Source organism: Amblyomma americanum, chromosome 6, assembly GCF_052857255.1.
Source record: "Amblyomma americanum isolate KBUSLIRL-KWMA chromosome 6, ASM5285725v1, whole genome shotgun sequence".
Taxonomy (NCBI): Eukaryota; Metazoa; Arthropoda; class Arachnida; order Ixodida; family Ixodidae; genus Amblyomma; species Amblyomma americanum.
Genome location: NC_135502.1, coordinates 61595320 through 61667408, shown reverse-complemented (window position 1 = coordinate 61667408; position 72089 = coordinate 61595320). Strand labels below are relative to the sequence as shown.

The 72089-nt window shown below is 45.6% G+C and overlaps 1 protein-coding gene and 2 long non-coding RNA genes across 3 annotated transcripts; all 3 read right to left on the bottom strand.

Moving 5' to 3' along the window:
• Positions 1 to 23078: 23078 nt before the first annotated feature.
• On the bottom strand, positions 23079 to 38592 carry LOC144094747 (uncharacterized). The gene is made up of 6 exons (XM_077628658.1): positions 38412 to 38592; positions 37258 to 37464; positions 36345 to 36463; positions 29449 to 29575; positions 24972 to 25271; positions 23079 to 23254 (listed from the first exon to the last, which is right to left on the bottom strand). The coding sequence occupies exons 1-6, from the start codon at positions 38589 to 38591 to the stop codon at positions 23117 to 23119; spliced, it is 1071 nt and encodes a 356-aa protein (XP_077484784.1). The 5' UTR covers position 38592; the 3' UTR covers positions 23079 to 23116.
• Positions 38593 to 38774: 182 nt separating this feature from the next.
• On the bottom strand, positions 38775 to 49402 carry LOC144095303 (uncharacterized). The gene is made up of 4 exons (XR_013306714.1): positions 49114 to 49402; positions 46649 to 46672; positions 42353 to 42493; positions 38775 to 38800 (listed from the first exon to the last, which is right to left on the bottom strand). It is a non-coding gene; the product is annotated as an uncharacterized LOC144095303 (long non-coding RNA).
• Positions 49403 to 52824: 3422 nt separating this feature from the next.
• LOC144094746 (uncharacterized) lies at positions 52825 to 61407 on the bottom strand. Its single transcript, XR_013306555.1, has 4 exons — positions 61270 to 61407; positions 57859 to 57882; positions 56226 to 56252; positions 52825 to 52885 (listed from the first exon to the last, which is right to left on the bottom strand). It is a non-coding gene; the product is annotated as an uncharacterized LOC144094746 (long non-coding RNA).
• Between the last annotated feature and the right edge of the window lie 10682 nt (positions 61408 to 72089).

Genomic DNA, 72089 nt, shown 5'->3' with positions numbered 1-72089 from the left:
ATAGGTAGCAAGCGGGACAACTAGGTCGCGTGACCTTTTGACGTCTTCACAACCTGCCCACCGCATTGTGAGCAAACCGGCCACCGTGGAAGGTGGTGGCTATATTGCTCGGAAATTCCTGAGAGGTGGCTAGGGCAGAGCAACCTCGGGCTCACAAGCCGTTCGCTTGTGGCAACACCTGCCATCTAGGGGCAGTGGCGCATCGCCTAAATTAACTGCTGCACTTCTACAACATGAGTGGTATGAGGACTCCCAGCGATCTATGAATGTAAATTAGAGAACACCCAACTCCGCACATAAGGGCATCAACGCTACCGCATCGTACAATTAAGTTACAGCTCTTAATAATCCAGTTAAACTAAGCAAAACAACTAGTGCTATCGCACCTATGTTGTATATGGCTCGTGCATATGCAGCACAATGTAGGGCAAACTTTTCAAACGGTATCGGAAAACATGCAAGTCAGCTGTTTATCTAAGAATGCTTTTCAGGAGATCGCTGGAAGCTGCCTTGCACAAGGTATTTAGCGATGTGAAAATTATCACTAGAACAAAAATTCACAAAAGCTAAAACTTGATCGCCGAATGTCTCCACGCCCTGGATCCAAAGACGATATACGTGCCTGTAGGCGAACTCTGCTTTTGCGGAAACTTGTCTTTCAACAAAGAAGAAAAGTCCGAAGCTGCTTCCCTTATTTTTTGAACGCTACAGGAGAAATATTCATGATCGAAATAAATGTGAGGCATTATTCGGTGCTGTGCTTACCGGTCTTCAGGTTGCCAGAGCATGAAAGGCAAGAGACTTTTATTAATGGCAGGCGTCAGGAAGATGCGGCGAGGTTGAGAGAGAAAAATCGCTTTGTTTAGTTGAGCATTTAGAATTCCTATACTGCCCACATGTGAAGCGTGTTACTCTGCCATCTTCCAGACTTCGACCTACAAGAGGCAGTATGCGGCCCAAGCTTGACTCACGAAGAGAGAATACCAAACGATGCTTGAGAGGTGACATCTTGGCGAACCCCGCGAGCATTTTGATATGTGCAGCACCACACATTCACTTGAACACCGCTTTTTTAAGAGCGAAACAGGCTGCTTAACGTGCACGTACGTAGCAGGACTGAAAATGTTTCATTTACGGTATGTTTTTAGAACTTCAAGGCTGCAACAACTTTGTGGAAGTTGGGGTAATTTATTAACAGACAGTGTTGAATATATGGAATTCTGCAGCACGGTTGCGGCTCACCAGCTGTTGACAATGTTGAGGGAAACTGGAAATTATTGTCATATCAAATGTTGCATTACTACACGAATATACACTTTTTGATTGCCTCAAAAAATGATGTTTATAAATACTCTTTATTCACTCTCTTTAAAACCGTCTGAAAAGAAAATGCTATGAGAAATGTTTTCTTTTTATAAAATCCACTCTAAATTTTGCGGACAGTGTCAGCACTAAATTCAGAACACCAGTATTGATGTGTACATTTGGCAGTCGTGAACACATTAATCAAATTTTTGCAATACGCATCGTCCACGCGCTGAAGCGCTCAAGAACGGAAATGTTTGACGAAACAAAAATATCGGTAGTATCTAACGCGATAACGAAGCATTGGATGTGTGACCGTCTGAACGAGTTAGAATGAATGGCTTACGTATCTCACAGGTATTACCTGCTCGCTTTTGAAACAAAGGCATGCGTTCACGCCATGCCCGCACTGTATTCATTCTTCTTAAGCACGCTTTTAAATCAAAAGCCAAGGAACAGTTCTTCTTGAATAGCCATGCTTGGTAAGAAACGTACCCGAATGCCTGGGCTGCTTTCGAGCAACTTTCTCTTTTGTAGCTACTTTCAGCTTCGCTGATTAACCTAGTGTCTTGCATAATAGCAAGAAGCGTAATGGTGAAGTCAGTAACAGAAATCATTAAATTTTTAGCTTGAAATTAGAGGCTTAATGCAACTAGAGCTCAGATTTACGCTCTGAGCCCTCTTCAAGTATAAGCTATGTTTTCAATTTAGCACGAAAGACAAATCGGAATCACACAGATATGCATAGCAATTCTCCATTCAGGCGACAGTGAACATGTGTCAGCAGCTAAGAGCGTTATTTTCAGCTTTAAATTGCTGTAAACATTTTCTACTGCAAAATCTTGCTGATCGTTACAAGGCGTTACAAGCCCGTCCATATCCACTATGGCTTAGCGGAGAAAACACATGCCGGGAATAATTCAGCCTAAAGCTGTATTTTTTTTGTGTGTGTCTGTCTTTATTGCGGCCATGCATTTAGTGCAAAGGTGGTTGTGGCATGGTTCAATTTATGTCACTTGCGACGTCCAACAACGGTCCTGGCCAAGTGTTCGGTCAGCAAGCGAGCTTCAGGCCTCTGCGTCGTCGTCTTCTACCACCGAAACTGAGCCGGCCGGTCGGGTCTTTGCAGGAGGACAACCAGCAGAGGGCATGGTGATCGGTAGCGACACAGAATGGATGATCATAAATACAAGTTCCGAACATCCCACTGGCCCATATGATCGCGAAGCATTCTTTTTTTTTTGTTACAGAATTATTCTTTTCGGCTTCAGTCAAACTGAAGCTGGCACACGCAACATGTTTAGTAGAGCCGGGTTTCCAATGGGCAAGATGAGCGACGATGTCCACTCCGCTGGTATCAGTGTGAATATCCGTGCGCTGACTGGAGTCAAAACGGCGGAGGACCGGGGGAGAAACCGCAGACGCCGAAGCGAGGAAAAGGCTGCATCACAGGACGAGAGGTTGAGGTCGCCGGCAAGCAGCTGAGTCAGAGGAGACAGGATGGAAGCGAAATTCCGGACGAAGCAGCGGAAATAAGGGCATAGCCCTATGAAGTTAAGCACCTCTTTAAGTGAAGCGAGTCGAGGGAACTCGCCGACAGCACGCAGTTTTGCGGCATCGGGAAGAACGCCATCTTTGAAGACGACGTGGCCCAGATGGTGTATGCAAGAACTTGATTTAGTGATTCGACATGTCCCAGACATTCACCGCGGAGAAGCGTTGAGGGGCAAGAAAAAGAGTTTGAGACGGAATTTGCGCTGTAGCCGCCGCTTATGGTCGGAAGGGCTAAACGAAGGAGCAAGCAGTGGAGGCGGGGAGCAGAATCAGTTGGAATGAGAGAGCAGCCGTATCAGTTATGCATGCGCACAAGAGGGGCACCAGGGCTGCAGAGAGAGGGATATCACCATCTTCAGCGACCAGCGTTTCACCAGCATGGAGAAAGGTATCACACGGAGTGGCGCTACAAAGCGGTGAGATTTCAATTCTGGCACGGGCACAGTCGATGATCGCATGATGAAGGGTGAGAAAGTCTAAGCCCAAAATGATTCCTGAGAACAGCGGGACAGCACGAGAAACTCGGCAACGTACAAAATATTCTGTATAATAAGGTGAGCTGTGCATGCCGCCAGAGGTTGGATGCGGAGCGAGCAGGCAGTGCGGATGCTAAAGTTTGAAACAGGCGTCGTCACTTTACGTAGTCGGCGGAAAAGAGCGGCTCTAATAAAAGACACAGCATCGCCTTGGCCCACGAGGGCGAGAACGGCGAACTTCGACATCACTTGCGTGGGAGGTCAGAGGGCTTGGACAGTTCGAGAAAAACGCAGTTCTCGCCTCTGGAACTGCGTCTATTTGTTTTCCTTCGGGCGGGAAGGAAAGCGACGGCGCATAGAGGAGAGAGATAGGCAACGTGGGGAAGGCGAACGGCGTGATGAGTAGGAAGAACGGTCAAGACGAGAGGAGTCCGTAGACGGACCGGAAGAAATAGGTGGAGACACCTCGAGGCGTATGGTCGGAGTGCAACGGTGGGGCACCGTTCCGAAAACTCGGCACGTGTTGGCGATAATGCCTTGTGACATGGCCCAAAAGGCTTCAGGTATAACAGATGGGGCGGTTATCCGAGGTGCGCCATAGGTTCACGACGGCGCGGCAAGCCGCGGGTAAAGGGGCGCTCACATTAGCGGGAAAACGCGCAACGCCGGGCGTTTCCCGCGTGCCGCTTCCCGCCCAAGCCGGTTTTTCTCCCGCGGACAGCCTGCTCTCCCGTCCCGCGGAGCGATGGGTTCGGTACCTATTTTTCCCGTGCCGGTGATTAAGGACAGCCAATGGACAGCTTGGACGGTGATTAAGGACGGTGATTAATGGACGGTGATTAAGGACAGCTCAGTGACCCTTTCGGCGGCGGCGGAGGCTGCGCGCGTCCGGCCGGCCGGCCCCGGCCGGCCGGGGCACTCGGCGGCTGCTTTGCCAGGGCGACGGGAGGGGAGCTAGCAGGGTGCGCTTTCCAGTCTTCTCTAGTGTCACGTGACTATCCCCTTCTCTTTCTGCTCGTTCGGGTCCTCCCACAGCGCCTCCTCTCTCCACATTCCAAGACAACCGCAGCGAGAAAACGCGCGTAGTGTGAGCGTCATTCCGAGGAGCTGCGAGGCAGCGTCGACGTTGACGCTGTGCCGGCGCGGGAAGCTTCCCGCCAGGTGCCGGTGGTGGTGGCGGCTGCGCGACGGTTGGATGGGACACGTAGGCGTCGGGGCGCCGCGGTCTGGCGGCAACATCGGCGTAGGTGAGTGGGGGGTGGTCACAGGCGGAAGACGAGGGCTGGAGGGGAAAACGTCGGGAACATGCTCTTGGATAGCGCGTCGAAGCGTAGGATCGAGGGATCACGCAGGGCCTCGAGACACAGGTAGTAGTCGGGCCGCCTCTTTTATAAAGGCCTTGATCTCGGGAAGCAGTGAGGTCGGGTCAGAAGAGAGACCGCGGACCGCCGGCGCAGGAAGCGACTCGGCGTGCACGCCGGAACGGCGAGTAGAAGCCCGCTGCTTGTTCAGGACATCGTACCTTTGGCAAAGTTGGACACCGTCGACAACTGTTTGCGGATTCTTGGCGAGCAACATCCGAAACGCGTCGTCGAAGATACGTTTCAGGATGCTTATTTTACCGCACTCAGGCATCGATGGGTTGATGCCCTTGCACAGCTCGACGTCATCTTCGTGAAACTCATTAAAGTTTCGTTTGTGTGCTGAGCTTGGGTGCGGAGGCGCTGTTCGGCGCGGGGTTTGCGCACAGCGGGCGGCCGATTACCTCCGGGAAACTGGCCTTGAAGAAAGACCGGGTAGGAAAACTCGACGTCGTGATTGTGGAACTACAAATCAGCCACGTCGGATAGGTATAATAGGATGTTATCGAGCTCGGTGACATCGTCCCACTTCAAGGCGTTGGCATGCTCGTACGACAATAACCAGTCGTCGACATCGTGGTCGTCGGCGCCGCTTAAGACGCTGTGGTAGCAATGCCGGAGCCCGCCGGAACGTATAAAATGGTATGCGAAGGAATGGGGGCGCTCTTGCTGGTGACTTCAGGCATACCGGACATCCGAGGTAAGGTGCGGTTATGGAGCTCCAGGATGAGAGGATTAAGGTACAGCAGCCTCAACCAAATGTAACGGAGGCTGTGGCATAGCTGAATCTGGCTGGCTTGCCATGTCCAACAACGGTCCTGGCTAAGCGTTCGGACAACAAGTGAGCTTAAGACCTATGGGTCATCGCCTTCTTTCACCTACGAAACTGAGGGTGGCAACAACGCTACAACCGGATTATTTATCTCTCAGTACTTCAGCAAATATAAGAGACTAATTTTCTCTTCGCCTTGTAACAGCAGCTCTAATAAAGTATGTCGTTTCCTCTCGACCAATTCGTTGTTCATATATAATTATTCCTTCTTAGTTCTTCAAAATGCATAGCAATGACGGTAAGAAGATCCATCTGAGAGTTACCCCTGTCTTTAAATGAGAGGCTTATGCACGTTCGTTTTTAGAAGACCGCTGTACTTACCACCGCCAGAAGAAATGGAGGACACTTGACTGTCTGTGGAGAAGAAAAAAGGTGTGTTCTAAAGTGGGAAGATGACTTAAAGCGGTGGGATTTATGCACAACTAGAAAAAAAGAACGGTCCCACGATATGTTGCTAGATTTATGGTCGTAAATACGTTATGAAAGCAAGACTTTTGTGTAGCGACTGGGAAGTAGAGAAAGTGGCATTGAGCATCCTTCAAAGAACTGCGGTTGCCTTGTTCTCGAAGAATTTACCCGAAAAAAAGTCCGCACTGTCGCATCAGTAGCTGCTTACACGAGGAAACGACGCTTGTTTTTTACAGACATGCACTAACCTCGATATCTTTAAAGGAAATTGTGCATATGTTACAGCACTTATACTCATAACCGGCCGCTGGCACTGTCTACATTAGCACTTAATTTCAGACCGCATTAGACGTTGAGAAAAAGCTATTACATGGCTCGATGATTCGACATGGAAAATTCGCGAGTGTCTGAGGTGTGTTGTGCACGACTGGTCTAAATAATACATGAAAGGCATAATTTTGTGACCTCGCTAAATGCATAAGTGTGCGAAGAGGAAGGCATCTACGGACGCTATTTTCACTGCAGTTAAGACGGCTAGCATTCACCTTCTTTTTCGTGTGGAGGAGCAACACAGAAAATTATATAACAAGCTAATTGGTCACCAATCCTAACTTTCCATATTTACACGCTTGATATTTAAAGGTTTTTTTTAAGCTGTAAGAAATATCCGTACCGATCGCCAAACCTCGCTGGCTGGCAGATCACTTTTGAGTCAGTTTTTGTGAAGACGAACTATTTGTCATTACCCACGTGATCTGCCCCAGTGCATTTTATCTCTCAAGCTACTGCCTTGGCGAAAAGGCGCCTGAATATTTATAGCAGCGTCGGCCCGATACAGCTTGCGATGCGCAAGCAACGTCCCATCAGTTGATACGGATTAGAATAAACTGTGCGTGTAAGGCTCACCCTATTAAGCGTCCGTTTGCGTTGGGAAAATGAAAGAGCATTAGCCAAGAATTTCTCCCTCCCGCATCGCAGTGATAGTTCTTGTTAGCGGTGCCTTCCGGCGGTGACCGTGCATTAGCGCCCTTTACTCATTTGGCTACAACACGAAGTAAGCGCTCTTGACGGCGACCTCTGTAATCGCTATTGATTATCCATTCACGTGTTCACTCTTGGGTGGAGTCATACAAGATACCTTGCAACAAGTCCCTTTAGTCAAGAGTTCGACGGAAATCCGTCTGGTCAGGCATGGTGATGCAATGAAGTGAAGTAGCAGTCACTGACCATAGTCGAAAAAAGAAAGACGTTTCGAAACCCGTACGGGCCCCATGCCAGGCATCTACGCCCGATCTTTACGTCACATTCTCCGGATATAAATTCGCCACCGCTCTTGTCCTGCTCACTGTGAACAAGAAACCCGTACGGGTTTCGAAACGTCTTTCTTTTTTCGACTATGGTCAGTGACTGCTACTTCACTTCATAACAAGTACCTTTCCACCCCACCTGCGGAGTCTAGTGATCGTCGGCATTGTTATTGCGCTACTCAACGTTTACACAGACAAGAACGACACATACAGACAGGGCGCTAACTATTAACTTATTTTATTGTGTGGGAAATTCGTTTTATATGAACAGTTAAGATGAAAAGACACAAAAACAAGCAGCTTCATGGAGATGAGTTGTCTAATCTTCTCCGTCCTCTACGCATGCCTGTCATCAGAAGAAGATTAGACAACTCATCTCCATGAAGCTGCTTGTTTTTGTGTCTTTTCATCTTAACAGTTCATATAAAACGAATTTCCCACGCAATAAAATCACTTGATAGTTTGCGCCCTGTCTTTATGTGTCGTTCTTGTCTGTGTAAACCTTGAGTAGTACAATAACAATGTCGAAGATTACAAACCAACTAGGCCCATTTGAAGCTCTTCTAGTGATCGACCATGCTTTCTTTTTTGCAATTAGTTCAAACTTCGCGGAAATTATTAATTAACTGCAAAAAAAACGCACTGAACGGAAGAAACCTGTTCGAGTTCGCATTTTTTCATAGCGCGCTTCAGCGAAGTTTGAACATCATAGTGCAAGGAACGAGCCGTGAACGTTTCCTTAAACACTCAGTTGCTGGCTCCGCTTGGATCACGCTTCGAGACTACTACTTCGGCAATTGTACGTGGTCGAAACGAAACTGTTAAAATTTGACAAAATAGGAAGACTACGTTTAGCCCTTATAAGAATCCTTCTCGGGTGCGTTAAGATGAGTTGAGACCGATTCTGCGAACTTCATGCCCGTGCGGGTATCAGGCAGCGTGGTCCACTGCTGAAAATACCAAGAAAGAATTTTAACTCTGGGAAAATTTTAACAGAATTAGTGATTTTCTATAATGCAAACATCAAGTAAGCATTGACGTTTCACCTCTGATTAATGTTTGTTAGCTCCGAAAGCGCAATTAGTTTTTTTTTTTTTAAACGCAGGCCCCCAAGAATGGAGAGAACGGTCAGTCTCACCTCCAAACTGCGAAATCTCGGAGACACCTGGGAAAATAAAAAGAGAAGCAATGCATACGACGACGACATTTGATGCATTAATGGCTACTACACTGCAGAAACGGTAAATTAAGGCGGCGCAACGAATTAGATCGGAGAAATTTTCGTAATTCTATTAGAGAGTAAAACGCCTTGTCCTGCCCGAAGGGGCCATTGATTTAACTCTCAAACTCGACCTCTACCATGCGTGCCCATTTCGCTTGAAAAAAATTTTTTTTTGACTTACTCTTCTGCCTTCAGTCATCGTATCCGATAGTTTCAGCAAAAATGAAGGCGACATTCCATCACACACCGTCAGCTCGGCCGAACACTTCCGTGTACGACTCTAGGTCTTTCATGCGACCTGTGCCTTTTAAATAGAAGGGCGGAAACTTGTAAGGCAAAGTATAGGCTTAAGGGAAAATAATTTATGCTATCTCACTCCTTTCGTGAAATCGAGATGAACCGGCCAGAGTTTTGCGAGTCCTTCACTTGCACGTAGTCATGCTCTCGACTCTAGTAAGAGAAAAGGCGCTTCAAGTGGGGCTCGTCGCGTCTGCAGACAGGCGTCAAGCGTGGTGAAAAAATAATTTCCGCTTCTGTACCGCAGCATTGCGAAAAAGCCCTCGCAGGAGCTGAAAGTTTCCTATATCGATAGCCTGTCTTTCGCGCCACCCTTTTCGAAAACACCACCTTCGAGTACTCCCTTTTAGTTTTCCTGCCTATCTGTTGGCTCACGTGACGCTCCGACAAATTGAGTGCAATTTAACGGCGGCGTTAGGCGTTTCCGGTACAACACTATCGCCGTAACCTGCACTGCATCGCTGAACCTTAGAGGTCGAATCTAAGCGATCGCAGAACCAGTGACGCAGTGGGCCGTGACAGCCCTAGGATTCTTGACAAGGTTCATTGAGGATGGGCTCCAGACGCCGATATGACGTCGCGCAGGTGATTCTGGTGCAGCTTAAATGCCTCATTACTCACGCATGAGAATATTCGCCAAAGCTGTCCTGGTCGACAAAGAAAAAAAACGCTTCGGCCTTCTTCGACCTCGGGCGAGAAGCGCGAGCAAGGCACAACACTAACGCTTAACCTTTAGTTCCCGAGGAATCTCTAAATTCCAGCTGTAACACAGAAGAATGTTAAGGGTTATAATTGCTCTTACATAACTGTCAGTTGACTTTTTTTTTTTCAGTGTGAATCAACTGCTGCATCCATATCCAGACCCAGTCAACGTAGTCTTACTTGTCTTAGGATAGGACAGGAATAACGTTATTAAAATGCGGGCTAGCGACAGTTTAACGCGTTGTGACGTTGGCCAAGCATCGACCTCTACCATGTGCTTGCCTTGATTTCAACTGTTTAAGAGTTCTCCAAAGAGTCGCTTCCATAACCGTTATTCGGCGAACAAATTCTGACAAATAAATGCCCCGGCCAGACAAAAAAGCCAGATAAGCAGGTCTTACCGGAATATAAAGACATCTGCGACGCTGTAAGTAGAAAAATAGAATGATATTGAGAATTTTTATAAAATTTCTAAACCCAAAACCTCTCATTATTTAAACTTAGGTTACTAAACTACAATACAAATAAAAGCACACAACTCTTCTGAAATGTATTGTTTTTTTATAGTACCGTGGAAATAAAGATTTTCAAAAGATTCAAGATTGCAAAAAAAATGTAAAAATATCGCGCGAACCTGAATTATGTTCAGAAGCTGATTTTTTCTTCTTATTCAACTTTCAATCTCCTCGGCATAAAAAAAAAACAGTTAAGCCCACTTATAACAAACTTGAGCGTCGCGCGATTGCGTTCGCTCCGTCCGAGATTCGTAGTAAGTGGACTTCTAACCTTTACAGCTTAAAATGCGAAGTTTAACAAGTCTGGCGTTTATTTCTTACAACAGTTGGTAATGCGCATCGGCTTCTTCAAAGCAGACCATATCACAGCGTTTGCCAAGCCTTTCGGGAAGTTTATACCTTGTGTTCCTCGCCGAGGCTGTAAGTCTCATCATTAATCTGCTTTAAGAACAAGGTAGAACAAATCGTGCTTAAAGCGTTCACGGCAGCTGGCGGCAAGCCGACCTCCTCCTCATTGTCGTCAGATACTCGGCAGTCGGGGCAGTCGGGCAGCCCTCGCACTTCGCGTACAATGGCTTCGTCAGTGTATAACTGGAATGTCTGCGTCATGAATCGCACTAACAAAGTCATCTCAGGCAAAAACATGTTCGGTCATCTTTGCATCAACAACCCGCTGTTACAAAACCACATGCGTCTAATCACGTGGTTGTTCGACAGTGTTCTCTGTCGTTCTTTGGCACATAAAGCATATGCTTTACGGAAGCAATTCCTGAAGCACTCCGCAGTCAGTCCCATCCACATGGCCTTAATCAATTCCACAGAAGCCAACAAAGATATCCGAACCGAAACGATCACAGACTGATGCGTGACTTGCTGATCCATGGTATGTGAGGGTAGCGTAAAACGGACAAGAGACAAAGAAAGACGCACACAACACAGCGCCTGTGTTTCTTTGTACAGCGTCTTTCTTTGTACCTTGTCCGTTTTGCGCTACGCTCACATACCATGGATCACCTTTACCGACTCGCCCAAATTTCTGCCCTCGTGAATTGCTATCAGCATGAGTTCAATGATGCGCCGATGATAGCACATATTGAGCGCGCGACTGACGCCGGTGTCCGGTGGCTGGATCGTGCACTCGGCATTTGGTGCGGTGAAGAACGTTGTCACTACCGCCACAGAAGGCAACATATAATGCGTTTCAAAATTATGAAACACCAGTTCGAGCCCATATTGTTACCCCAATGTCACGATTTAACTCAACAAGTCAGTCGGCGAGCAAATCGTGAGCAGTACGCATCGTTCAATTGGAACCTATGCTTGGCTCCACACTCGCAGCATAAAAACAAAACTCCACGCATTACCTTGACCTTTATGTACGGCCTGTAGCGTAAGAAAGCGTAGCTCCCAAATCATCGCAGTTCGCGAGACTTGATGACAAATAGCCGTCGCCGGTTGCTCCTATTCCTCCTGGTGCACAGTGGAATGTTAACACATAAGCTTGCTTCGTATATTGTCAGTGTAGGTGTCGCCTATCTGGGCATGCGTTTACGGCAGCACCATTTGGTGAAACTAAGCTATTTCGTCAGCAGTATCTCGCCTTTTTTATTTCGTTTTTGTGCCCCCACGGTTCATTCGGAGGAGGGTGCCACGGGTGACCAGAGACACTCCCCCGTCTACTCGAGACTTTTTCGACTACGGGACCGAGTTTACGGCGCTCCTCGTTCCTTCAACTGGGTTACGCCGCCACAATTGTTCGTTGTATCTCAAACCCAGTACCATTTCCCTAATGCCTATTATGAGTTGGTTTTATAAGGTTCAATATTCCAAAGTTACTCGGACTACGAGCGATGCCGTAGTGAAGGGCTCCGAAAAATTCCGACCACTTGGGGTTCTTTAACATGTTCTGACATCGCACAGTACACGGGACTCTATAATTTTGCCTCCAGCGAAATTCGACCGCCGCAGCCAGGATTCAACTCTCGTCTTAGGGTGAGCAGTGGATAACCATAACCACTGAACCACCACGACAACTTCATATTTTGACTGTAGAACCGCCGTCGTTCGTAATCAAAGCGTCACTGTCGCAGTTATAAATATACTCGACTGTAATGCATTGTTTAAAAGCTTCAGTAGAGAGCACAAAGAAATATCAAGTACATATTGCCGCTTTGACGAGAGCAGCTGATAAGTTTTGATGAGTAGATCAATGGGATAACGGCTGTGGGCGTTTCATAAAGTAGCGTTTCTTTAAAGGGGCTCTAAAAGGGGCTCTAATCAAGTTGCAGTATGGCTGAGGTGTTAAAGCACGCCTCTTCACGAACAATGTTCAGCAAGAAATTTTCTAATGCGCTTTGTAGAAGCTGAGTTATCTGCAGTCAAAATTTCAATTTCAGCGTGATCGCGCTTTTCCCTCTCCTCTCGTCACTTTTTGCACGTTGGAAGGTAGGCGCTCCTCCGCCGGCCCCACCACCGGGGGAGAGCTTCCTGACCCGCCGGAGCTTCGCGCATTATTGGCCGCGGCCTTGGTAGCTGCTTGACGTCAGATATAATCTAACCAGTAGTCACCTCTGAACATGTATACGTAGATGCGAGCGACGGAGGAGGGTGCGAGCATGAAAATGTCGCCGGGAAGGGCTCGCCAACTTTGACGCGTGATTGTGGGTCGTCTGCTGCGTGTAGAAGAGTATTATTTGGCTCTGTTTTTCATGGCAACACAGTGCAGTGGTTGAGCGAGTTGATGTGCTTTCGTCGGAAGGTGTTTCAGAGCCCCTTTAAAGGAAGTTGCCTGAAAAGGCAAATAAATGCGTTACATATCGTGATGGAAAGAAGGTAAATGCGCCAAGTATGCTGACACCCAGGCCTTAACGTATACCATCGTGAGTTATCTATGAAACCCACTTCTAAAGTACGTGAAGCCAAAAAATTGGCCGACGACTACGTTTCTCGGCAATGTGATTTTTGAGCGCAGCTGCAGCAGGATTTCAACTGCAGGCGACCGCAGACGGAGCACGCAGTGCCGAAAGTACGCGGACGTATGTTTAGGTTTCGGCACCGCGCAAAGCGTGTCTCTACCGCTGAATTTAAGCCTGAGCCTCTCCTTGAGAAACCCTCACTGGAAACATGAGCAAATCACATTACAGCTTTACTCACCCGACCACAACACAAATCATGATGCCAACGCAGGCCAATGTAGTTCGTCCGAAATGGCATATATACACCGGCCTGACAGGAGGGCACTGCAGTTGCTTGGAATTCAGTGGGTTCGGCAGCACAATGCAGTGTCTTATTTGCCATCTCCTCTCTTCTCCTCCAGATTCCTAAAATTTCTCATGATTTATAATCAATCTGATGATTGATAATCAATTGCACGCTTGGCTCCTCGCGTAGCATATCATATTACACACTATTTGCTCCTACGCTACGCCACTTGGCACAAAACGTCCCAAAAACGTCTCGCAGACGGTCGCAAACGGCAGAAGGACGATTCCGCACATGCTCAATAAAATGGCGTGGCATAATGCCGCGGGCAACGACCGGCATAGCTGCTCTTCAACACGATAATTTCGATAAGAAGTTCCCCGAGACAGATTGTGGCAAATAGGGAGAGACGATCGCCACACGCGGTACGCAATAGAACATTAATCAAGTCATCGAGGCGCGAATACGATCTGTATAATGCTGTCGAAAAAAACGAACACGAAATTTCTGGAAGCGGGCGGCGGCGCCGTGAAGGGGAGTATGCGCCGCACTTGGCGTAAAGGTGCGACTCCTTCCCACTGACTTCACCAGAAGGCTCGAACTATCTCGAACAGCAAGTCAGCGCGCACCGCATTGCCAATGACGCAGGGAAAGGACCAGTGCCGTTAGCTGAGACGCGCTAGCCACAGACCGAGCCTACTAGCAAGCCCCTAGAACAATCATTTTTCTTATTTTTTTGCCTCGAGTCACAGACGCGCGACCTGTCTTCACACTACCGCTTTCCTCCTCGCACTCTCTTTTCTATCGCCGTCTTTCGCCCTCCTCTTCTCTTTGCATTCGCTCTCTATTAACCTCCGACGCCCTCGATCGTTCGGTTACGCCGAGGCCGCCGCCGAGGCAAGCCGTTCAGCGCAGGAACTTGGCTCAAAATGAAGAATCCAAACAGAGAGTCAACATAGTGGAAACAGTTCTTCGCGTCGTTTTATTTAGGCACATTTCCTGACCAACGCCGCGTCAAACCTTTACATCGGCATAGAACCAGCAAAACTACAGTGCCAAGCCTAGGAAACGGCCTCCGGCCTGCGCAATGGCTGACTATGGCACTCGCAAGCGCAACCCATGGTCGCGAATTCGAATACTGCCTTTGGCGGCAGCACAGAAAACGCGAAAAACATCCGTGTTCTAAGCGGTGTCTGTAAATCGTTCCGAACTCTGGTGAGCGTACGGTTACAACGTCGGGTCATAAAATCTCGAAAGCTACCTCACGAAACTCCCCCCCCCCCCCCCCCCCCCCTACAGAGCACTCACCTTCAGCCATTGCGCTCGCTGGACTTCTGTGTCAACAGAAGAACCTGCGTGTTGTAGGAGAGACTAAGCTTAGCATATGCGTTCGTTGGCAGGCTGGAACGAGCCAGCGGCACAAGGTGATGATGATGACGTCCTCAGGCTGAATGACACGCACCCACGGCACAAGGGGGGCGTGATGCGTGCCGCGGTCTTTTTCTTCGGCTTGAATTAAAGACAGCGCGTGACAAAGAAGGAGCCTCAGTGACAAAGCTGCTGAGAATATCCCCAATTATCGGATGGGGATCCCTGCTAAATACTGCAGACATTTTTCACGCACGTATTTATAGTTCAGTGCAACCGCAGTGATCCAGGCAGTTTTATAATCAGACACTTTTTCACTGGGCACATTGTCAGTCGTTTTTTACCAGTTTCTTGTTGCCGGTGCTTCACATGGATTTTCATCGAAGGGGGTATTTTTTATACATCGTCGAGAACGGCGATAGAGAAAAAAACGAAAGACGGAATTAAAAAGGAAGACTATTAATAAAAGGCAACATGTGTACAGAAACAAAGAAATTTTGTAATTAAAAGATTGCCGGACGTTTAACCTTGTGACTAGGAGCTGCCGTGGTAGCTGGGATGGTGCGAAACGCTACCTGACACCAGTCGGAGTGTTTACTAACGCTGACGCAGATACAAGTATCACTGTAAAAACAAGAGGACGGGTACCTTTGCCAAAAACGCCAAGGACTCCTATCGGTGCAATAGGATCAGAAAGAAGAATGCAGAAAAATGTATAAAGAAAGAAATTCAAGACATTATTTTTTGTGCGATGTTGAACGATTCCTGGAAGCTAGGTGAGCCGCCCTCGTTTAATGAGGACACAAATATGGTAGTGTCTCGCCGTGTCAGCGGAGTTCACGTTTTCTTAGTATTCTGTCTTCTATTTCTCACAAAATGCACGCCTCAGTAGAAAATCACATTTTGAAGAGTAATTTTATAAATATTGTTTAATGAGGAAACTGATAAAATGTGTATCAGCCCGAACCTGCTTTTCTCAAATGCATTTCTGATTTTCTCAAACGAACGTATATGATATGTTCTCGACTGAAAGGTGTTGCTCAAATGTGGGTTTATTTTCACTGTTAAGTGTTCATTTCGCTATAAAAAATAAAGCAGTTCTTCATCCGATGTCGACTGGTGAAAAGCTTGCAGTGTAGGAGGAATTTGGAATACGCTTTCGCCTCTTGCTTTTGGAGGAGACCTGCTCAGCATAAATAAACAATAAGCGGCTCTATTTTCGCAGGGGTCTAATTTGAACGGTTTTCGCGAACCGCATACAAATCGAAAAAAATTGCTCCCGTGAATAATTAGGGCAAAATTTCGGCCGAGGTCTACGCACGAGAATAGTATCTACCTCCAGCTCCACTCGCCGTATAGAAATATCTGGAGTACAGTGACGGGCATAAATTCATCAAGGCTTCGTATTGCTTTTGCAAGCCGGAGCGCGTTGATGAAGAAGAAAATTTCTGTGCCCTCGCTGAGGGTGTTGAGCTTGACTCGTGGTACAGGAAGTAGTTGTTCAGATGTGTAGCCGTTAGTGTCTTTCTCTGTCCTGTGATGACATCCTTCAATGTTTGGCGCCGAGAAACAGGTTCGAAATTTTCGCAACTCCAGGCAAGAGGGAAGCAAGCCGCAAAACAACCTGACACATAATCTGACTCATCGCCTGAATTTACGAAATTTATAGCGCACTAAAAATAAATGATATACAGTTGATATATACGTCCTATGGAGTGTCCATTGAACTAGGGCTGTGGCAAGCGCTAGATTTTCCAATAACAGATACTGTTTTATTTATTTCGTTAATTTCAACTTTATTGATTCCTTGCCTTTAAGAGCTATATAAGTGATTTCTGCGTGGTCTTCGTAATTTTTCATTCTACTTTTAAACCACCTGGTTGTCACTTGCTTGTAAGTTCAGCAATGTTACTATTGCTTTCCCTATCCATAAAACGCAGCGACTGTGGAAGGCTGGCCAGGATGGCTATGTCCTCTTCCATATCTAGATGCATATACTTAGTCTACCAGAACATCTTCCTCCTGCATTCCTTCCGTACGCTAAACAAATATCGGCTCCCTGACCGGCGGACTAGATGCATTGATTTATTTCTTTATTGACTGATTGATTGGTCGATTGGTTGGTTGATTGATTGATTGATTGATTGATTGATTGATTGATTGATTGATTGATTGATTGATTGATTGATTGATTGATTGATTGATTGATTGATTGATTGATTGATTGATTGATTGATTGATTGATTGATTGATTGATTGATTGATTGATTGATTGATTGATTGATTGATTTACCCAGTAATAATTTGAGAAAAATTTCGGCCAAGGTCTGCGCAAGAGAATAGTTTCTACCTCCAGCTCCACTCGCCGTATAGAAATGTCTGGAGTATAGTGACGGGCATAAATTCACCAGAGCTTCATATTGCTTTTGCAAGCCGGAGCGCATTGATGAAGAGAATTTCTGTGCCCTCGATGATGCTGTTGAGTCCCGGTGCCTCAGTGCTTATGATGCTCGGCTGCTCAGCCCAATACAAGCAAAATGGTTGGTAGAAGCCCATGTACTGTGCGATGTCAGCGCACGTTAAAGAACCGCCGCAATGAAATTGTTCGCAGCCCTGCACTGCATCGTCCCTCATATCCCGAGTCACTTTGGAACGTTAAACCCCATAAAGCCGAAACCAAAACCAGTATCAATTACGCGACGTGACAAAATTTTGTTTTCCTTACAGTTGCGTCGCTCAGACTGACAGCAAGGAAGAGCGACGGCGTTCGCAGCGGGCAACGGTGCCGGCATTATCAGGCTCCCATGTCACCGGCCCCAGGAGAGAGGCGAGTAACGAGGACGGCACAGGGGCTGTTGATCGGGGGTTTACGCGCCAAATGGTTCGGCTCTTCGTATTCGTCTGGATAAATGCTATGAGAGATTCGAATTCCAATGATAAACGTACAGGGGTGCCATCTCTTAAAGTGAACGTTGGAGTATGCGTAGAAGATAAATGAAAGCTGCCCGTAGCCAGACGGTGCACATTATCCGCTCGTGCAAGAAGCAAGAAGCGTTGGAACCATGTCGGTTCACCGCGCAGTCTCTGAATGTTGGTTCTCCTCATTAATTCGCAGATAACGAACATAGAGCGTAAACTGTTTATGGTCTATGGTTTATGGGTTGTTTTACGTCCCAAGGCGACTCAGACTATGAGGGATGCCGTAGTCAAGGGCTCCGAAAATTTCGACTACCTGGCGCTCTTTAACGGGCACTGACATGCACAGTACACGGGCTTCTGGAATTTCGCCTCCGTCGAAATTCGACCGCTGCCTTGGGCCAGTATACACATTGGTATTCACACTGTAGGCAGTTGCATGTGGCAATCGCTAAGCAAGCATAAATTAAGCTTCATCACAAAACATGCGCTGTGACGGCGGCGCACAAGACGCAAACAGTGGTGGCGTCTCGAGGCCTTTTTATTCGCGAATTTTATGCAAAAAAATAAAGGTTCAACACACAAAGGAAAGCTCCAATCACGTGGCTATAATTTTCAACATTTGATCATATTTTAGAATCACATTAGACTTATTTTATTCAGTCAGCCTGTACCATGCATCGTGAGTGGGCAAGGGAGCAGCCATTGCGCCAGCATGGCTAACACGCATCTGTTCTTCGCACCACAGGCGTTCCTGTCCCTGGCGACGTGTTGCCTGCTTGCTTCGCAGCCAGTCACACTTCATGAAGCTGGCTGTCTACCCGATGCCGATGCGACCGATCGCATTTGCCACGCATGTGCCTACATCGCGGAACAATCTCCTGTCATCGTACTAGATATCGGGCTCTTCGCTACCACAGCGACACCGCAGCAGCCCGAGCACTTTAAGGCCCTGCAGCCCGTCACCATCTTCAGTGGGCAAGGGAGCAGCCATTGCGCCAGCATGGCTAACACGCATCTGTTCTTCGCACCACAGGCGTTCCTGTCCCTGGCGACGTGTTGCCTGCTTGCTTCGCAGCCAGTCACACTTCATGAAGCTGGCTGTCTACCCGATGCCGATGCGACCGATCGCATTTGCCACGCATGCGCCTACATCGCGGAACAATCTCCTGTCATCGTACTAGATATCGGGCTCTTCGCTACCACAGCGACACCGCAGCAGCCCGAGCACTTTAAGGCCCTGCAGCCCGTCACCATCTTCAGTGGGCAAGGGAGCAGCCATTGCGCCAGCATGGCTAACACGCATCTGTTCTTCGCACCACAGGTGTGTAACCGGCACTCTCTTTTCGTTAGGAAAAACGATAACAGATTCCTTATTTCGCTCCCTTGCCCAAGGGTGATTTGTGCTGTTGCCTGCGATTGCTTTGACTCTGCATATCTGTTGCTATGCTGCGGCGACGTCGAGTCCAACCCTGGTCCCAACACACGTACCGCCTCTGCCTCTACTGATCCGGAACGCGATTCTCAGCAAATGAATGAGATAATGAAGTTACTTAAAGGCATTGACAAAAAAACGTCTGAACTCACGACTGGCCAAACTAAACTGAGTGCAGACGTTAACACAATCAAATCAAGCCAGGCAGTCCTCGAAACTAAGTTGCCTGATGTGTTCAACCGTTTGGAACTGATCGAAAGCAGATGCAAAACTCTGGAAACCCTAGAACTCGACGTCGCCGCAACTCAAGATACTGTCGAACAGCTGACTTCGCGACAGTATGAATTACAGGCTCGTATAGATGACCTTGAAGACCGTTCACGACGGAACAATTTAATCTTACGCGGTATACCCGACGCACGTGAAACCTGGGAACAGACTGAAAAAAAAATTATCACTGCATTTTCAACTTCTTTAGGCACTGATTTTGATCAACCGGTCATTGAGCGCGCCCACAGGATAGGTACGTTCTCACATCAAAAATGTCGGCCTGTAGTTATCCGGTTCGGCTCATTTAAAGACCGTGGCAGAATACTAGCATGTCGAGCTAAACTTAAAACTGACAACATTTCTGTACCAGAGGATTTTTCGCCAGCAACCCGTAACGCGCGCCAGCAACTTACTAATTTAGCTAAAAGCCTGCCTCAGTCACCAAAGTTCCAGCTTCGTTACAACAAACTCTACGTTAACAATAAGTGCTACATGTACGACAGCGTGACAAACGACATCGAACTGATAAAGGAATTTCCCACCGAAGTACTCGAAGAGGACACACCGCGGTCGCCTTCATCAAATGCCCAAAACACCGAAAACGCCCCGTAGCATCACGAGAGGGGACGTGGGCAGTCGTCGCCTTCACCACGCACATCTGTTCTTCTCGCTAACGTAAGAAGTATCGTAAACAAACGTGATGCATTTCATTCCGTAGCTGACACGTGTAACGCAGATATTATTGCACTTACTGAAACATGGCTTCATTCTAACATTCGTAACACCGAAATTTTCCAGGACTCATCCCGATACACTTTTTATCGCTGCGACCGCACGTCACGTCAGGGTGGTGGCGTATTACTTGCCATTTGTAAAACACTCCGGTCTTACGCTATTAACATCACAACAGATCTCGAGATTGTCTGGGCATGCGTGGAACTTGGACACTCTAAAATTGTTTTCGGGGTATGCTACCGTCCTCCCAGTCACTCTGCTAACTTCCTCGATGATCTGCACGATGCCATAAATGTTGTTTGCACACGACACCCCCTGGCGCCTGTTTTCTTACTTGGCGACTTCTATCTTCCTAACATATCTTGGTATTTTGATACCCCAGTTCAGAACCCTTCTTCTAACTTAAGCACCGATTTCTTAAACCTTTGTTCCACTTTTTCCTTTTCCCAACTAGTCTCTCAACCGACAAGAATTACTAATACCACTGCAAACACGCTGGACTTAATACTGACTACCCATCCCGATATGGCCTCAGAAATCACTTACTTACCTGGTCTCAGCGACCATCTATCGCTCTCATTTGACATTTGCATCGTTACTCCCCCAGCTGAGAAGATTTCTAAACACATCCGCGACTATAAAAAAGCTGATTTTCAGGCCATTAACAGGGAACTCGCCGAATTTATCGATTATTATTGCAACGGGTTTGATGACCGCTCTGTCGATACTAACTGGAATCTATTCGTTACCAAGGTTAAAGAATTAACAGATACATACATACCATTACGGACAATCTGTTCCCACTCGAGAGCCCCGTGGTACAACTCCTATCTTAAACGACTGTCCAATCGAAAAAAACGTCTCTACCGAGTTACGAAAAGGTCTGGTAGTAACGCAAAATGGGAGGCGTACCGCGAAGCTAACGCCGTTTACGTAACTGCACTTAAAAGCACAAAAAATAATTTTCTTCACAATACACTTCCTAGCATTCTTTCCACTGATCCTAAAAAGTTCTGGCGCATTGTCAACCCCAGCCACAGCGATACCATTAACTTATTAGACGAGAATGGCCTTGCCATCCCAGATGCAGAATGCCCAGCGGTACTGAACTCCACATTCTGTAAAAACATTGTTCATTGTACGAACACCATTTTTCCACAAGCGCAGACTTACAACTACATAACTATGGATCCCATTTGCATCGAAGCTTGCGGTATTGAGAAGATTATTGAATCCCTTAAACCATGCTCCAGTCCAGGTACTGACTCAATCAACGCGAAATTTCTTAAGGGTTCTCAAACTTACTGTTCATTGCTGCTTTGCAAGATATTTCAACAGTCCCTCGACACCGGTGCTCTGCCTGCTGACTGGACGGTCGGGAAGGTGGTCCCAATCCATAAATCAGGTAACAAGAATTCACCCCTTAACTACCGTCCCATATCTTTGACAAGTATTCCATGTAAAGTATTGGAGCACATATTATACACAGGTATCGCGAACTTCTTGGAGTCAAATTCATTTTTTACAGACATGCAGCACGGTTTTCGTAAGCGACTGTCTTGCGAAACTCAGTTAGCATCATTTACGCATAAACTTAATCTCATCCTTGATCGCCGCTCAACAGCTGACTGCGTCTTCCTCGACTTCGCAAAAGCCTTCGAAAAGGTATGCCACAAATTACTACTTTTTAAGCCAAGCAAACTAAACCTTGATCCTAGGCTTTTTTTCTGGCTCGAATATTTCCTTTGCAACCGCACTCAGTTCGTAACTGCTAACAATGCCACCTCTCCATCAACCCCCGTCCATTCTGGAGTGCCACAGGGATCCGTCTTAGGCCCTCTTTTATTTCTTATTTACATTAATGACCTACCTTCTTGCGTAACCTCTAACATACACTTATTCGCTGATGACTGCGTAATTTTTCGCGAAATTAACGACACTAACGACGTATGCGCTCTACAGAATGATCTATCTGCTATATCTGCATGGTGCAACTTATGGTTAATGCAACTTAATTCTTCTAAATGCAAAGTTTTACGTGTCTCCCGCACATCATCTACTACAGGTGCATATTGTCTAAATAATACCATACTGGAGGCCGTCACGTCATATCGCTACCTCGGAGTTCATATATCTTCCACTCTAAATTGGTCGCTCCATATTAACGCCATAATTAACAACGCTAACAGCATGCTAGGCTACCTACGCCGGAATTTCTCCAATTCCCCTACCTCCCTAAAACTCATGTTATACAAAACCCTTGTCCGTAGTAAACTAGAATACGCATCTGCAATTTGGGACCCCAGCTACGCAAACTCAATTAATGCACTCGAGCTTGTACAAAATAACGCCGCCCGTTTCATCCTACTTAACTTCAATCGTACTGCAAGTGTCACCTCCATGAAAAACACGCTCAACCTCCCACCCTTAGCCTCCCGTCGAAAATTTTCACGGTTATGTTTATTTCATAAAATTTTTTACAACTGTCCCAAACTACGCGATGAATTGATATCTCCTCCGTCTTTCATCTCTCCACGGCTAGACCACGTTCACAAGGTCGGTATAACGTCGCACGAAACAAAAGCTTGTTCTCAGTCGTTCATTCCCCGTACATCAGCAGATTGGAACCACCTTCCCGGATCGACAGCCTGCATTCAAGACATCCTGCGCTTCCGTAGCAATTTAGCTAACATTGTATACTAAGGTTCACAACAAATGTACTTATCATTCTCCATTTCCTTTGTTTACTTTAGTTTCCCTTGTTTTGTTCTCTTACCTTGCACTTACATATTATGCTTACTTCTGAATTGTATAACCAGGAACATGACGCTTGTATGTTGAATTTTTGTTTTTGTTCATTTTCTGTGATTTGTAACCACTCCCCTCTGAAATGCCTTTGGCCCTGAGGGTATCAATAATAAATAAATAAATAAATAAATTTACTATCGTTTTAGCAGGCTTAAGCGCTGCAAATCAGAACACAAGAGTCATGGATGAAGAGTGCTGCCGGCAGTATTGGTTTAGATTTGAGAAGGTCTCCACTTCTGAGCACGTTAACTTGTGCGAGCTAGCACTTAGTCTTTGTGAAAAAGCGAGAAAGGAAAAGCAAACGCTTGCAGCTTTTTGCAGAAAACAAGCAAAAAAAAAGAAGCAAGCAAAAAAAAGAAGCCGGCATGTCGTTTCCGTCGAAAGGCGATCAGACAGGGGGAATATTATGGAACTCGGGTGCGCGCTTTTGTCTGGACCGCAAACACGCGACTGTTGTCGTTCAAGCCGCACGCCTTTCCTACGTCATGCTGGACCTCGAAGAGCGCCCAGCCGTCAGAGACGTTCGTGATGTACCTTTGCAGCTGCAGGAGAGAGTGCAAGAAAGTTAAGAAAGTTAAGGTGCCACGGATCATTTTCTACTTTGCGGAAAACGAGGACCGCAAAAGAACACCAAAATCATTCGTCCAGATATTGTCACTAGTTATGAATCATTTCACGCATGATGGCAAGGCTGGAATCCGTAACACTTCAAAAAAGCATCAACCTACGCGCGATGCGCTGGCAGAGATACTATTGAGAACATGTTCCTTGCTATTACGTCTTCCCGGCGAATGGCAGCTGTCAGATATCTCCTTTCAGCCCAAAGGGTGTAGCTGGAAACGGTTGACGGTGAAAGTATGATTGCAGAAAAGAAGTAATACAATGTACGTTCGATGAACTGGCAAACTGCGAGTGCATCATGTATATTCTAGCTATCAATTCTTTTGTCAGACTGTTCTCAACGACATGAACCCGCGCTAATTAAGAGAGCGTGGACGCGTGTAAATAAAAAATACCGCGATCAATTTAATGGCAAGATGCTGTGGCTATAGTGAAAACAGATCTCTTTAAGGATGACACACTGGAGCGTTCATTATTTGCAATTGATCAAATTATTTCTCACGTTTACTGAGTAAAACTTCACAATCATCTCGTATGATAGATACATGTTATTGACCAGCCTCGTAAAATAAAAAAAACATGACATCCCGCTTACTTTTTTCATCAGAACCAATATCATCAGAGTTACCGGGGCCGGCAGCAATACTCTACTGACAAGATTCACACAAAGGAACCTACTGTAGCGGGAATGCTAATTGCCTTGCTTCTAAAGGCATAATTCACACACTACCCATGCTCGCACTTCGATTAGTACTGTCGCAACTTCGCGAGGAATGCTTTCTTGTGGTTCTGGGCACATATATGCACTAATTAGTGGATTCTGCCGTCGCTATTCAGTTGTGTTCTTTATAAGTCGACACCATAAAGCCTCTACTACCTATCAGCACACGTCAAGCAAGACATTAACATTTATTTTGCATTGTGCGATTTCTTTTTCTACTACGAAAAGAAAGTGCCAAAATTTGTATTCTCTAGAGCGCCGCCCAAAATAAATTCGCCGTCCGCATACCGTTTTTTTTTCTGTCAAGACCTGCGGCTCGTAAGGACGCTGCTTATGGGTTTGAACACCTAATTATAGAGTTTATTTTTAAAATGACGCTTTATAGGTTCCAATACATGAATAAAGGCGTTATGTTTGCTGACAATTTCCAAATAATTTATAACTGAGTTTCTTCTCTGATGCTGTCGCGATTTCATCAATCGAACAATGGCTGAGTTGTTTAGACTCACGTAAGGCACGAAAGAACCTGAATAAAAACACCGATATGTAGTTTTAATTCCCTCAAAACATTGAACCTGCCTCCTTCAGGAGCCAGAACGACAACAAACGACGTATCAGTAGTTGCAGTTGCAGTTACAGCAGTTCAAGAGAAAGATTAAATTAAAAATTTTGCTACACCTCCGAAGGTTAGAGCGTTCCCTTCAATACAGCCATAGCTGTATCCTACAATAAACCACAGTTGCCTCAAAAATAAAAATTATGTATAAGAAAGGTACAAGAAAGGTAGCGCGAATTTGTTCTACATAGCTGTGGTAGAGCTATTTTAAACATTCCTTTTGAGTAGCCCAGCTGCGGTATGCCATTATGTCAGCAACTCCTACTTAATCAACTGGCAAGGAAGTAATCTGAAAGCTCACCTTTACAGTCAAGGACTGCTCAGTCTCGAAACTGGCCCAGTAGCTGCGGTTACCGTGCACCCATGTCTTGTACGCGTACCCATCAAGGCGGTGGTAGTTTGGGTCTCCGCTGCTGACCGTTGTATTGCAGAGGACGTCGTAGTCGACCAGGAGAGTCCGTTCGCAGCTCTGATACGGCTGCGTTGGCTCGCTGCCTCCCTCCTCGCCGACGAACATCGCGACGCCCAATGTTGAGGAGAACATAATGCGGAAATTGTCACCTTGAGACCGCAAATGATGCTGTGCAATCCGCGCTAATTCCTGCATTTGGCCAACGAAAAGAACATGTCATATCATTTGTCAAGCAGGTTGTCAAGAAATTTTCCTTTTTATGCCACATGAGAAATTGCTGCCAGGGGAAGATATCACGGGCTCGAAGTGAACACATTAACTTCAAAAAGATGATCGCCGGCCTAGAATCCCCGGACCGGTCCCATAAATGTCTTTGAGGTAATACGTCATGCACTGAAGAGTGTATTCCGCGTGTTACAAAAAGGTTGCTAATAGCTGTATTTGGCGCAGTCAAGGTGCCGCTATGATTTCTAAGAGAGAAAACGAACTTGCGACGTTGACAGACGTAGCGCTCCCCGACTGAGCACAAATTCAATGCGAGAGCACAAAACTGTACACCCCCCGCCCCGCCCCCTCTCCCCGAAAGGTACTGTGAGGGTGGCTACCTCCAAATTGTAGTTGATTGTAACATCTATGAAGGTACAGACCGGATTAAAATCAGATTCCTGATCGGGTGGGGAGGAGAAAACAGCCCGGTGAGAGAGCGCGCGGGCGGCTGCGTCTGCTGCCTCGTTTCCTGCCAACCCGTGGTGAGCAAGGACCCATATAAGGTAACGGTGTGCGAGGTTCGTATCCCGTATGCAATTTTGGTAGATTCAATGGGCTAGGAAGGGAGTGCAGCCTTGTTTGACGTTCCAACAGGACCCTCGCGAGCCGGAGATAGTCATCGCCTTCACACTCGCCCATGTAAAGGCCTCAAGAAAGCGGATGAGCGGTTCCTCCTTCACCTTCTCACAAATACATTGCTTTGCCCTGCAGCACTAAAACATTTTGACCCCTCCTTTAGCGGCAGCTGCTGCCCGCAATGTAGAGTGGTGTCTATCACATGGTGTGGGCCTGCCCCTCCAACCCGGCTATTACCCCCATCCCCAACCCAACCCGGGAGGACTGGGAGGTGACCTTGCTCGGCTTCCACGACTTACAGGCCCAACAAGCCTTAGTCGGGCGCGCCCTGGCGGTGGCCACCGCCACGGGGGTCCCAAACTAGGGACCTCCGCCTAGTGCTTGTAAGGATCGGTCTCTTACGGGCTGATCCAAACATACCTCTGGTCCCTTCCTAATGAATGTTTTCACCCCCACCACCACCAAACTTTACACAAAAAGTCACTTAATATGACTTGCCTTTTCTCTTGCGGTTGCACTGGAATTACGCTCTCATATTTCTGATTCTTTCCTAAGGCCCATAAAAGCTTTTCCACCTTTCGTCACGATGCCAATATCTCCCTCAAATAAAGCAGTGATATTTGCACACTCGAATGCAAAGGGAAGAACTTGTGCTCGGATATTCGTGAGCTTTAGAATGAGAAAAATATCCTGATGTCGTTTGAATGATTCTTGCCCATTACAGAGTTCTTTCAGGTGATCATCACAGCGCATTTCTCCTTTCGCATTTGTTCTTGTGTCATGCTACGTATATTTTCACCCAGTAGTGGCAGGTGAAGAGAACGCGAGCATAGAAGAATACGAAGGGATGATGGTTTATGGTTTATAGAGATATAACGCCCCAAAGCGACTGAGGCTATGCGGGACGCCGTAGTGAAGGTCTCTGGATATTTCGACCACCTGGGGTTCAATCTCACAAAACGGGGCCTCTGAACAACAAGCATTCACAGGAGCATTGGGGGTGTATGAGTAAAGTGTGGTGAAGGGTATTACGCTGTCGAGATCCCCCGTTTGAATTTTTACTTCTGAGACAAACACCACTTGTTAGATAACCAGCTGTGAGGACTAAAAGTGAAGGTGAAGCTGATACCTAAATTATCAAGAGTTCACAAAAAGAAACAAAAACGCGGACGAACAGCAAGCCACTGCAGCTGCGCTGCTCTGGTGCGTTGCTGTGCGGCCGTGCTCCTTCTAGGCGTGCTGTGGTGAACTGAAGTTGGTGGAAATCACTAGCTTAGGAAGTCGTCGACAGCTAACGGTCCTAATCTCGATTTCGGCAGCAGAAAGCATAATAGAAAAAAGCCATGGGTATCACCTGCGGCTTATACGGGTAACTTATGCGCTATTCGTAACCCGTAACTAAGGCAACAGTTAAAAATAACACAGAACAATTACCCCTGTGTACCAGGAGATGCAGCTACAGCTGTTGAGGTATTACATTCCCTTCTCCTTCCGCGGTAAGCACTCTGTGTTGTTCTCGTGGCCACCCCTCTCTGGTAGCGCATTCTTGAGCCCTCGCAGTAACGTCCTCATAAAACAGCAACCACCCGCGGGTTGCGTAATCTACACTCTCTCCTTACCATCCACGGTTACCCTCCTCCTTCCTCCACGATAACCATACCGTCTCGATGGTTACGGTTGCAACCTACCTCCGGTCACGGATTCCTCTGCTCTACTCATGCCCTCCGTTTGCGCCTTCCTCATCCTCACTCTCCCGGGGCTTCCCATGGCAACCAGCCACCAGAGGTGCCGGCTACTACAAATACTACTACACCAACGCAAAACACAGCAACGGCCGCCAAGTTTGCTGCTGTAAAATTAGCCTGTGCATAATGCAGGTTTGAAAATTTGAAAATACTTCATTCTATAAGTTTTCAGAAAAAATTCGTCTGGTCTACAGCGATTGAAAACGATATATTTCTCCTTAGAAAATCACACCAACAATGGCGATAATTATCCTCTAGTTTTGTGTACACGCCTAGCTGAATTTCCGGTGAGGCTTTTTTTTCTTATCCATTTAAAATGCCTTAATTTATACGTGTCCTGTCTCCATACAGAAAAGTCATTTGTACACTTCTACCCATTATAGTCATTGCGTGTTGCCTGTTGCCGCCAATAAACCTGGAGGCAAGAGAAATTATCCAGCCAGGTGCTGATTGCTATTTTTACACAGGTGCCGCAAGTGACGTTGCTCGTGGCTTCGCACGAATCACGGCGGTTTCCTGAGATATTGACGACGGTCAGTCCCGAAAAGTACGCATGAAGTGCTGGTACCAAAACATTTTCCGGGACAGTGTGCAGGGCACGCATGCGTAATCCACAAGGGGGCCTTTAAGGTAAATAAACTGAACTGAACTGAACTGAACTGAACCCAAGTGCGAATTAGTTGCCCGGAACTCTGCGATCTCGGCCGGGCATAACGGACAGGAGTTTCCGCTCAGCTTTGCCCGGAATAAAGCCGTGGGAGGCGTCCCTCACGATGAGTTAAGAATCTGGACTTCTTGCACTCACCAGGAAACAATTCGGTAAATTTAGTTTCTTGTTAAGCAAAATAAGCAATCATTATTTATTTTCATTGTAATCGCAGAAGGCTGCTTCCTCCTTTTCTGCATCCAACCGAAGGAATCTGACACCTCTCTTCCTCTTCAGCACAAATGCACACCGCATGCCGGCCTCGATATAAGAGTGGCTAGGCACCAGCAGGTGAGACAGCAGTGCGCATGCGTGCCCTGGGAGCTTTTGTCTCCGACGGTACATAGGCACATCATCATCATCATCATTATCATCATCAGCCTCAGTGCGCCCAATACGGGGCAAAGGCCTGTCTGATGTCTCTCCAATTAACCCGGTCCTTTCCCAGCTGTGCCCACCCTATCCCCGCGAACTCCTTCATCTGATCCGCCCATCTAACTTTCTGCCGCCCCCTGCTATTTTGCCTTCTCTTGGAATTCACTCCGTTACCCTTAAGGACCAGCGGTTACCTTGCCTTCGCATTACATGCCCTGCCCAAGCCCATTTCTTTCCTATTCATTTCGACCAGTATGTCATTAACCCGCGTTTGTTCCTTCACCCACTCAACCACTCTGCCCGCTTCCGATCTCTTAACGTTACACCTATCATTTTTATTTCCATAGCTCGCTGCGTTGTCCCTAACTTGAGCTGAACCCTTTTCGTTATTTATATAGAGCCTGCACGTTTCTGCACACCATGCATAGTCTTTTAGTCATGGAGCAGCCAATGAGGCCGTCTACTGTTCTGTGACGTTGCGAGCTTACAGCCGGTGGTGTTTCGGAATTGGTTCCAAATTGCAGAAGCTGCACGCAAAATGCGCAGCAAAAATTTAATATAAAACCGTGACCTGCCAGCTAATCAAAAATTATCCAAAAGAGCATCCGTGGGCCTTCCCTACAATACTACGCGGGATTCTATGTGCACAGAGTCGGGTACACTTACTATGTCGGAACCAGCGTAGCGAATAACTCACAAAGCCAGGCAGCATCCGCGGAGATCCGTTTAACGACACAGGGAAGGATATACACCCATTATAACCGTTCGGTGGACCTCTCGGAAGATCGTGAACGTGGGTCTGGATAATAATTGTGGTAATATACCTGAAAAAAATAATTATAAGATTAAATGTAAAACAAAATAGTCAATTTCGAGAGGAGCACGTTCTGGCAACCTTTGGAATGGTAAGCAGGCATGGAACAGAGAACGAAGATATTTCCGGTAAGAGATCGTTTACTCACGACTTCATGCTCAAAAACCTTTAATAGCGCTCGTAGAAATCAATAAGAGAAGTATTACAAGGTACTGGCATCCACTAGATATCCACATGTATTAGGAGTATGGACTAAATGTTGCTAAATTAACTGAAATAAATTAAACGAGCTGGAGTCTCAGGAGTTTGTTTTGCAGGATTTCAGTCATTTTTGGTTGATTCGCGAAACGTCGTGGTAATAACAGAACAACGTGAGCACTTCAGCATTATCTAATGGAGAAAAAACTGAAAAGAAATCTAGATAATGAACTATACCTTACCTTTTACAATGGAAGCGGTAGATCTAGAGCGGAATCGATCAGTGAAAGTTCCCTAATCTGTGAAATAATTAAAAGCGCAACCACAGCCTCCTCCGGCCCTGTTTAAAGTTTCAAACTTCCCAAACTTTGCATTCTTTTTGGCATTTGATGAAACTGAGTTCCGGAACATAAAGGTTCTTTCATTGGCCAAACCTCTCAAGCACGACAGGACAGGATAGTGTGATTTAAGAAATATTTACTAGATACCAAAAAATGTGTTTGGCACATTCTCAACGATTGCTCCTTAAGAGGAGAAATATCGGAAGTCAAACATATCTGTCATACGGTCTATCTGTAAGTAGGGCAAAAAATCTGATAAAAGGAACAACCGACCGACAGCAATATTGCCTTCCATTCCATTTTCAGAGGAGAAAATTATGGATCAGAACATGGGGTCGTTCTGTAATATTCACTATCGTCAATGCAGCACAGTTTGGTATTCGGCATGAGTGTAGCACTATATATCTTGAAAACTGCTACAATAAGACTGGCATGTAAAAAGATAAAAACAAGATAAGCCTTGGCCTTCGACTATTTCTGGACTTCACGAAGGCTTTGGATGAAGTTTACTACAGCATTTTTCTGAAGAAACAGTGTAAGATAGCATATAGTGGGCCCAACCACACTTTTTCTCTAACTACCTTTCAAATCCTGAGAGCCAAAGTTGACTTCCTCAATTTCAAACCTCTTCTCTAAGCGTGCTGCAAGATTTTGTTTTAGGATCTTTTCTTTTATGCCAACGATATCGCGCAATAATGATTGAATTGTACACTGAATTGATACGGCGTTGCTTGTCCGGCAGGAGTCCTACAAATGGTGATTAAGAAAATGAGTGATTGCTTTTCATATAATCATATTCACATTAAACAGCAGAATACGGCTTTTGTTTGTTTCAGAACTCCTCACACAAAAAATATTTTAAAAGAATCGGTTATTCTGCACGACACTTTCTGCTCCAGATGCGAATGTGCTCCTCTGCCCTTCTCTGAGACAATCAAATCACTGGGCATATATTTTAACACAAACATGTCCAGGGCACCTTCTGTTGAGCATCTCATCAAACGTGTCCGCGTAACTTCTACGTATGCGTACAGAACAAACTTTAAGGCTTAATGTAAGTTGCGTCGGATTGTATGTAAGGTTATAAGACAGCCTGTTTTAATGATATATCGCTCTTCATGGCTCGCGTGCATTGCCAAAAGTAAGAAAGATCGGGAGCTTTGTGCCAAGAATCAGCGCAAACATTTTGCATGGCATCTCTTCGGAGATCATAAATACCACCAAGTACTTTCGTTCAGATCCACTTGTACACGTAATAATTAACATAAACTACTTATCAATAAAATTTAAGCATCCTGAAAAGAAGGCTGAAGTAATATAAACAAACACGTAAAACCTTTCCGCGTTATTTACAAAAGAAAAAAAGGAGCCGAATATCCATACCCTTTGTTTCATTTTAACCAGCTTCCCACTGAAACACTATCATTACTGTCACCTAAAGAGGTCAAACCTAAAGTAAAATTCTTTCTAATTCTGTCTTGAACGTTGTGAGTGCTGTATTGAAATGACTGCTGAAAAATATTTTGAATGTTTTGTTGACATGGTTTCGGAAGCTCGATCGTCTTAAGTTGTGTGCTTAGAACTTGTGTATAAACTAACTTCCATCTTGAAGTGTGTGCAAGCATGATGCTGTTTCTAAGGAAGTTTCGTTGTGTTTATTATACTGAGCTTTGTTTTTAGTCTATATAACGGCATCTCCTGAGAGACCAAGACCGTTACCCCTACACGCTCGAAGCATTTTGGAAGCGCACGGAACTAGTGCGAATTGGTGACATAGACCGATAATCGCAGATTACCAGTTTTTGAGGCTATATGTATGGCAGCATTTAGCGTGTAGGCTAGCGACACTTGCTGGACAAACTCCCTAGCTCTCGTGTAGTCGGATATACTTTAAGCATAATTCCTGTATTATACAGGGCCGCCCTGTATAAAACAGGGCCATTCTTTGTAATGCAGGGTTATTCTGTACAATACAGGCCTATTCTGAGAAATGCAGGACACTCATCGGCATACAGGAACACCCTGTATCTGAATCCTGTACAATAAGCCTGTCTGCAGTCTACAGTTTAAACCTCATAGAGGATTTTTTCTTAGGATTTAGAGATATTCATTTACATTTGTTGATTGGAAGCTTGTAAATTTTTACTTCTATGCACTTTTAAATAAAGTTACTAGGAAAGAATTGATTTTGCCACAAATAAAATGAATTGCTAGAATATTCAAGAATTATTTATTCCCACTTAAATAAAATACAAAACCTTTCTGCACAATATAGTGTGATAGTGATAATTCGTTACACAAGAACGGTGATTTAGCAAATTCATTTCAATGATAGGGAACTCCATGTAACCGTGCTTTCTGCCGCCGATCCTGCCTTAAATTGTGCACTCAGCTGGTATTATTTATTCCCACTTCAATAAAATAAAAACTTTATTGCAAAACATCGAGAATCACTATCACTATCGAGTAATAGTGATATTTAGTTACACGAGAACATTAATCCAGCAAACTGATTTCAATGGTAGTGTATTCCATGTGAGAAAGTCTTCCGCGGATTCCGTCGCAATTTCTGCACTGAGGTGGTCATGGTAAGATGATGATGATTTATTATTTTCGAGCTAATAAGAGCGCTTTCGCAGAGACGGACAATCATTCGACCAATACGGCAACACGTTTCTGTTGCTAACGTGCAACGCTTTTAGGCCATATTTTGCCGTACAGTCGTGGTTGCCGTAGTTAGCGAATATACCGCACGACGGAGCAAATTCTCTAATGTTACGGATGTTTCCCTGTGGAGTGATTTATATCATAGGGGCTATTGTTGTAGGCCAGAACGAAAGTTTGAGATTACGGACCGCAGCGACGTATTTCTACTACACTGAATGAAAGTTTTCGCCTGTTCAACAGAGGCAGATATGTACAGCCAGCTCGAGACAAACTCCCTCCGGAACCACCACCACACCACCAAAACCACACCACCTTCCTGTCCCAACTCACAATAACCAGCGCGCACTGGCCGTCATGCAGCAGCAGGTAGCCCGCTCTATATCGCTCCACGTGAGTGTGCCCAAACCTTCTTATCCTCCTCCAACACCCCCCCCCCCCCCCCTACAACCACATAAACGAAACCCGAGTACCTTTACTACCACCTCATGATAATCTGCTCTGTCCAGCTTAGCCTGAGCGAGTAGCAGTGGTTTATCGCACAGGCCCGAAGGATAGCATAAGCTACCATACTCCTGTACAGAAGACACCGCCCGCAACGATCGCTCCCCCTATATAATCACCTTTCCTAAAATAGTTTCACCCCCGCCCAAAACGGCCGCATTGTGGGCAGGGCTTTTGTTTGTTTTAGTTCTTTTTGCTTCTGCCCAATATATACCGAATGTGCCGCCGTCAGCACGCCTAACACGAACGCTCGATTGCGCGTCCTGCATTGATATAACGGCTCCTGACCGAAAAAGTCCTCCAGCTAGGCCTACACAACACGATAGGTGAGCTTACCGAGGCCCACCGACAGACAATACATACGTCTCGCGAGAACCACCACCAGCGGACACATCCTACACACCCTCGGTATCAGGATACCAGCCACGAATCCCACATAAATCCAGGTCCCCCACCACATTCACCGCGGACTACTTATTAAACCTCTCCCCAAAAACATGCACCCCACCTACCACAAACCGCGCCGCAGAGCTCGCGCATGGGAGCTCCACAAACACTACGGCACGGAACCGTATGTCGTGTGGGTGGATGCCGCAAGCACAGGCGAGTACGCGGTTCTAGCCATCATGAACCCCTCCCTCCAACCGATTGCCACCCTTCACGTATCCCCCACTGCCACTTCGGAGGAGAGAGGGCCGCCATTGCCCTAGCCATCACGCGCACGGAGCCCCGGTATATACTGTCGGACTCTAAAACTGCCATACTAAATTTTTTTCGTGGGAGAGTTCATGTCCCTGCATTTCGCACCCGCTCCGCTACATGGAGCTCATATGAGTGCCTGCCCACTCCCGGCAGGCACCGGGCAGCCTCCACTCCGAGGTTCTCTCAACCGGGCACCAGCGGCCTCCGATCTAAGGATCTCACGAGAGCGCATGCATTCACTCAGTGAACTGACGCAGGCCTGCAAAGCCGACCGTCGGCTCTACCCCCCACCCCATCCCTCCCTGCATAATTATCACCAAACATTTTGGAGGCGGCTCCAAACACGCACCTTACCCTCTCCTTATATACGCTCGCGCTATCACCAAGTCCACACAAACCCCTCCTGTACCCTCCGCCACCACCCCAAAGCCACTCTCGATCATATCATTTTCCTCTGCCCGGCGCATCCCCCCCTGCGGGGCCTGGAGATCCTTACCACTTGGAAGGCTTGGGAGACCCTACTGTGCTGCGAGGACCCGGCCAAGCAATCCATCGCCATAGGCCGGGCTGCCAGCGTCATGAGCCTCCGGGACATGAACATTTGAGTGCAGTGGGGCCGTGCGGGGGTCCAACGACCTGCGTGTCCTAAACTCCCCTGTGTCCATTGAAGTTTTCACCACCACACGGAGCGCTGGGCGCTGAGTCCGAGACCATGCTGCACGGTGTGTCTGCGGCGGTTGGAGTCAGCTCGTGCTCTGCCCTTGCAAAAATTTCTTTAGGCAGTCTTAGACAGCCCATAGACTTCATTCTATAAAGTCTATTATAAAGTTTATAGACTGTCTATAGACTTGTCCAAGATAATAGTCTGTAGGCAATACAAATCCTATAAACAGTCTGTCGAATCTGTACATTTAGGGTCACACAATAGACTTTTGTCTATAGACACTCTATAGACTATAAATAGAGAGAAATAAACATATATAGGAAGGCAATAGAGTCTATAGGAAGTCTGTAGACTGTCTATAAACCAGCATGGTTCCACCCTAATATTGTCTCAGCCCCAGCGGCTGACACCCAGCGGCGCTAATGTCAGCTGAAGACATGCGCTTGAGCGTTCGTGTTAAGCGTGCTGACGGCTGTTCATCGGAAATGAAGCGCAAGAGTGAAGTAGGAATGGGTAAAAGGATCCATCTTAGTTGCTGCTTTGTTGCGTTATGACCTACTTCTGGGACCACTTCAGTTCATGTGGCCGCTTCTACCGAAAAGTGTAGGGAAGCTACAGAGATAACAGCGATCCGCTGGACTCAGCTTCGGGAAAAATACTTTGCCTGCAGAAGGAGCTCCGCTATCAGAGCACTTTAAGCCCCTATACTTTACCGTTCGCGCTCCAGCGACATCGTACTCAGCAACAGACAACCTTCGAGTACGAAAAAGCTGTAAGAGCTCCGGTCCCAACTACCGCTAGGAGCACCGCTAAAGCACCAGCGCAGTACCTCTTCCGGGACGCGGGAAGAAAGCATATAAAATCGTTTGTCAATTTTTCTGTGTAACAAATTTTTTTTTCTTTTAGGGTATCCTGTCAGAAATTTTGACGTGTCTTGCACGTCAAAAACACCTTTTCGTCATTGTAGCAAAAGGACGATGAGGTGCTGAGGGCTTCTGTCGCGAGGATGTGTCTGCAATAAATGTAGTAATTTGCAGTTTGCTTCTATCATTATTTCAGTATGCTACAATAATATTTACAAAATCTTTTTGAAGCGCTAAAAGAATGTTTTAAAAAATCTTCAACAGTGCCGTTAGACACTTTGCTAATGTTGCCATGTTGACGGTAGAAATTATAAACGCTTTCAATTAACATAATCCCCGTGAATATCGATGGTAAACTGTTGGACTACTGTTCATAGGTTATTGGAAGCCACTGTCTTTAAGTCGTTTGTAGGAAGTGTAAAGAAACTGTCGACAAGTTGATGACAGGACGTACAAAGACTTTTCACACTTTTGACTCTCATGAATATTGATGGTCAGTCGTCGTAAGATGGTTGATAGGATGTTCCTAAAAAGTATAAACAAAAAAGAATATCAATTGGTTTTTTAATAGCTTCTATTACCATCCGTCAGTATATTTTGTAAAGAATGCCACTACTAATTTTAGTACGGTTCGCAGCCCATTCGTAGGACACTCCTGGTCCCTTTTCGCAAGAAATCTTTGATCACCAGCGGACGATAATGGTTACAGAATTACTACTTAGGGGATATCCTATTAATATTCTACTCGCAATGAATCCGTTCATATAGCTGTCAAGTTCACATTCTGCTCACAAAGAGGCCGTATCAATGGAACATAATAGAGTCCAAGTCGAATATGCTTACCCTACAGATGGTGGCAATTCGGAAACAAATTGGTCGACTACATCACCGGTGCCCAGTTCCACTCCGAGGAAAACCATTGGTGTCTTGTGGTTCTGTTGGCGCACCACTCTATCCAGCACCTGTGTCGTGTGAACGTTACCCGCAACGCGCCTTCAAGTGCTGTCAGAAATGATACACGCTAATGCAGCTGGAGAATTCTACTCCTGAACAAGAGCTACTCCCAGTCCCCACTAACTGTGGTGCTTGCACACGGACAATATGAATGTAAAAAAATATGAACCAATACAAAATTCGGGTGACTGAAGCTACACTATTTATTGCAACTTTTTTACAGCCACGAATGCATGATCAAAAAGAATAGGAGATTACGATAAGCATCTGCACCTTACAACTAACACCGCAATACTATGATGTCGCACAAAGTGGCTGGCGTTTGAGAACTGTAAAGAGAAATAACTGACCAAGAAATCCGCTAAAAAAACTAGCTAAGAAAAACTATTTCGCTTTGGAATTAGTTACTTTCCTTTCACTGGCAATAGCTTTTCTAGCGCCAGATGGTGAAAAGAAAAGCCAAATTGTTGAAAATTGCGGAACTTCCTCTGTTGCTACACGTTTTTAAAATACATGTCGGGGCTGTTTAGGCATAGTGAAGGTGTAAGATCCCATTTTAATAATAAGGTTATTGCGCTGGTGCCGACCGATCAAGACCAATAATGTTTAGGTTGTGTTATCGTCATTTGCTGCAGAGTAACAATTCCTGGATCCAGAACCCAAAATTTACTCTAAGGAATCGAAAATCCATATATGATCATGCTTTTGCTCATGCTTCTTGCGGACTACCTTACGTTTGGGTTAAGCTTCAATATGTCACTTTCACATTTATTCTGTCTAAAAAAGCAGTACAAGGGCTCACCTCGAACATGGGCTTCAGCTGGTTCGTGTTCATGCCCTCGCGGCGAGCGAAATCCAGAACTCCCATAGCCGACACCCTCATCGTTCGCACAAAATATTCCAACTGGGGCACTGCAGTGGGAATGTAGGCCACGGTGCTGTTGCTGTGCTTGGCTTGGAGCAGAGAGAAACTCACACCGACTCCTATTTGTGAATTAGTCTCGGTAGCCTGCATACAGGAAGGCGGGCGTGTTACAGTGTTACAGTGAACTCCAATAAGGTATAAAGCAGAGCTACTTGGTGCATTTCTTCAGTACGCTGCCGCATAGCAGAACACAGCGACTGCGTAGGCACTGTACCATTGTGCTCTGCTCGTCGCTTTGTGCTGGCGTATAGACGCCCGCCTTCTCTTAGAAATCAATCGAATCGCCTCCGAAAGTTGACACCATGGTTTTCGAGAAATATTGTATACGAAGTCAGCTGTCTATCACGGCGGATACTTAGGAATAAAAATACCCAGCAAAAAAACTGCCCCACTAAAGCCCGTTTCTATGCACAGCAGTGTGCAAGTTATGCTAATGCCGAATTCATTTCTCTGATTTCGTTCTTACTGTTGTTGCAATCCATAAAACGTCTTCTATCTTGCAGTATATACGCTAGGCGCGAGTCCTGACCGCTAACATTCGGTCAAATCACGGCGGATGTTACACGTGTTGGGAGATGGCATACCGATAACGGATTCGTAGAGCTCGTGTTTTCCTGAGAAAGGTCGTCAAATGTTTCGGTCATGGGCATGACACTAAATGAAAAAGTATTATGTAAACCAGGCATGGCAGGTCAATCTATGTTGCTAGGAGAAAGCAGTATTTCAAGGAGGACTGCATCAGAGAACGTAACTACTTAAAAAAAAACCTCTCACTCGCCGATTTCTTCTGCTTCACGGGCGCACACTTCCTCTCGGGTAAAATTTCGCCCTATCACACAATGCTTTTGACAGTGTTCCCGCAGAAACAGACGGAAATAAAAACCTATGTTGTAAGCCTCTGCTCGCAACACCTTAAAACAGGGCCTTTAATTCGAATTTTACACTCCCGTTAATTCGCTACCGCTAGCGCGGATGATTGAGCACATGCGTAAGTTTTATTGAACCAACTGTAAGTAATGCCGCTTCAGTACCTTTTTGAATGCCTCCCATGAGGTCTTTCCGTACAGCGGTACGAAGTCTGTGCCGTCTTTCACGAGATCAGGGTAGATGGCATAGTCGCACATGGTCCCATCGAACACCGTCGGGTTCGACAAACTCTCTCCGACGACGCAGATCAGCATGCCGGGTCGAGTTGTGGCTGTCGATGTCATGGCTGCGTAGGAGCGCGGCGATACTGCAGTACGAGTGCTATATACAGGAAATGCAGGTCGTTGTGGGGATTCTTTTCGCCAGTGAAAGTGAAAGACGATAACACTTCGCAGCTTGCAGCCTTTGCTCTCTCTAGCCCATCACACTCTGTGCGTGGCCCTACTTGTTACGCCAATGCCGGTCAGTCAACACTCTGCATTCCTAAGGAAGACTGAGAAAAAAGCAGTGAGAGAAGACCGGTGTTGACGGCACATCCACTATGAGCAAGTGAATCGAGTGTAAGCATTATCATGTAAACATTTCTTTGCGTGGAGCAGTGCAAACAGGGCTATGAAGCTCTGGTTAACTTGCATAGTTCGAATAGTAATGAAAAATTCAGCGCACGGCGATGTACACCTGTGATAGCGTAAATTTCTATTACACAAATTATGCCACCACAGATTATGTGGTGGTTAGAGCGCTCGGCTACTGATCCGGAGTACCTGGGTTCAAACCCGACCGCGGCGGCTGCGTTTTTATGGAGGAAAAACGCTAAGGCGCCCGTGTGCTGTGCGATGTCAGTGCACGTTAAAGATCCCCAGGTGGTCGAAATTATTCCGGAGCACTCCACTACGACTCCACTTTCTTCCTTTCTTCTTTCACTCCCTCCTTTATCCCTTCCCTTACGGCGCAGTTCAGGTGTCCAACGATATACGAGACAAATACTACTACAACTAACCTTGTGACTTTTATGACGTATACATCAGCTGAAGTCCTTCAGAGGAGTCAGGTAGACGCTGTGTACTGTGATTTGAGCAAAGCTTTCGACGTTGTTACTCACTCATTACTTCTTCAAAAGCTTCTGCTGTTTGAAATCGACGTTTCAATTGTAGCCCTCCTACGCAACTATCTTCTTGATCGGTCCTGCTTTGTCAGTGTAAATGGACAGACCTCATTTGTTTACACTCCAACCAGCGGAGTTCCTCAGGGCTCGGTATTAGGCCCGCTTCTGTTCTCTGTTTTTATCAATGACGTTTCCTCCGTGGTCAAAAACTCCTCATTTCTCCTTTATGCGGACGATATAAAAATGTTCAAGGCAATACATACTCTTCACGATTGCTTGTCATTGCAATCGGACATATCCGCCTTCTCTGATTGGTGCTTGAAGAATGGGCTCACTCTCAATTCATCTAAAACCAAGGTTGTCTCATTTACGCATAAAACGCACAGTCTTCTCTACTCTTATTCTGTGAATGGTAGGCCGCTGCCCAGGGTTGATGAAATTAATGACCTCGGCGTACTTTGCGACCGTAGCCTCAGCTTCTCCTCTCATACAAAACGTATTGCTCTACGGGCTATGCGTACACTCGGCTTCATCTGCAGGCTTTCGAGAGAGTTTCGATCCCCACTTCCTTTCTTAAAGCTCTACCTCTCCATATGCTTGCCGCTTTTGGAATATGCGTCTGTTGTTTGGAACGGCACTTGCCAGTCGAACTGTGAAAAAATCGACAGAGTTCAGCTAAAGTTTTTACGCATATTTCAACATCGGTTTTCTTGCAAAACTTGCAGCTCTCGTCCCAGACGGAGTAACTCACTGCAGTCTCCTTCTCTTAGCTGCCGTCACGTGAGGGCAGATATAATTTTCTTGTATAAACTTCTTCATGGTCACATTCTATGCCCTCAGCTCCTAGCGCGTATCCTTTTGCGTGTACCGCGAAAGAGCATAAGGGAATTCAGACCATTCCAAGTTTCTGCGCTCCTGCACTCCCTCTCCCCTCTGGACAGAATGCAGAAGTTGTTTAATTCTCTTTGTCCTCACCTTGATATATTCGAAAATTCTCTCCCTTCCTTTATGTTGAATGTCCGTGACGTTCCACTTTGAGCACTCTTTTTCTCATACATAACTACATAACTTCCCCTTTCATGCATTTTGTCTTTACTACACTTGTGCGTTTGCACCGGTATTATTTTGTTTTTTCTCTCCTTAATTGTACATCACGTCTACTTGTTTTCATTAATATTATTTCTTTAATACTGTGTACTCACGCCTGATTGTCTGTAACGCGTTCACTAATTACATTTCTTATTGTGTATGATTGTATTTCTAGCTTGTATTTCAGAGATCTCTTATTCGTTCATATTAGTATTGGCTTTATTCTTGTTTGTATTTTGATATATGCTTTACTTAGCTGTTATCGGTCGTTCTTGTGTTCATTCTCTTTGTTTATTTGTTTTATTAGTTATTTATATGTCTGTTGCCTGTTCTAGCTGTTTTCATTTACCGCTGTTCTCGCTGTTTTCTTGTTTTCGCTTTTTTGCTTCATGCTTGCTGTCACGCCTAGTTTATATGTCTTTTTTTTTCTCTCGCCTTGACTGCTGCATTACCTCCCCTGAGTGTCTTCCTTTGTAGTGAAATAAATTTACATTTTGTGCGTGTGAATGGTGTACCAGCATCAAGACCTTTGGGTTGTTCCTGGGCACCGAAAAATAAAGATTGATTATTATTATTATTATTATTATTATTATTATTATTATTATTATTATTATTATTATTATTATTATTATTATTATTATTATTATTATTATTATTATTATTATTATTATTATTATTATTATTATTATTATTATTATTATTATTATTATTATTATTATTATTATTATTATTATTATTATTATTATTATTATGTGGTGGCACAAGGAGTGATTTTTAGAAAGGCAATGTTCAGTGCAGATAAAAATGACCAATGCCTAGATGATGTTCGGGCCCCAGTATCAACGTGGTCACTGTGCGCTAAGAGCACCACTCCGAGATGTAGTGGTAAGCGCCAAAGCTTTGAAAAACTGAACACTAGAGCCAAAGTGAGAATACAGCGTCTTACCACCTGGGTACGACGAGGGATCAGGGCTTGCTGGTTCCGGAAGTCATTAGCAGAACAATGACAACACGTGACTCCCGCCGTGATTAAACTCGTTTATCAGTGCCACTTAAGCGCCACTGAACTAATCTTCTCAGTAGTCTATGAATCACTGGGCGGATTCATGCCACAGATTATGGCCTCCGATTAGAACTTGCCTGGAAAAGTAGGCCTTCGCCGAAGGGAGGGGACCGCCACAGCCGGCACATTTGTGTGTTCTTGCCTATTTTTTCAGCTACGCTGGTGCGAAGGGGCGGGGGGTCACGCAGACGGGTCGACGAAGGAGACACGCAACAGTGAGAAATAGTAATACAGATAACACTGCAGAACAAAGTCCATATAAAACGTGTACCCTCGACTGAGAGCAGCGCACTTTCCTTTTGCAACTATACCGAGGTGCCCTTCTCGAATGTGGCATTTTTAAGCTCACTTTTCTGAGTATAATCGGGAAAGCTACTTCACTGTGCACATAATCTAATGCTCCGACATTGTGTGAAAACGGTCGATGTTCACACATTTCTATCCAGGCTTTAATAGTGGAAGCACACATTAAGGTTGTACAGTAGCGAAACTACGCTTCAAGAATGCGATTTCTAATTAGGTTAGAGCGTTATCGTCAACGTTTATTTGGGTCCTCTCAGCAAAGCGCGGGAAAGCCAAACCTTCCGCGATACGTCGGCCCTGCTTTGACCAGTGACAGCCAGTGGCGCCCTATACACCTAGGCGCCGTTGTGGGTGGTGAGGCAAAGATACGTCGCCTCTCTTTATACAGCTATGCTGAGGACGGCTGGACTGGGAAGCGCCTTTCTAGATAAACGTAGTACACGGGAGCTTGAGACATAAATGACATAAGTGTGCTGCCTGCTTACGTGTGACGCTCCCTGTGGTGTCGGCGGTCGAGCCTTTGGAACCTATGCGTACCACGGGCCCGGAGCTAGGAATCGCGGTAGATCCGCTGCCGCCACCACCGCCGCCGCCGCCGCCGCCGCCCGATTTGCCGAATTCATCACCTGCAAGGTAAGCGGAACCAATAAGCTGATTCGTGTCTAGCCTATCGGTGGGTAACATAGTGAAGTCTAAATTCTATTACCTGTCAACCAATAAACGAAAAGCCGCAGTCGGTACCTGACCTTGATCTGTATCGTTAGGTGTAGTTGCGCACCGCTAGGAATGAAATTTCTCTCAAAATGCTCATTTGAACGCGAGGAACGAGTACAAACTCTCTAGAACTTCTTAGACTTGTTTCCTGCCCGGTATAATTAGGAATATTGCGAGGTCAGCTCTCGCATTGCAACAGGCATGATTATTTAATATTTCCACGAACTGTTAAGAGTCCGCGCTGTTCGCTTCTAGTTTGTCGTCGCTCCGTGCTTGTATTTTCACCCAGGGTTTGAAAAAAAATTACGGTCGCCAAGAAGCCCATCAGAAAATACTGTTGTACCTCGAGGCAAAACAATGTTTAAGTTACTTTTGTACGAAGCGTATCAATTTGAAGCGAAAATAATTTCTGCTGGGGACTTGTCAAATTAAAGAGCGTAAAAACATGACGAAGAGAAAAATAATTTTTGCTTTTTCTGCTGTGGACGCGGGCGAACACGTTAAAGCTGCATAAATATGAGGATATGCAACGTCCACAATATGCTAGAAGTGCAGCTGCCCGTTGGTTAGATAAATGCCTCAGAAAAAAATATTAAAAATTATTTGGTATATTTCATTTTACGCTAAAAATCCTATTTTAAATTTCAAGCACGACTCGAGCTGATTTTCGTCTCCACAACTTTTTTTTGGTTGTGCCAGCTACGGCGCGTAAGTTTTTCCTCCACATAGTACTGATGTCTTCCCGCGAATCGCTATGCTTTTTCCATTTTTATTTCTTTATTTTTTTTGTCAGCAATTCTATCGTGACTTCAAAATCATCCGGGCTTACAACTGATGCCACAGAGAAGTCAACTGATATTTTACCATCATGTCTCGCTTTTCTATTTGTTAAAATTCAACTGGCAGAGCCTTCAGCTTGGGACTGGTCGAGGCTGTCACATTTTCTAGGTAGTGTTCTTTCTAAATTCGGGGCAGTTTCTATCAATTTATTTCGAGATTCTGCCGGGAAAAAAATTTAGATTTCGCTTCAATACTTGTCGTAGCAATGGAGTGTCAACAATCCTCGTCACGAAAGTAAAATATCCGGCGTAAAAGCAGTGAGGAAAACAACACAATAAAAAGAATCGCCGCCAGGGGTGGAGGGGCCGCCTCTACTGTGTCATTTTAATCGCGCACTTCATATGAACAAAAATCATGAACTCACGTGGCATTCTTGGATTTTTAAATATAAATGCTGCAGTAATCAGCGCAGAGGCGCACAAGCTCTGTTCTCGGTGTGAGCCAATGTATAGTGAGACACGAATACTGCCGCTCTCAAAAGAAAAATAGCCTAATGCTGTAAACCTCATAAAGTTAGAAGTAAGGGACGGGAAGTTCGTTTCTTCTTGTGGCTGCGCACGTTCGCCTCTTTTTCGATAAACTGCTTTAATACGAGACTGTTGCGCACTGTAGGGTTATAACGCACCGAAGTCACTCGGGCGATGAGGGACGGCGTGGTGGAGGGCTCCGAATAAGCTTTACGCTAGTTTGGGCTCTCAACGTGAGCTAACATTGCAGGCTACTAGGCGGTTTTGTGACTTCGGCGCCATCGAAATACGAACGCCGAGGCCGGGATCCAAGCCCGTAACCTTCGGATCAGCAGCCGAACGTCAAATCCACTCAGCCACCATGTCGGGTTTATTTCAAGGATAACTAAGTTAACACGAGTACCCTTGTCTGAACAATATAGCGGTAGATAAAAAAGAACGGGCGAAATTTGACTGCTACTTCGGCGTGATACGGCACGGGGCAATGTCACTCTCTCCTTCCACATCGCCGTCCCGCTCGTCCCACCAGCCTCGTACACAAAGAATGGCGTTTACCGCAACACATTTCTACCTAAAAATATCGACAGTTGGTCGAAAGCTCACCAGGAATGTACCGCACTTGTATCGTCTAACCTAAGCCGTGAGGCTGAGGGATGGGAATGAGGGATGAGTGAGGCCTCGATACGCATTCTTCGCACATTCAAACTGCGTGTCGCCCATGTTGGCACAAAAAAACTTGGACAGGCACTGCTGAAGGTCAAAGCGGTCCTTGCAAAACAAAAATACCTGACGTCCATTACAGCGTCCCATATGCCCCACCTTCGACTACGTCTTCATTGGCAAGAGAGCTAACTTTGAGAGGATCCTAAAACAACGTTGTAAAGATGTCAGAAAAAAAAAAACAATGGCACTAATGCTACCGCCGAACACTGCATATCGACAGGCCACAACACTGACGGACGTAATTCAAACGTACAGGCCACCGAAAAGACATTATCTCCTCGCCTACACCTGGAATCCCTAATCATACGAACGACAATTCAAATCAGAAATAGTAGCGATGGAACACCTCTCGACGCCCGGTCGCTGCTTCCTCTAGTGTAACGTTTTTTAACGCCTATCGACGCTTGTTTCATATCATAGTCAACAAAACTCTTTTGCGTGAACTGAAACGTTTTGTTTTCGCTTTTCGCAGCTGCACATTTGCAGCTATACTGCTGAGGTTTTCATGCCGCAAAGCAAATCGATACAGTCTATTTCCGATGTTAGAGTTCCAATTAATTTTCGCCGGTTCGTTTTGGCTTACTCATTAAGCAAATTCAGTGATTCATTTCTGAGGAGCGAGAACAGAAATCGCTTCCTAAATAAAATTTCGCGGACCAGTCTATACGTAGTGTAATCTATTTTTTGTCTCTCAAAATGTTGAGGCTACTCTTAAACGAATGATTTCAGGGCGAATCTCGTGCAAGACGTTGCGTTAGTGCGTCTTCACGCTTATGTCGGAAGAGCCACACACTGTACACTAGGCCAGGACAGCCGGCTGGATTGCGAGAGCCCGCGTCTTTCAGCACCGCCATGTTTACAATGCCAACAAAAAAGTGAGATGAAACTAGATGCGCTAGTCAATCTAAGAAAGCATGCACAAGATGGGAATTTACAGCACACACATATTAACTTCCAGCGAAGGAGCATGGGCACTATTGCTGAAGATTTTACAGCACTTTTCTATTGTCTATGCTCGCACTGAAAGAAAGTATGAGGATATACGTGGGAAACGCAGTGTGTATTGCTTCAGAAATGAATCGCAACATCTGTACTGCCATCAAGACAGCCGCTTCGTCCCTTTTATCTTATATATCTTATGTGTTCCTATTCTTCAAGGAAAAAAACCTAGATGAGCATGATAACGTTTCTTCCCACATGCGTGCCCATTTCTGCAGTTGCCATGAATAGTTACAGATGTGATCTTTATCTTTATTTCTGGTAGTCATTCTGTGCGGACGCAAGAGCGAGTTAAAATCTTTCTCGCGAGCTCATGACTGCATTGTTCTCTAACTAAAAACGCTGAAAAAAAAACAGGAGGTGAAACACTCAAAACAAGAGCAGTCTCGCTCGAGATCATTTGAGCCTTCACAAAACACTTCCACAAGCTCCACAGCTAGGACCTCGGATTTATTGACGCTGCACATATCATATTCCTTTCATGATTTCTTTCGACATATTCCTTTCGACTTCCATTTTGATTGCCGTTTACTAAAAATTGACAATATAATCTGTGTATTAATGCAGGAAATTTCCTTCCCCCAAATATTGCACTTTATTTCATCATGAGCGCGCACAGAGCAAAAAAAAAAATTGGCGTAGGTTAAACCCGGCTGATCCTAGTAGACGGGCGAAAGCAAAGCCGGCGGTATTTATAGCGAAGAATGTTGTGATATCGTTACCACATCAACGCATGACGTCACGTCAGGCGATTCGAATCTCAGCTATAAAGGTCAAGGTCAAAATGAAATGCCAAGGTCAAAGGTCAAGGTCAAAGGCCACATGACCGCTGGTCAGTGGTCATGCTATTTGGTCTCTAGATATGCCCCCGTAGCATGCATTCTATATCATGGCTATGGCAGAATGATTAAGTCCTAGTTTGACCTTGCTAAGCTTTGAAGGCCAAAGCGACGAACCGACGCCAAATCAGAAATTGTACCTCGCGTAAGAGCTTTCGCTCTAAAAGCCTGCCTAAAACAGTTTTCTCGTCCCACTTACTTTCATCAAGGTCGCCGGAGTCACCTGCAACAAAAGACAAAATATGGAATCTCAACCTATTCAAGAAAACGTTCGCCGGTACCGCCCACGCCCTTGCGATCGACTTTATTTTGAGCCAGACATCGAAAGGGTCGGTTTGTATATATCCAAGGCATGCGAGACAAAACGCAAAGTGACGCGCTGGATTAGCAGCGCTACGAGCCAAATGTGTCGCGTTGGGAGAGCCCCGAACGCATCGGGTGTGAACAAAAACACGTGTTCGAAACCCGTGGAGGTAGTTTCTGTGTTGCTCACATGGTCTCTCAAATTTCCCTGCTGGCCAGGATGACGTATTCAGAGGAGGCACGTATTGCCCAGCATTCCGACACGGACTTCCCGTCCATACGAGAAGAAGATGATTGAGGTTGGTGACTTAAATTATTACCGCCGGATGGTCTATATGGTTCCGCCGTCCACTACTGAACTCAGAACTTAAGCCAGAAGTTGCTGTGACACGGCCGTGGGCCATAACACACGCAAGCCTTCACAGCACATTGACTTCACAGCACAGCTACCGAAGACAGTTAATACATCAAAATGATTGACTGGTTTACCTGCAAGGCACATGAGACACCATGCCATTTTTTTCTGCCAATAATATCGAATAAAGCAGTGAGGTGTCCAATCCAAACATGTTCCATTGCGCAGCAAGCAGTGTGGCTGGCACTGATATATGCGACGTGTATACAATACGTTGGTCCGAACACGAATGTCGACCACAGAGCAACGTGTTTCACAAAAACGACGATGGGCGGAAGCATAGAGCACACTTCCTGTCTGTCTGGGAAGCTCAGCACGTAATAAGACCTTGCGGGTAATATTTCTTTTGAAAGAGCGTGTACGTAGTGCGGCAATGGACATAGGGGTGTCGCTGAAATTGATTAAGTTTCATATAGAAAATAACCATGTACATGCGCTCTTTCTAGAGTACTTGTGTCTAAACGGACCCTCAATTAAGCTTCCAGAACGCCTTTGTAGGCATAAGTGAGTAAACTTTCACTCCAGGCGTGCGACGTATACTAAGCTCTAAACTCAAATACGCCTATGTGGGAATAAAGAGGGAGCAAGCTATCATGGAGCGCACTTTGATAAAAGCGAGTGCTAACTAGAGGGCAGTCTACTCCCTTTTTTACTCCTTTCTGTTTACAGTGTACGGACATAGAAGTTGCGGACCACTTTTACATTGAGTAATGAATGAGACACTCATGTCTCAAATTTACATTCGTGTTCTAGCTCTGAAAAAAAAAACGTGCTTTCAGCATGAGGTCTTGCGAGTAAAAGCACTCCTTCGGACGCCTGTGGACCGCTTTAAATGTACCTAAAACACAACTTTTTAAGGTCGTGAAACGTTTATCTGATGATCCGAGCACGTTTTATGTGCGCAAAATAAAAAAATACGCAATGTTTTGATCACATCTCCTAAAATACAGGATGTTTCACATCGGAATGTAAGCAATTGTTAAAAACAGGCATTTATACTTGGTTAGGGTTTTTTCCGGCATCGTCTAGCTCACTAATCATTCCAGCATATTCAAGCTAAAACATTGAACTATAGCAGGTTGTTTAACCAATATCGAAAAGGTGAATTTTTTAACCGTTACTATTACGCCCCTTAGTTACTTAGAGACTTGGAGCCGAGCAATAGTAATATCCACAGCGGTTTGTAGATTTTCATCGGAGCAGCGCAAGCAATTTTTCGGCCGCACACGGCCGTAACCAAAACCACATGGTAAGAAAAAGAGACAGACACGCCCAATCATGAGTATGCGTCACACATGCACGACCTGTCACCTGCTCTTCGCCCGCTCGCTGGCCCCATATGCTGCTTGAAAAGGAGCACGTGACACCAGCACAACCAGCACACCAGCACACCAGCACACCAGCACCAGCGCTCTTTCTGACGATTTGGTTTTGGTTACGGCCGTATGCGGCCATAAATTTGCTTGCGTTCCAGCAGCAACGTGAAGGGAGTTTTCCGAAATCTAAGCCTGATATCCATATATACTTACAGTTGGCTACAACCTTCTCAGAAAATAAGGAGCCTATCAATTAAGCGAAAAATGCCGCTGTTGAGTATTACCTGAACATCCTGAAAATTAACGCAGTTGTATTCTTATTCCCTGCACCGCAGACACATTTCAATGCCGGAAAGGGCCCTCTTTAACTCAAAAAGCCATTTTTTTAATTTCTGAAAGTCTTAAGTCATTGCGGATAAACCAATGAACTGGTAGCGTTAGCATGAGAAACGTTGACACAATGCGACACAAATAATATCAGCTAATGCCAGCAATATTTAATAATTCGCACAGGCAATACGCGTAATTATATATTACTGTCAAACCCGGCGTCGCGGTGCCCACGAACTGCACAATTTGTATTCTTACAGGGAACTCTAGCTCAACGTGAAGTAGCAAATACAAACCCACCCACGACGAAGGCCAGCACGATTGAGCCGCAGACCATGAGGACGACAATGCAGCAGCATGCTACGAAGACCGCCTGCCATGATGAGCTTTCGCTGCATGAAATAAGTAGTACGTGAGAAAGAGATAGGAATAGCCCACGCGAAATTGTGCATTATACGCTCTATCCCTACTCTGCCAACACATACGAGACTTGAGTGCGACCTCCAAATGCGGCAGGATTCCTATTGCTTAACAGTTCATGAAGAGCAACTTTCTACGATATCGGCGCAGTAAAATTGCGACTAAGCCTTTAAAAAAACGCAATGATGATTTCAGATATGATGACTCATCCTGCTTGTAGTCTCTTCATGCGAATTATATGCTCCCAGAGGAAATCCTTCGGCCTGATCTAACGGCCAAGATGCCAGCCTGGGAGGCACCATGTGCGCACATGTCTTCATCTTAACGTCCATTACAGACGAGTGCTTGCTTGACTCTATCATGTGTTTTGTTTAGCAGAGGCGGTTAAAGTGCTGCTCTGTTTACGACGTTCGCTCCGCAAAATAGGAGACTCACATTTCTGTAATTGGAATGCGTAAAACAGATTTTTAAGCCATTTTTGGCTTGCGGATTAATGCCTGTAAGAACACAGTGAAACTTTCTTCTTACTACACAAAGCTGCACCTTAGGGTCTTTTACTTCAAACGTAAGTCATGCATACTGTAAAGTATGATTTTGTACTCCCTTCTTATACAGGAAGTGGTCAGGGAGTAGGGTATTGTGTTTTCAGAGCTGTTTCTTTCAAACAGCTCGAAAGGAAGTTAAGAGCAATGGAGGTGGACGCGCTGTCGGCAGGCGGGTTCTGCTTCGGAGATTAGTGTTAGTGTCTTTTAGTGCGCTACCGCTACAGCTCTCAGACAGCTGCTTACCCTTGTCTGTTAGGTCCCTCTGCCTGCTCACCGGTTTGTGGGCAACCTAACCAGGTAGCTCACCTGCCACCTGGGCCACGTGACATTTTGACGTCATCACAACCTGCCCACCTGATTAGGAGCAAACTGCACATCGCAGTAGGTGGCAGTTCGAATAAGGATCGGCCGCAAGAGGTTTTTCAAAAAAGCAACCTAGGTCTCACAAGCCCCGCTGCTGCAAGCACCTGTCATTGCAGAGCAGTGGCGCATCCTTTAACAGCTGCACTTCTACGCCAGGAGTGGTATGAGGAAGGGCTAATTACGGATATATGGGCATTAACCCATCAATGCTATAGCTTCATACCATCAAGGCGGAGCCCTTAATAATCAAGCTAATCTAAACACAACACCTTGTGCATGTGCACCTATATCGCATTTGTCCTAACCAAGCTAAACGTCCGTTATTTTTTTTCTCTTCTCATGCAAATGCAGTACAGTGTAGCGCTACTTTTCTAAACATGTAAAACAGCCGTTAATCTAAGAATGCCTTTTCGCGAGAGTACTGGTAGCTGCGTTGCACAAGCTATTTGGTGCAGCGCTGTGAAAATTGCCACTAGAACAAAGATACACTGAAGGCAAACCTTGATCGCCAAATGGTTCCACGCCTTCGGTTCAGTTATAACAGATGTGTGCGTAGGTGAACTGTACTTTTGCGAAACGTTTCTTGCCGCAAAGAAAAGTTGGAAGGTGCTTCCCTTATTTTTTTTTCAGCGCTACAGGATAAAAAGTCATGATCGAAATAAATGAGCGGCGTCATTCGGTGCTGTGCTTACCGCTCTTCACGTTCACAGAGCATGAAAGGCAAGGCACTTGTATTAATGTCCCGTGTGAGAGAGCTCAGAGAGGTTCTGAGAAAAAAATCACTTTTCTTAACAGGGCACATAGAACTCATAATCTTTCCACACCTGAAGCACGTCTCTCTGCCATCTGCCTGACTTCGACCTACAAGGGGCAGTATGCGGTCAGTGCTTGTGTCACAAAGGGAGGTGATATGGCAGTGCTTGAAAGGTGACTTCATGACGAATCTCTCGAGTATTTTGGGATGTGCAGCGCCACGCATTCATTTGATAAGTAGCCAGCGTCTTTTTTATGAGCGAAACAGGAAAGTGCACGTACATAGTGAGGCTGAAAATTGTTCATTCATTTGCTTTGCACTACAGGCTGTGACAACTTCGTGGAAGCTGCAGTAATTTATTAACACAGAGTGTTGTTCAATATATGCAATACTGCAGCACGGTTGCGGCTCGCCCGCTACGGACTGTGTTGGGGGAAAATGTGCATTATAGCAATCTTAAAGTCTGCATCCGTACACAAAGATAGGCACTTGCTGGTTGCTTCAATAAAACGCCATTTATTAATACTCTTTATTCACTGTGTGTATAAGCTTTTCGAGATAAAATGCTCTGAACAGTAATTTCTTTTGATAACGCCACTACACGAAAAATTAGTTTGTCGGCAGTGCGAGCGCTAAATACATACACCAGTACTGACGTGTTCATATGGCACTTCTCAACACATATAGCCAATTTGTGATGTGCACAGAAATGTATACTACTTGATTAGACAGCATAACAGCATCCAAACTATAATGAGGTCATGCAAAACAAAATCCATAAAATGACAAGACTAGCAACAAAAAAAATAACATGATGACTATTAAACCTCATTCATTTGGAGTTCAAGGTACCGGAAGAAATGCCCGGTTCATCAGAAGGCCTCTGTTAATAAAATTGCCCCCCCCCCCTCCCCGAAAAAAAATGCTGCCGAAAATGCTGAAGATGCCTTAAAGTGCGCATAGTGCTCACGCTCAGCAAGTCAAAGGTTTCAGTAAATAAAAATACTGGTCCGATATAAAGGCGATAATGAAGTTACGTGGTGAAAACTGAATTTTTAGTGGCAGTTTCGATAAGCATTAAACTGTGCATTTTCTGACCGACTGAAGGCATTAGAATAAATTAATTTGGTGTCGCATAGATGCCGCATGCATGCTTTTAAAACAGCCGCGTTCACACCTGGCCCGCATTCTATTCATTCTGCTAAAATGCGCTTCTCAGACGTAAGTTGAGGAACTATCCCTGTTGAATAGCCGTGCTTCATAATCAACTTACAACCGAATAGCTGGGTAGCTTTCGTGCAATTTTCTGCTTTGTACCTACCTCAAGTTTCGCTGGTAAAGCTCTTGTCTTTGTGAGTACACGTAGCGTGATGGTGAAGTCAGTAACTAAAATCATTAAATTTTTCAGCTTAAAATTACAGAATATATGCAACGTGAGCACAGATTTACGCTTGATGCGCACTTAAAATAAATATAAGCTACGTTCTTACTTACAGTGAAAGACACATGACCAGAAAGATGTGCATAACAATGCTCTATTCAGATGGCAGTGACACATATATCCGCGTCGAAGAGAGTTGTCTCCAACCTTACAACTGCTCTATACTTTTTCGATCGCAAAATGTAGCTGATCGTTACAAGGCGTTATAAGCTCGTCCCGACCCATTGTGGTCTAGCGGAGAAAGCAAATGCTAAAAATAATTCAGCCCTAAGCCCTTTATCTTTGTGTGTATGTGTTATCAGTATACATAAAGGAGTATTATTCAAATATTCCTATAAGCTAATAAATTATGTCGTTTCCCGTTCCAATTTAATGGCATCATTGGTCTTGAAAATTATTCCCATCTTGTTCAGCGAAATACATAGCAATAATGTTTTCAAGATTCATCGCACGGTTAACCCTGTACTGAAGTGAGATGCCTATGCATGTTCGTTTTTAGAAGACCACTGTACTTACCACCACCAGGCGATATTGAGGACAGTTGACTGCCTGTGGAGAAGAAAAACGTTGTGCTCTAAAGTGTAAAGATGGCTTAAAGCTCTGCAATTTATACACAACTAAAAAAACGCTCCCATGATATGGTGTAGATTTATGGTCATAAATACATCATAAAACTATACTGCAGGACTTTTGAGTAGCGACTGAGAAGTAGAGAAAGTGAGATTGAGCATCGTTCAAAGCACCACTGTTGCCTTCTTCTCAAAGAATGTGCCAGAAAAAGAGTCCACTGTATCGCATCAGTAGCTGCTTACACGAGGAAAGGACGCTTGTTTTTACAGGCGTGCAGCGTCCTCGCTATCTTTGGATCTTTGGATCTTTGTCCACAATAGCGCTGAGTTTCACACATCGTTAGATGTTGAGAAATAGGTTTTACATGGCTTGGTGATTCGACACAGAAAATTAGCGAATGCTAGAATTCTTTGCACGAATGGTTACAGTAACACGTGAAGGACGCAATATTGTGATCTCGCTTAAAGGGACACTGAGGAGAAATTGAAGTTGGCTTGTATCCATAGAATAGAAGCTCCTGATCACAAAAACGCCACTCTTCCTGAAAACAAAGCCCTTGTAATGTAGAAAATAGCAAGAACCAAAATACAGGTATCGCCGCCACAGGCCAATCTCGCAAGTACAAGCGTGATGACTTCCTTGGACAAGACGCGCCACCTTGGAGGAATTTTCCTTACTTCATGGAAGTCACGAATTTTTGAGGCTTACAAAGGAAGGTTGCGCACAGCACCGCTAGCCGTCAGAAATCACGGAGTCTGCGTTTACGTCACGATTCACGTCACTCCGTTCTGTGACGTCCTAAGAGTTGCCGTGGCGTCATAAGAGTTTCCTGAGTTTGAATCAGAGGGGCGGTAAAAACTTTTTCAACTTCGAATCCAAGTTTCTTTGAAATAAATGCATCTTTCGCGCCCGGACAAGCGGCAACAAAGCCATAAAATGGCGAACTGTCAGATTTTGCTAACAAAAAAAATTAATAGAGTTCTCCTCAGTGTCCCTTTAATGCTTAGGTGTGTCGAAAGCATGGTCTACCGTCGACACTGTTTCCACTGCAGTTAAGGCGGCTGTCATTTCTCCGTTTTTTTTTAGTGCACGAGCCCCACGCAGAGAATTATTGGACACGCATTATCGGTCACCATTTCATCCTCACCATGTTTTGATGCCTTATTTCTAAAGATTTCTCAGTTCTGAGGGATACCTGTACTGATCGCCATACTTCTCTGGCTCGCTGATTACGTGTGAATCAGTTTTTTGCGAAGACCAAACTATGTCATTAGCCACGTGGACTCCGCCGGTGCATTTTATCTCTCAAACTACTGTCTTACCGAAAAGACAACTGTAGTTTTGTTGCAGCGTCGGCTCGATACAGCCTCCGATATGCAAGTGTCATCTCAACACTTCACAAAGGATTGGAAGAAACTACGCGAGAGTCTCATCCTCTTCGGCGTCCATTTGCGATGGCTAAAATGACTGAGGATAAGCCAGGAGCCCCCCCCCCCTCCCCCCCCTCCCCCCCCCCCCCCAACTTTCCCTGCCGTCATCGTGATTGAAGTTCCTTGTCATCATCTGTTCCACAGGAGTGGTCTATGCTATCCCCTTAACGTGTGGGAAGACCTATATTGGCCAGACTGGGCGCTGCATCAACGAGCGCTTGGGGGAACGTGCCCAAAATTTATCAGATTTAAAGGATAAATATGCACATTTGGCAGCGCATATTATGGGTTGCGACGGATGCGAGGCACGATTGACTCAGACTAAGATTCTTGGCAAAAGCACAGATAAGAAGGCACGTGAATGTTTGGAGGCTTTTTACATAAGGAAACTTGGCAATAGGTGTGTCAGCACCCCATCTGTTTCACTTTTTTCGTCCGAGTTCGAATTTTTAGATGCCGCCCTTAAATAATCTTTGTTAACTTTTTTGTTTTAGTTTTGGTTACCGCTTGCTCATGTGTGTTCGCTGTGATGGTCGCTTAGGTTTCTTTACCTTTCCTGCCCTCCTCCTTCTTCTTTTTTCAGTGAAACGTCGCCATATAAAGGCGCTGCCTGGTTTCAATAAAATTAGTTGTGAGTTAGCGCTTTGTGTCTCGTCCTTGTCTTTTCGTGGTTTGCATGCTCTGGCGCTATTTTCTTCAAATCAAGTATGCACCAACTCGCCCAAAAAGAAGTGTTAATTTGTTGTCTGCTTTGCCTTGCGGTGGCCACCGTGCATTACCGCCCTCTAATCATATGGCTGCAGCACGGAAGTAAGCGCTGAAAACGGCGACCTGTATAATCGCTATAACTAATTATCCATGCAAAAAGTCACTCTAGGGTGGCCTCTTAGGAGATACACTGAACAAGTCTCTTTTCACACCTGCGCTGTCTAATGGCCGAGCGTGCCCTTTTCTGCACTTAGTTCAAATTGCGCGGAATTAAGGAAGAAAAAATTTGGAGGACGCTTAAGCTTCGTCTTTAAGAGTGAGACGCGACAGCGTGTCGCAGCGTTGCCAAAAAGTGCACGGAACGCCATCGCCCGTTCGGCGCGATGCGTGGCCCGTTGGACAATTTAAGGAATGAACGCCTGTCTCACATATATCGGTAAACACCCGAACTGGGCCGTACGAGAAGGAAAATGAAATTAACATTGGTTTTAAGGAAAGGAAATGACGCCTATCTCGCAATTCTCACTGGACAACCATTCGGCGCCGTAAGGAAAGGGAAATCCCTTCCCTTACGGCGCGGTTCAGGTCTCCACCGAGATGCGACATTTTTCGCTCACGGCCAACGACGCCGACGACACCGGCTTTTCTACGACGCGAGCTCCTTAACGCTGACGCGTTAAAACGCATTGAACGGAATGAGCCTGCCTTCGTTTGCATCTAACCTATTTTTCTTAGTGCGTTTCCGCCTAGTTTAAACTGCATGGTGGAATGAAACAACCAGCACAACAACGAGTCGCGAACGTTTCCACAAACACACTGTTGCTGGCTCCGCTTGCGTTCAATTTTGAAAGCGCTAGTTTGGCAGTTTTACGTGGTCGAAATGAAGCTGCCAGACATTGGCAAAATAACAAAAACTACGCAAGCCCATATAAGAAACCTTCTCGGGTGGGCTCAGATGAGTTTTCGTTTTTCGAACTTCATGTCCGTGCGCCTATCAGGCAGTGTTCTCGACAGCTGAAGATACCAAGAGAGCATTTCAACTGTCGGTGAAATTTTCCGGGACTATTGATACAAAATGTAAGCGCTGACATTTCACCTCTGATTAATATTTATTAGCTTTGAAAGCGCAATCAGTGTTCTATACACTGGGCACTAAGAATGGAGGAAAAAAATAATCTCACCGCCAAACTGCGAAACCTCGGAGACACCTGGGAAGAAATACAAAAACAGCAATGCATACCACGAAGACATGTTATGCATCAGTGTCTACTACAGTTCGCAAACAGCCCATACAAAAAAAGTCCTATGGGCGTCTATGGAAAAAGCTATGTCCGTCTATGGCCTTTTATGAACGTCTATAAGCACTCACAAGGTGCTTATTGACAGCTATTGAAAAATCTATGCCACTAAAGCTATAGCTTTGGAACCATACAATTGTATTAAGCTCTCTATAGAAAAATATATCAGCCTGTATAGACAGCTATAGACAGAAATAGGAAAGGTCTATAGCTATTTGGGCCAAAATTCTATAGCCGGCCATAGGACATTTTTGTATGGGAAGAGGCCGCTAGATATGTGAGTGGACAAATAAACACAATTTCATTATAGAGTAAGACGTCCCACCACGCCAGAAAGACCACTGATTTAACTCGCAAACTAAGCATCTTATATGCGTTCCCACTTCACTCTAAAAAACTTTTTGACATACTCTCAGCCCTGCCTTCAGTCATCGTTTTTTTTTTAGCAAAAAGCAAGGCGACATTCTATCATGGGTAGTTCGCTCGACCGAACACTTGCGTTTACAGCTCGCATTTTTGGTGCGACATATAACATTAAATACAATGGTGGAAATTTGTGAGGCAATGTATACGCGTAAGGGAAAACATATTCATGGTATTTCAATCCTTTCGTGAAACGGACAAACAGGTAAGAGTTTTTCCAGTCCTTCACTTGCGTGCAGTCGTGCTCCTGACTCTAGGCAGAGAAAATCCGCTTTAAGGAGTGCTCGTCACGTCTGATGACAGACTGCAGGCACGATAAACCGATTATTTTGTGTTCTGCGGCGCAGCAGTCCGAAGAAAGCTAGGCAGGAGTTCAGTGTTGCTAATTTGTACAGCCTCTTTTTTTGTTTTCCACACCTTTCGAAAACGCCACATGCGAGTACTCCCTCTCAACTTCTCCGCCATTCTGTGAGCTCACGTGACACTCCGACAAACTGAGTGGCGGCGTAAGGCGTTTCCGATACAACACTATCGCCGCAACCTGGACTTCACCGCCAGCACACGGGAAGGTCGCAACATAAAGATCGCGGATACAGTGAAGCTGTGAGCCGAGACAGTCCCATGATTCCTGACAATGTTCAATGGGGTGGAGTTCCAGATGCCGATATGACGTGGCGTAGATGATGCTGGTTCGGCTTAAATGCATGGTTGCTCGCGCATGATAATATTCACCGATGGACCTCTCGTTCGCAAAACCGCTCCAGCCTTGTTCGACCTCTGACTGAAAACGTTACGCAAAGGAGAAGCCTCACGATGGAGCTCTTGATGCCTAGGAAGCACTGAATTCAAGATGTAACTCGAAGAAATTTATCACGGTCATAACAACTCTTACTTAGGAGTACGTTGATAATTTTTTTCAGAGAGTGAAAAAGCTGCTACGTCCATATTAGGACTTGATCAATGTAAGCTCACTTGTCTTGATTTCAACTGTTTGAGTTCTCCACAAAGTAGCTTCACTAACCGCTACTCCGCGCACAGATTCTAACAAAGAAACATCCGGGCCAGACAAAAATGCCGGATAAGCAGGTCTTACCAGAATACAAAGACATCTGCGACACTGTAAGGAAAAAATAAAAGTAGACATGTGAATTGCATAACATTTATAAATAATGAAATTATCATTATTTTTAATTATGTTACTGAACTACACCGCAACTTCAAAGTAATGAAATTCTTCATAGATGTCTTTCTGCGTTTGTAGCGCTGCGGAAAAAGAGGTTTTTCAGAAAATTATTTTCAAAAATGCGATCAATGAAAAAAGCGAAACTCTGAAACACGTTTGGAAGCGGACTCTGTCTGCTTATTCAAGCTATGTTTCCTCTGTATAAAAATACGACTGAGCCCACCTATAACAAACCTGATGGTCACGCGGATTGTATTCGTTTTATCCAAGGTTCATAGTAAGTGGAGTTCTCATTTTACTTAAGAAACCGGCGTTTGTTTCTTGCAAAAGATAGTCATGCGTGTCAGCTTCTTCAAAGCAGACAATCACGCGGATTGTATTCGTTGTATCCGAGGTTCATAGTAAGTGGAGTTCTCATTTTACTTAAGAAACTGGCGTTTGTTTCTTGCAAAAGATAGTCATGCGTGTCAGCTTCTTCAAAGCAGACGATCTCACGGTGGTTTCCCAGCCTTCAAGCAGGTTCATACTTCGTGTTCCTCGCCGAGGCATTAAGCGCCAACCGTTATGCCGGAAATCGTGCTTAAAGCGTTCACGGCAAATTGAGAGCCTCAACGACATCGTCATCAGGTTCTCGCCAATCAGACAAAACTCGCACTTCGCGTACAATGACCTCTCAAGTGTATGAATGTACGCCTGCGTGATGATCAGCACTATAAGAAAGTTATCTCAGGCAAAAACATGTCCGGCTACCTGCACATCAACAGAGCTTTGTTGCAAATCCACATGCTCTAATCACGCGGCTGTTCGACAGTGTTCTCAGTCGTTCTTTGGCCCATAACGCATATGCTTTACGGAAGCAATTCCTTAAGCACTCCGCACTCAGTCCCATCCACATGAATGTAATCACTTCTACAGAAGCGGACCAAGGTATCCGAAACAGAACATCGCCACCTGATGCGTGAATTGCTATGAGCACAAGTTGAATGGTGAACCGACGATAGCAAATCTTGAGCGCGTGAGTTACGCCGATGTCCGGTGGCTGTATTGGGCACTCGGCATTTGGTGGAGAGAAGAATGTTGTCACCACACCCAGAGAAGGCAACATGTCGTCCATTTAAAAGTTAAGAAGCACGAGTATGAGCTCATATCGTTTTCGCCACGTCACTAACTATCTCAACAAGTCAGTCGGCGAGCAAATCGTGAGGTATACCAATCGCTCCATTGAGTTCTAAGCCTGTCCCCGCGCTCGCTGCATAAATACGATAAGCCCCGCGTTATCTTGGCCTTTATGTACGGCCTGTAGCGTAAGAAAGCGTAGCTCCGAAATCATCGCAGTTCGCGAGACTTGATGACAAACAGCCGTCGCCGGTTGCTCCTATTCCGCCTGGTGCACAGTGGAATGTTAACACATAAGCTTGCTGCGTATACTGTCAGTGTAGGTGTCGCCTATCTGGGCATGCGTTTACGACGGCACCATTTGGTGAAACTACGCCATTTTGTCAGCAGTATCTCGTCTTTTTTATTTTGTTTTTGTGCCCCGCGGTGTATTCGGAGGAGGGTGCCACGGGTGACCAGAGACGGTCCCCCATCTAGTCGCGAGTATACGGGGCCGAGTTAGTGGCACATCCTTGTTCGCTTAACTAACTTACGCCGGCGCTGTTGTTCATTGTACCTCAAACACAGTCCCATTGTAGTAGTAGTAAGTGGTTTTTATTAAAATAATAATAAAAAGCACGGAAAAGATTTTTGCTAGCCACGGCATCTGCCATTGATACCGAAGCACCTGAGCTGGGGCAGCGGAAATAAAGTAATCCATATTTTGGCGGCAGCACCGCCGGCGTTCGTAATAAGCAACAGCAGCCGTTATAAATGCATTCTTTGAAAAATTCACTGGCGAGCGCAAGGATAGCATGAAATGCATATTGCCGTTTTGTCGAGGGAACGCTCAGAAGTTCTGATGAGTTTTGACGGCGTTCATTCAGACAGATTTGGGGGAAGAGCAGAGAAACGATCACCGCACGTCTTTCTTTGTAGTAAGTTGCCTCAAAAAGGCATATAACGCGTTACACATCGTGATAGAAAGAAGGTAAATGCGCCAAGCGTACTAATTCACATCCATGCCTTAAACGTGTACCATCTCACGACATGTAAATCGAGCTAACTGTTTCACCCACATCTTTTCATCGCCAGTTGTCTACGAAACCCACTTCTAATGTGGGTGAAACAAAGTATGTGGCCGACGGGCACGCTTCTCGGCAATGCGAGTTTTGAGTGCAGCTGCAACGGTATTTCAAACATAGACGAACGCAGACGGAGCACGCAGTGCCGCAAGAAGGCGGATGTAGATTCAGGAATGTGCAGCACGCATAGCGATTCTCCGCCGCTGAGCCACCTGACAGAGGGCTAATTGGAGTTGCTCGGAATTCAGTGGGTTCTGCAGCGCAATTCAGTGCCTTATTCGCCGTCTCCCCTCTTCTCCAGATTATTAAATTTCAAATGATTTATCATCAATCACGCGTAGTTGCTCAAGTAACACATCATATTACACACTATTTGCTCTTACGCTACATCATTTAGCGCAAAACGTCGCACAAACGTCTCACAAACTGTCGAAAATAGGACAAAAACGATTCCGCCCATTCTAAGCAAAACGGCGTGGAAAAATGCCGTGGGCAACGGCCGGCACAGCTTCCCTTCAACGTGATAATTTCGATAAGGAGTTCGTTCAGACAGATCGACTGAAAGCGGGGAGTGACGATCGCCCCACACTGAACGCGGCAGTGAATTAATCAAGCCATCGACGCGTGAATATGATCCGTATAACGGTGTCGAAACACTCAGGACGAAATTTCTGGAAGCGGGAGGCAGCGCCGAAAAAGCGAGCAGGCGCCTCAGTTCGCGGCAAGCTGCATCTCGTTCCCTCTGACTTCTCGAGAGGGCTCAAACTGTCAAAACTACATCCAAAAGGTAGTTCAAATTATCATTCGCGCCGAGATTTAGGCGCATTTTCTGACCAACGCCGGGTAAATCTTCACACTGACACCGAATCAGCAACTACAGCACCGAGCTTCGGAAACTTCCTCCGATCTGCGCAATGGCTCACTATCGATGGCGTTCGAAAGGGCAGCCCATGTTCGCTAGTTCGAATATCACGTGTGGTGACAGCAGAGAAAACGCTAAAACATCATTGGTCAACGCGGCAAGTGTTTCAGGAACTCTACTAAGCCTACGCTGCAGAGTCGCTATAGCCCAGTTGCAGCTTCCGGTCATGAATTCTCGCACAGCCAGTGTCAAAACACGCTCCAAAAATTTTGTACTCACTTTCAGCCATTGGTCTCGCTCGATTTCTCGGTCAACAGATGAACCTGGACGTGCGAAGAGAAAGTAAGCCTAGTGACTTCGTCCGTTGGCAGGCTGGAGCGAGCGAGAGGCACGAGGGGGGCGTGACGGTGCCGTGGCCTTTTTCTTCTGCAGAGCGCGCGGAAGAGAAAGGAGCCTCGGTGATAAAGCAACCGCGACTACTGAGGGAAAAAAACAACACAGCTACCGACAGCAGACCTGTTTTCCGGATGGAAATGCCTGCTAAAAAGTGCATACGTTCTACCAGTAATAATTTGTAACTAAGTGCTGCCACAGTAATTTATGCACTTTTAACATTATGCGCTTTTACACTAGGCACATTGTCAGTTGCTTGTTCGCAGTTTCTTTTTGCCGCTGTTTCACATGGGTTTTGGTGAAAGGAATATTATCAATTATTAAAATTCGGCATGTGGGCAGAAGCAAAAAAAATAGTAAAGTAAAAACACGCTTACCCCTGTGGTAAGGCGAACTGCCCTGGCAGCTTGGATGGTCCGAAACACTGACGCAGATCGGAGTGCTTCTTAACTCTGACAGATACAACTGTCACTGTAAAAACAAGAGGACGGGTAACTATTCCAAAAACGCCAAGGTCTCCTTTCGCGCAAGAGGACCAGAGTGAAGAACACAGAAAAAAGGATGAAGAAAGAAATTCGATGCAGTAATTGGTCTGCAATGTGGATCGAACCCTGGAAGCTAGGTGAGCAGGCGTGTATTAACGAGAACATGAAAACGATAGTGTATTGCTGTGTGAGCAGAATTCATGTTTTCTTAGAATTCTGTCATTTCTCACGAAATGAATGCCTCAGTAGAAAAAAAGGATTATGAAAGTAATTTCATATATATATATATATATATATATATATATATATATATATATATATATATATATATTGCCACCTAGTGTTGCCAGGTGGCGCAAGCTGTCCGCGAAGACGATGAGGTTGCGATCGTGCTATCGCGGATCGGCCGCCATTACCGTCTCCTCTTGCCGACTCCAGCTGTTGAAGCGTCTCTCCGTGAGAACTCCGACCTTCGACACCGACAGGTCGACTACAATCCCGGTGAACAAGTTTGGGTGTGGACACCTGTCCGCCGCCAGGGCTTGTCCGAGAAACTACTCTGCCGGTACTTTGGCCCCTATAAAGTGCTACGGCGTATCAGTGATGTTACCTATGAAGTGGTTCCCGACGGTGCCGCGCAACCGAGACGTCGACAGCCCAACAGCTCTGACATTGTGCACGTTGTGCGGCTTAAGCCGTACTATGCCCGATAACGGCTTAGCGGCCCTCCGTTGTGACTCTGTGTGTGCGTATGTTTCCCTGTGTGTTTCCCTTCTGAACCTTAGCGCGCCTACGCTGCTGGCGGCACCACTGCGATGCCCTTCTTTTTCGGAGGGGGGAATAATGCCACCTAGTGTTGCCAGGTGGCGCAAGCTGTCCGCGAAGACGATGAGGTTGCGATCGTGCTATCGCGGATCGGCCGCCATTACCGTCTCCTCTTGCCGACTCCAGCTGTTGAAGCGTCTCTCCGTGAGAACTCCGTGGCAATATATATATATATATATATATATATATATATATATATATATATATATATATATATATATATATATATATATATATATATATATATATATATATATATATATATATATATATTAGCAGACAAGGTAAAGTAAATGAGGGGCCCGTTTGACAAACTTATGAAGGGAGCCAACAGTCACGGAAACCAAGGTGCATAGGGGAACGTTATTTTTTTTACTGTGTTGTGCTTATCCGTGGGATAATATTACTTAGATTAATAAATCGCTTAAAGAAAATTGCTTATAAAGCAGCAGAAAAAACAACCATGCCGCCGGTGGGATCCGAACCCACGACCTCCGAATATCGCGTCCGGTGCTCTTACCGTACAACTGAGCTACGGCGACGGCTGTCCAATCTGCTGCTCTCGTGGGTATTCATGGTTATTTGGTGTACGCGAACCTTGAGAGTGTTCACCAGCGCCACCCTCGACCATAGCGGCGGACGAAGCACGTCCTGTAATACCGCGAGCGTGACGTGGAACGTCATCTAACGGCGAGGGCGGAAACTGTGCGAGAGCCCTCTTAAGCAACCTGTGGCATCAAGACTGCCAGAACCGGGACCCTCGTTAAGCTATTAGCAGACAAGGTAAAGTAAATGAGGGGCCCGTTTGACAAACTTATGAAGGGAGCCAACAGTCACAGAAACCAAGGTGCATAGGGGAACGTTATTTTTTTTAATGTGTTGTGCTTATTAGTGGGATAATATTACTTACATTTAAAAATCGCTTAAAGAAAATTACTTATAAAGCAGCAGAAAAAACAACCATGCCGTAGGTGGGATCCGAACCCACGACCTCCGAATATCGCGTCCGGTGCTCTTACCAACTGAGCTACGGCGACGACTGTCCAGCCTGCTGCTCTCGTGGGTATTTATGTTTATTGCGTGTAAGCGAACCTTGACAGTGTTCACCAGCGCCACCCTCGTCCATAGGGGCGGACGTAGCCCGTCCTGTAATACCGCGAGTTTGACGTGGAACGTCATCTACCGGCGAGGGCGGAAACTGTGCGAGAGCCCTCTTATGCTACCTATGGCATCAAGACTGCCAGAACCGAGACCCTCGTTAAGCTATTAGCAGACAAGGTAAAGGAAATGAGGGGCTCGTTTTGACAAACTTATTAGTTGGTACAGCACCGGACGTGATATTCGGAGGTCGTGGGTTCTGATCCCACCGGCGGCATGGTTTTTTTTCTGCTGCTTTATAAGTAATTTTATTTAAGCGATAGATTAATCTAAGTTAATCCCACTGATGAGCACAACACATAAAAAAATTATAACATTCCCCTATGCACTTTGGTTTCGGTGACTGTTATCTCCCTTAATAAGTTTGTCAAAACGAGCCCCTCATTTCCTTTACCTTGTCTGCTTATATATATATATATATATATATATATATATATATATAATATATATATATATATTCTGCTTAAAGAGGAAAGTGATAAATTATGCATCAGCCCGAACCTGCTTTTATCAAACAGATTTATATCGCGAGTTCCACGCGTATACGGAGTTCACGGCTGCGACCAATTGCTCGAATATGGGTTTAATTTCAATATTCGGTATTTATTTAGCTACAAATTAATTTAAAGAGCGTTTCATTCGTAGCAGATTGGTAGAAAGCTTGCAGTGTAGGAAGCATTTAAAATGTCATTTCACTTGTCGCTTTTAAAGGAGAGCTGCTCAGCATAAATAGACAGCAAACAGCTCAATTTTCGCGGCCTAATTTTCGAAGTTTTTCTTAATCGCATGTAAAAAAAAAGGATAAAAATTGCTCCCGTGTCTTATTTGGGCAAAATCTCGGCCGAGGTCTAGGCGAGACAGAAGTCTCTACTTCCACCTCCACCCACCGTAGCAGCGTAGCACTGTAGCACATATTTGGAGCAGATAGACGGGCACAAAAACCATAAGTGGTCCTTAATGATTTTGCAAGCCAGATTGATTTGATGAAGAAGAGGGTTTTTATTCTCTTGCTGAGTCTGTTGAGCTTGACACAATGTGCAGTTACGCCAACAGGAAGTTTTTTTTAAATGGGCAGTCGTTAGTATGTTTTCTCCGTCCAGTGATGACTTCCTTCCACATTCGGATTCGAGAAACGGGGGACAACGTAGCTACACATGAACCAATTTGCATAGTCCGAAATTTTACGCAACTCCAGGGAGGAGGGAAGCGCTAACATCGAAGCAGCTCTTTGTTCGGTAAATTCAGTAGCCACGAAATAATCTTAAATTTCTATTGCTCCTGAATTTGCATAATTTTAGTTTGCGAAGAATAAATCATCTACCATAGATATGTCCTATCGCATTCTGAGTGCAGTGAGGCAGTGGCGATCCCATGGTTTTTCGAATAAATAACAGGTGTTTTAATAATTTCGTTTGGTTTAATTACGTTCTTTGAAAAGCTGAAGCTTTGCATTTCTAAGCTATATTAGTTTGATCTCTGACATATTTTGCCATTTTTCATTCTGCTTTCACACCACCCGGCTATCATTTGCTTGTAAGCACTGCGATGTGTTACTATTCCTTTCATTACCCATAAAACAGAGACAATCTGGAAGGCTGGCGTTATCCTACCTTATGTCTGGACGTCCTCCTTTATCTCTAGAGCCTGCCAGAACATATTTAATTCTTCCTGCATTTGTTCCGCGTGATACGTAAACATAGTGTCCATGATTGTAAACGCGAAGGAAGGATGAACGAATTGGCCAACCAACCGTCCGATTAACTAATAAATAAGTATAAATTAGTATTTACTAATTATTATTTATCGATTATTAATTTTTGATTGAGCGATTGATTGTTTGGTTGATTAGTTGATTGATTGATTGATTGATTGATTGATTGATTGATTGATTGATTGATTGATTGGTTGGTTGATTGATTGATTGATTGATTGATTGATTGATTGATTGATTGATTGATTGATTGATTGATTGATTGATTGATTGATATGTAGGCAGGTCTTATGCTAGATCTTTCCAATGCTACTTACCGGAAAGCCTGTCATTTTTCAACATATACGAAGGCAATTTTTATGGGCTGTAGCCAACAAGCGATGGTTTCGCGTCTATGTTCGGAAGCGGTGAGAGTTTTGCAACGAAGTGTGAAAACGAAGCACATGCATGTACTACTCCTTCACGGGAATAAAACTATTACATGTTCTAAATAACGCTGATATGGTTTAAATATAAATTTCAAAAATCTTTTGTTCTTTAACAGTTCAGTGATTTCTCTGCGATTTTATCCATGTCAAGCCAGTACCGCTACTCATCGGTTGTGTAATTCTAGTCCTCGCAGACACTTCCCGATTCTTTGGAATAATAGCAGTGCCAATCACATTTTTACCTTTGCATCGAAGTTATATTTTACCACAGCTGTATTCCTTAATGTCTACAAGTGCATATCAGATGTAGCAGATACAAAGGATGAAATTAAACAGTTCCAAGGAGCAGTGCAACATGTACGAAGACACAGATTATTCTCTCAAAGCTATGCAAAACCCACCGTAAACGACCAGCCAACGTCACATGGTTGTGTTTAACGCTGAACCAAAAGGTGACCAATATGTGGGTTACAAAGACGAATTACGAGAAATATCAATAAATTCACTTCGTTTATTTACGAAGTGTGTCACGAACCTATTCCATAGAATCTTGCTTGAACGTGAGAAACCAAAAGCTGCCTCCTCTGGAAGCATCCAGTGCGTACAGCTGGTGCTTTTGTTTTTATTTTATGTTTGTCCTCAGCGCTGAAAAAAAAAACAAGTATTTTGCCTGTGTATAGCTAGAATGATCAACGAACGCCAGCTAGAAATCATAGTACAGTGTGCAAAACAGAAGTTAGGATTGGCGGCCCTGCTGTTTTTACGGTCTGACCACTGGATATTATTTAATCGCATCTCATGGTAAATGTCTCATTGCTGCGATTAACATTCAATTCCTTTAAAGAAAACATTTCACCCTGAACATTAAAGCGATTTTCCTTCTCTTCAAAATGAACCTAAAGTTGCTTGGCTGCACGCAGCTTATTGAGAAGAAAAGTTGATGTCTTGTTAGGGTTGAAAGAGAACTTGATCAACAATTATCTTCGCAAAGTGTTGCCTCTGACTAATAACGCGTCGGCAGTAATCAAATTTCCCCAGTGCCCTGTTCTCTCCGGAGAGTTCACTGAAGCAATGACAACCTGAACCCTGTTCGCGCTTCCCGTTTTCACGTCACAAGTTCGATCGCGAAGAACGCTAAAGCGTTTAGAAACCTCGTGTTATCAAAAAGTGATTAATATATTAACACTCTTCGCATACACTTCTGTTGTGCTTTCTAACTAGTAGCTTGCTCAGATTTTTATTGTTCCGGTCACGACGAGGTGTTTAGGTAAGTTTACTATCGAGAAAGGCAACCCTTAAATATGCAAGGAGCGACTGCAATACGTCAAAATCTGTATGACCACATTATTAAGAACATTCTCTTTCTCTCCGCACATTTCGCACCTTCAGAACTTTCGAGGAAATTGCTGTCAGAATGTCTCCTCTTGTCTTGCTTTTTGTTTCTCTCTCGGCGCTGTTAATAATGCGTTCGTGTGTAACATTGAAGAAGGGCTGTTTATCGGGCTTTATTAATCATGCCTCCACACCCGAGTGCACCGAGCCGATAAAAAGGCGCATCAGTCAGCACTGCCGGAAGTCTGTAGACTGGGCAGCTCGTTTCTGCCGTCACCTCGGGATTTCCTTTCTTCTTCCAGTCTCCATCTCAGAGGAGCTCAGCGGAACGAGTGGGCCACCAACGAAAACAAAGAAAAAGAAAGTGAAGAAAAAACAACGCAAATAATAAACTTGAACTTGCTCCGCAGGGATTTGAACACGGGAATGGCGGCAAATATAAAACGAAGTATCTTACGTGCCCATGGCTGGCGGTAGAGAAACGCAACTCAAGGAGGGCAAGGGCGTCAAGGAACGCTGAAGGAAGTCTTTCTCTCTCCGTCTGTCTTTTTCCACAGCAAGATGTAACGACACAACGACCGAACCGGCGCGCAAGAACGTGATTTCGTAATCTGTTTGTTACCCGCCGCGGTGGCTCAGTGGTTAGGGCGCTCGACTACTGATCAGGAGTTCCCGGGTTCGAACCCGACCGTGGCGGCTGCGTTTTTATGGAGGAATAACACTAAGGCGCCCGTGTGCTGTGCGATGTCAGTGTACGTTAAAGATCCCCAGGTGGTCGAAATTATTCCGGAGCCCTCCACTACGGCACCTCTCTCTTCCTTTCTTCTTTCACTCCCTCCTTTATCCCTTCCCTTACGGCGCGGTTCAGGTGTCCAAAGATATATGAGACAGATACTGCGCCATTTCATTTCCCCCCCAAAAAAACCAATTATATATAATCCATTTGCGTGCCGCTCTCTCGATGTACAGTTACCCGTAGAAAGAAAGCATTATATCCTTGTCCGTGAGTGGGAGGATCATTGCGTGTTTCACGCCTTTTTTTCGGGCTTCTTTTTCGCGACTGAAAATGCAGTGACACAAAAACTGACTGCTGGAGATTTTAGCGAACTAAACAAATACGCCAGCTACCCAAGCCTGTCGTCGCTGCATCGCATGCAACGCGTCAATGTGCACTTCGTGCTGAACGCAAAAGCGCGAAAAACTAGGACGTAAAATAAGACACACAACACGAGCGCTTGTTTTTTGCGCTTTTACGTTCAGCATGGAAAACCAACTCGCCCAAACTCGGCCTTTATTTAGCGTACTTCGTCCAGCTACGTTGATGCAACTGGTGTCGCGTTACCGACCATGGTAGAGTAAAGCGACGCCAGTTACGTCAGCGTGGTAGACCGTAGTAGAGGGAAGTTTACGAAAATATTCTGGTGGCCTTTCTCTAGATGCAGACGACTAATTGCTTCCCTTGCTCCGTACTTTGATCTGCACATAGCAGTACAGAATTGCTCTCATATCTCATTTCTCGCTATCCCTTCTATTTCTGTCTGAACGCCCTATCTTTTCCCCTGTTTCTTTTTTCCTGGAGCAGCTAAGGTGCTTAAGAAAGCATATAGCAGTTGCTGTGGCAGGCACCCATCATTTTCCTCCTGTTTGTTTTGTGCCTTTCTTTAGAAACAAAAAAAACCACCAGCATCATTTTGTCAAATGATCCGCATTTGTAAGCGAGCCGAGTAACTAAGAGAGAAATGCAGTCTGATGAGTTGGCCTGACCTTTACGGCAGAACAAAGCGATAGAGAAGGGCTACTGACGTGAGTTCGTACCTCACAAGCATTCATACAAATCCCGCTACAAATCTTAGGAGGTTTCAACGCGAGACACATAAGCTGAGGCTGCAAGCACAACTGCAGAAAGAGATCACAACTCTGGTCATTAATGCAAAACGAGGGCCTCACCCTCGTTAACGATACGCAACAGTACACGCGCATAGGAAACAGCGTGCAGATACACACCACCCCCGATCTCACGATCACCAAAAACATCGATCAATGTCAGTGGACCAACACGCAGATCTCCTTAGGCAGCGACCACTACATCGTTCAAACAACATTCGCAATGAAGTCAATCACCCCCTCTGTAAAACGACAACTAACAATCGCAGACTGGGATAAATTTAGGAACCTCAGGAAGGAACCCCCGGCTGAGGTAGAAAACCTTTCAAAATGGGTGAATACGCTCACGAAGGACGTCGCAAGTGCCACAACCCAAGTCCCGTGCAATCGGGAAACGGAAATCGTCGACAGCAGACTTCTCCACATGTGGGAACCACACTACAGTACACAAAAAAGATGGCTCAAAAACAAACACAACAGACCTCTTAAACTAAGGACAGCGGCCTTAGTAAAAAAGATAGAAGCACATGCAGCACACCTAACCCGTAAACAGTGGGGCCAGATTTGCTACCGCATGGAAGGAAATCTGGGACTGAAAGACACGTAGAAACTTCTACATTGCTCCTTGGAACCAGAAAACACTACAGACTTCCAACAACGTAACGTCACCCGCATCGTCCACATATTAAATGTGGACGACAGCCCCCTGATCCAAAACTTAAAAGACAGGTATCTCACAAGCACAGCTAGCACCCCACTCCCCCAATACTCAGGCCGTCCGAACCCCGAACTCGACGAAGACATATCGACATTGGAAGTGAGAGCAGCCATGCAAAAACTGCGCACCACGACGGCGCCGGGCGCAGTTAAAATCACACGCAAAACATTACGGAACGGGACGAAATCTCTATTCAGGCCGTAACCAAACTGTTCAAAAAACACTGGAGGGAGGGCACCCTCCCTCCGGAATGGACCCACGCTAAAGTCACCTCTATTCGAAAGCCAGGAAAACCACTTCAATTGGCGAACCTCCGTCCCAACTCGTTCACCTCACGCCTAGGGAAAACTCTTCGAACACGTTATTCTCGGCCGTCTCCAAACCTACATGCACGAACAGGACCTCTTCCCTCATACGATGCTGGGATTTAGAAGCAACCTGTCCACGCGGGACGTGATGCTTCAAATCTCGGAAGAAATTCTACACCCCATACACGACATACGCACGAGAGCACTACTAGCCCTATACCTCACGAAAGCGTTTGGCAACGTCCAGCACGAAGCCATACTAAACGTCCTATCTGACTTCGGCGTAGGAAGTAGAACACACGCTTATATAACCGCCTTTCTGAATAGCAGGACGGCGGATATAAGGTTTGGGTCCGCGGAGTCCTCCCCCTTCCCCCTAGGAAGCAGGGGCACACCTCAAGGCTGTTTTATCTCCACTACTCTTCAACATTACCCTAATACCGATGGCCCGAAATTAGAGCGCATCCCACATCTATCTCATTCCTTCTAAGCAGATGACATCACTCTGTGGACGACCACGGGAAATGTGGGCAAAATGGAGGAAACCCTCCAAGCGGGAGCGGACTCTGTGGCCGAGTACGCGGCCTGTATATGCCTCGCATGCTCGCCGACCAAATCCGAAATCCTGCTGCTCCACCCGACAGCGGACCGTAACGAAAAGGGGAACCCCTCTATACAAGTGAAGGTCGACGGCCTCCCAGCACGGGGGTACCGAAACTCCGCATTCTGAGAATTTTTATCCAAAGCAACGGCCTCAATACAGAGACCGTCTCCAAACTCGCGGTCATCACATATTAAACCATCACGCTAAACAAAACAATAGCAAACAAGCGCCGAGGCATGCGAGAACGCGACCTCAGGTGGTTAGTGCAAGCATTCGTGATTAGCAGGATGGTATTCTCGCTCCCCTATCCTGACCTCACAAAGGCAGAAACGAACAGAGTAAAGTCGCTAATTAGACAGGCCTACAAATCGGCCCTAAATCTCCCACAACAGACTCCTCCGCATGGGGGTCCACAACGCTCTACAAGAACTGACTGAAGCCCACCGCACAGCACAGTTGGGCAGACTATCCTCCACAAACGCGGGCAGACATCTCCTAGCCGCATTAAAGATTCAACCAACGGGTCCCCCTCCGGAAAACACCCACAGCATTCCCATACGAATCAAAGAAAAGCTAAAGTACCCACTACCCAAGAACCTATGCCCAGCCCACCACCGGGAAAGACTCGAAGCACGCGCAAAAGCCCTGTATAAAAAACACGCGAACAACGAAGACGCAGTCTATGTAGACGCGGCAGAATATCCATGCAACCCAGCCTACGCCCTAAGCGTGGTGTCACACGACCTCAAACACAAGGCTTCCGGCTCGATTAGAGCAGCCACCTCCCTCGAAGCGGAAGAGGCGGCCATAGCACTGGCCACAGCATCTTCCACTGCCACACACATAATGAGCGACTCCAGAACCGCAATCAGGAATTTTGCAATGGGACAGATCCATTCTGCCACCTACAAAATTCCCCAATCAAGCCCCCACAAACCCAGACCAATTCAACTAGTTTTGGTGCCAGCCCAAGCAGGCAACCCCGAAAACGAGGAGGCGCCCTCTACTGCTCTAGCGTACGTCAACCGAGCAGGCCAACCAGTCGAGAGGGATTGCGCGCAGGAAAGACTAACCACCTACAATGAAATCACGCTACACTATACAGATGTAAGGCTCACATATCCGCCACCACACCACACCCGCACGAAGGAACAACAGACTATATGGAGGAAACTCCAGTTCAGAATGTTTCCTTCACCGGCCTAACTGGCACTAACACAACCGGGTCAATACAAGCCCTAATGCGCTCTTTT

Bases quoted from the DNA above. Each gene is read 5' to 3' on its own strand.
- LOC144094747 (XM_077628658.1), bottom strand. From the start codon at position 38,591: ATGACATCGACAGCCACAACTCGACCCGGCATGCTGATCTGCGTCGTC. The intron at 37,465-38,411 runs GTACTGAAGCGG...TCCTGTATGCAG, and splicing joins CATGGGAGGCATTCAAAAAG to GCTACCGAGACTAATTCACA. The intron at 23,255-24,971 runs GTGAGCTTTCAG...TCTCTCCTGCAG, and splicing joins AGCAGTCCTTGACTGTAAAG to CTGCAAAGGTACATCACGAA.